This window comes from Suricata suricatta, chromosome 4 (assembly GCF_006229205.1).
Source record: "Suricata suricatta isolate VVHF042 chromosome 4, meerkat_22Aug2017_6uvM2_HiC, whole genome shotgun sequence".
Lineage (NCBI taxonomy): Eukaryota > Metazoa > Chordata > Mammalia > Carnivora > Herpestidae > Suricata > Suricata suricatta.
Genome location: NC_043703.1, coordinates 56140479 through 56212567, shown reverse-complemented (window position 1 = coordinate 56212567; position 72089 = coordinate 56140479). Strand labels below are relative to the sequence as shown.

At 40.0% G+C, this 72089-nt stretch overlaps 1 long non-coding RNA gene across 2 annotated transcripts; it reads left to right on the top strand.

Annotated features, from left to right (window-relative positions):
- The first annotated feature begins 37727 nt into the window (after positions 1 to 37727).
- Positions 37728 to 67248, top strand: LOC115290776. Of its 2 annotated transcripts, none has more exons than XR_003908188.1 (3): positions 37728 to 37818; positions 40222 to 40341; positions 67004 to 67248. It is a non-coding gene; the product is annotated as an uncharacterized LOC115290776 (long non-coding RNA). The 2 variants fall into 2 exon arrangements; XR_003908189.1 differs by lacking the exon at positions 67004 to 67248 and adding an exon at positions 61024 to 61098.
- The last annotated feature ends 4841 nt before the right edge of the window (positions 67249 to 72089 follow it).

Sequence of the window (72089 nt, the reverse complement as noted above, 5' to 3'; positions counted from 1 at the left end):
TTTAGAGGTGTTGTCAATACGAGAGTAACCCTGGTTAGGGTTTAATATGGAATTTGCAAGGGGGGGGCAATGCAAAATGAAAATGCAGGGCATTAAAAAAACAGAATTTCAAGATGATGAGCCTCAAGCCACATATGGTCTTTTCTAAACCTCGAGTCTGTGTGACAGCATAGCACAGGTCACTTATCTATAAAGTTGGCTCTGTCCCTGGTTTATGAAAGTGGATATCATGTGTTGGCTTCAGTTTCTCTTAGAAGTCTTAATGTGATTTGTGTCTGAATCTCCAAGAATATAGTGAGAAGGTTTCCTTAATTTTTAGTCTATTGAAATTTGGATACCTCTTGGAGGTTGGGTATTACAGAGATTCTTTGGGATGCTCAAAGTTGTTATTGCTTCACTTAAGGCTCCCATCTGTGTGTCTTACAAAGCCTAATGTTTAATACAAAGCTCTAATATGAGTCAGAGGGTAGAGGGTGGGATGAGTTTCCCTAAGGTGGGGGTGCAGAGAAGGCCTAGCTATGGCTTGACCGCTTTGCCCACTAAGGCCATTTTAGTGTTTGAGTCTCTGATGACTTAGGTGTAGATCAGAGTCTACCTGTACTACTCATTTTCTGCAGTTGAACCATGGCTTTGGTTGAGGCTAGGTAAGGGGGCATGTCAGATCTGCTCTATTCACGCTGCCCTCTGCAAGTCTCTGCAGCCTCTTGATGGATCTTTTGGATAGTATAGTAAGATAAAGTGAGCTGAGCAACTGCTTGATCTGTCTCCCTGCTGCTGTAAACCCAGCTGTGAGGAGAGGGGGTATTGATTAAAAGTGAGAGGTAAGGAGCAGGAGTGCTTCCCTTGATGGTGTTTTGATATATGTGTATAGAAGCATCCTTTGAAAATATCCAAGGTAAGAGGATTCACGAGGAAAGTGAAAAATGTTATAAGACAATGTGTCTTACTTCTGTTTCTGTATGTCATTAGCAATTCTTCAACTTTATTTTTGGTTTTGAAGTAGAATCGTCTAGCATGGTAATAGTTTTCATTTTCTGGCATTACTATATTCACTCCACAAAGAAAGGAAATATGCCCCTAATCCCAATGTATGCCCTTGGTCCTTCTGGAGGAATCTGTTTACAGAAGATGAATATGTAATAGAGTCTGTAATATGCTTTCTCAGTTGTATTTCCCAGTGAGACATGCGTTGTCTCAAAATTCAGTTTATTTTCTAGAGAAGATACTGTCTTCTTTATAAAAATTTAAAAATCATAACTGTATAAATATGTTTTCTTTTTTTTCATAAAAAAATTTTTTTAAAAGATTATTTATTTATTTTGAGAGAGAGAATCCCAAACAGGTTCTGCACAGTCAGCATGGATCCTGTGGCAGGGCTTGAACTCACAAACTGTGAGATCATGACCTGAGTTGAAATTAAGAGTTGGATGCTTAACCTAGTAAGCCACCAAGGTGCACCTCATCTTTTTTTTTTTTTAAGGGCTTCAGAACCCTGTGTGGATGAAAGAATAGGAAAGGCAAGGGAGCCGTGGGGTCCCAGGCCCCGGGTCTCTGTACCTTCCCTTCTAGATCTGCAGCAGTGGTAGCAGTGAAGGACCCAGTCCCTCAGCTCAGATCTGGGAGGCATGTGCCTGGACTAGGACTTGTGATTACTCAGCCAAGTAGATGCCTCTTGTGAGAGGCTGTTTCCATGTTGGGGGACTGGGGGTTGGGGCTTGAGTTTGCTACTCTGGGAATGGACTTGAGTTGGGGTGGGCTGAGGGGAGGACAGCTGAGAAGGATTATGAGAGAAAGCTGATACTGATGTAAATGTCCTGGTTTTTTTGTTTGGTTTTTTGTTTGTTTGTTTGTTTGTTTCCCCTAAGAGAAACTAATGAAAGCTCTCTCTAGTATGTAGGGTCAGGGAATTGTTTCTGTTTTGCGCTGGACTTTACCTGAGGTGTCTGAATTCCCCATGTTCTCTTCTGCATGCCACACACTCCTTTTCTCAAGCTCATCTGCATGGGACATGACTTTCCAGAGTCAGGCACACAACTTTGCCTTTGCAGTGGCACATGCTTTGGGTTTTCTGTAAGTATCTTGTATAGCACATACATTGCTACAGATGCTTTTTGTTTACTTGTTTGTTTGTTTTTTCTCTCTGAAACATACGAAAAAATAGGCTGGCTCTTTGCTTTACTTTTCATTTATTTCCCTGGAACAATTTCTTCTTTATTTGATACTGCAGCTTTGATTTCTAAACCTAAATCTTCTCTGCTCTTGACTCTTGTCTCTTAGACTGCAAAGGGAATGGGGTTGTAGACCTCTTTCAGCCATGGAGAGACCCTTCTGATGAGCAGTGGAGCTGAAAATAGAGTCCCCCACTGAGCACAACTATGGAAGCCACTTTGTGTCACCCATTAAGCAGTTTGGTAGGGGTTAAAGTGCTATGTTCAAGCATATGCACTCATTGTAGTACAGAAGACACTTTAAAAGCCTTGAGCAAAAGCAGTTATGAGCTAGTAGGAGACAGTATCACTGCATTTGGTCACATGGGGGCTGTGACTACCCTCTTTATGCTGGTGACTTCAAATGCAGATCTAAGTAGAACTGAGTCAAAGACTATGGCCCAGAAGCAAGATATGTTGGTTTACTTTTTGCCTAAGTTAGAAGGCCTCAGGCTTTCTAGCTTTCCCCTCTGATGTGCCATACCCTGCCCAGTCCTTATTCCAGCCACTCTGCACTCACCCCTTCCAGCTTCCTGTCTCATGTCTCTCTGATCACAAATTTCCCTCTGTGTGGAACTCACACTGCCAACCTTACTCGGAAACCCCTGGTCATCTAGCAAGACCCTGCTCAAGGACTTAAGTGTCTTTCCTGACCTTTCCCCCTGCAAGTTGGATGCGTGCTGTAGCATGTACTGACTACCAATGCCTAATCCCAGAAATGCTCCATCTCAGCTGTTTATAGTTTATTTCCATAGGCCAAAGAATAGTGTAATGGTTAAAAGCACAGCCCCTGAAGCCAGACAGTCTGGTTTGAAATCTCAGATCTGCCACCTAATTATGTATAGCATTTAAAGAGTTCCTTAACCTCTCAGTGCCTCAGTTTCCTTATCTTTAAAATGAAGATGATAATGATAGCACCCTTACCTCATAGAGTTGTGGGAAGGATTAAATGAGTTGATATAAGTCAAGCACCTAGCATGGTGCCTGGAAAAGAGTGCATGCTAAGTTGTTTGCAGTTCTGATGACCAATCTGGAAGTCCTTTGTGGGCAAATGACACCATTCTTCTGGTTTGGGCACACAATAATAGAAGCATGGGGTGGTAGACGAGAAGAAACAGTCACATTCACCACCTGTGAGCCAAACTGACCATCACTACTCAGCCGCAGTCTATGCAGGCCATCCCAGGTAGGACCTCTGGCTGAAAGGTCAACCTTTCCGTTTCCGTTTACCACTTCCCATCTCTTTACTGAGTGGCACTCTTCCATGTCCACTGAATAGTGTGGTTAGGGCAACTTGTCAGTTCAGATAAGTTCATTTATTCCTTTGAAAGTGTCATGCCTATTGGGTTCCACAGGTGTGGCCTAGGCTCATGTAGCCTTGCCTTTATATCACAGTGTCGACCTGATTGAGTTCTGAACATTTTCTTATATAGTCAGGAAAATCTCCATCCAGCACAGGGAGTCCAGGAATAGAGGAGGTCGATTTTGGATGGTCCTGGTATGTTATTATTATAATTACTCCTTTTCCCTGTGAGCTAGGAAGAAGGTTAGTCTTCTCCAACAAAAGGAATGGAAGATAACAAGGATCTACTATTTTTGCCCCTATCTGCTGGCTCTCATTCTATATTCCCAATTATATTCCATGATGCCATCTACCCAAGTTCATTTTTTATCTCATCCTTATTCTTTTGGCCTCATAAGCTCAGACTTTAACAAATCCAGCACCTCCTCTATCTTTGTAGGTGTGGTCTTACTTCAGGCCTCATTATTTCTTGATTAGACTCCTCTTGAGGCCCCCAACCAGTTTCTTGTCCATCTCTATTGCTGCCAGAATGGTATTTCTCTAACAAATCGTGGATTACATGACATGATAAGGTGGTTGTAAAAATGTTGTACTTTCTTAGCATTTTAAAAAAGTTATTGTGTCTTGTATTATATCTCTTCTAATCTGAAGTGATTAAAATGTTCAAAAATGATATACTGCAATGCAGGTGAAATGTTGACAATCCAGGTATTTATGAAGATCCTGATCTGGGCCATTCTGTGAAAGGTTTGGGATGGTAGAATACATGAAAATAGGATGTACCAGGGGGATATGGCTGATACTCTTGAGGAGGAAGAAAGATATTCCAAAAGTAATAAATTAGCTACAGATGCATCTATTTGAAACTGTTGTCAATGTCCATACTTGACCTGAAGGAGGAACTGACCCACTGGAAACGTTTTATTTCTCTAATAAAAGGAAGAAAGGAAGTTTTGATTAGAGAGGGAGTTTTGATTATTTTCAGGAGTGGAAGTCCATAGAGGAGAAATAAATGTGAGAGTTGGTATCTTATAGATGGTATTTATTTATTTATTAAGAAAATTTTTTTAGAGTTTATTTATTTTTGAGAGAGAGAGAGAGGGAGAGAGAGAAGAGAGAGAGATGGACAGAGTGTGAGCGGGGGGGAGAGGCAGAGAGAGAGAGAGAGATGGCGACACAGGATCCAAAGCAGACTCTAGGCTCTGAGCTGTCAGCACAGAGCCTGATGCAGGGCTTGAATCTATGAACTACAAAATCATGACCTGAGCTGAGGTAGGACACTTAATCAACTGAGCCACCCAGGTGCCTCTATAGATGGTATTTAAAGCCATGGGTACATTTACTGAAGGATGAGCCAGATGTGGGTGAATGGAGGGCTGCCACGGAGCCTGAGCACTCAGTAAGGTTGGGACCCCCTGAGACTGAGGAGCAGGGCTGGTAGAGGATGAGAGGGCACAGAGTCCTGGTGTGAAGGGCATACAGAGTTGCAAGGAGAAGAACTGTCAGGATCAAGCACAGCAGAAGGGTCAGGAAAGACTAGAACTGACAGATGAACGTTGGATTTGGCCAGGTGAAGGTTAGTTTGGCCAGAGCTGCAAGAGGCAGGCCCAAAGGCAGGGGTGTCAACAAAGGAAAGAGAAGGAGATTAGAGACAGTGATGTAAAGGATTCTTGCAGGAGTTCTGCTGTGAAGAGTAGGGAAGGTGGGAGGCAGCTGGAAGGAGAAGTGGGGTCAGGAGAATTGTCTGTGCAGGCAGGGGAATTGTGAATGAGGAAATGGAAATGTCCCTAAGCCTGGAGACATTTCTGTGCATGGATGGAAGATTTAATGCAGCTTAATGGCTGCAGACGAGGACAGGCAGTGGCGAGTCTGATCTTCCTGGGGTAGGAGTGAAGCAGGCTACTGCAAGTGCTATGTGCAGAGCAAACAATGGATTCTGTGTCCTGGTGGCCTATGTTCCCCCTTGGTCTTTCTACCCCTGGGGGTTGTCCTTGACAGGGATGCTAGAGGCCCACGGGTAGGGGGTTTAATTGTTTTCCCTAAAGCTGGTCATAGCAGATTATGGACACAAAATAACAAGACATACTGAATGCTTTAAGGAAATTATTAGAGACTGTAGTAATAGTTCCTACTGACTGAGGTGCTATTCTGGGTTTTTAATATCCATTAGTTTTCCTCGTTACAGCAGCTCTCAAAGGCAGGTACTTTTTGTTTTATAGATGAGGAACCTGATGTGCAGACAGATGTAGTGATGTCCCTGGTCGCTCAGCAGGGCTGCTGTTCAAACCTAGCCTGTTTGACTCCAAGGTTTACACTATACAACACTCCATCTCTATTGATTCCGGTGACCAGGAATTTACTTAACCTTTCTTAGATTCTGTTTTTATATTCAGCTTTTAATCCTTGGGGTATGATGTGGAGGAAGATTCCTATAATTGTATAAATGGTATAAATTGTATATAATAGTGAATTGGTCTTTTTATCTTCAAGTTATTTCTCTCAGACATTAAGAGCTACCCTTTAGGGCTGATACTCTGAAATGAGAAGAGGAAAGGCAGATGCTCCATATATACTATTTATTCATGGTATATTTTTTAGCTTATCACTTCTGTCTTTCCCCCTCCTTCCTGAAAAATTGTAACTTTATCTACCCTCAGGTGGCAAGCCTCAGGCTCCCTCTGTCCTCCTGTTTGACCTTCTCTCGACTCCCTGAGCACCATAATGCCATCTTAAGTGGAACTGCACACAGAGTTCTCATCGTGAATGCATTATGGCTTTGGTTAAGGCAGACAGAAATTTCTCTTTAGTTTCCATTATGATTTCAGAGAACTTCTATTATAAAGATAAGGCCAAAGGCCTCAGCAGTCCATTGGACTAATGTCTTTAAACTCAAGTTTACAGTGACCTTCAGATTCCTTTTGAGAGTTATGAGCTTGGAGTCCATTCTTTATGATTCACACAAGCGTTTCCCTAGCTGGTTTTACCAGGTAGATATGGGAGGAATGCCATAGGAAGGTGGATTCAATGTCAAGTCTAGAAACTGCTGTGTATGCTCTTCCTCTCTTGAAGACTGATATTGTGTATTAATATCTAGGAAGTCACCTAGAATGTCACAGTTTGGGTTTCCCTAGAAGCAGATCCTGCAATAAGGATTCAAGGACAAGTAATTTATTTGGGAGATCTGGGGAACATCAGGAAAGAAGTGGGGAGGCAGTACAATAATGGTAAGGAAGAGACTGGTGATCTGCCAGTCTTTGCTGTGGGTGGCCAGAGATTATGCCCAAGGGAAAAGTCTGGGAGACAGTGTGAAGTGCAGTGCAGGCCTCAGAATTGTACCATCTGAGGATTAAAGGATCTGGGGTATTTGTACATCATCTTCTGTCAGTCATCATTGAGGGCTGCTTCCAATTTTTGCACTTCCAGTCTGTCACTGGCAAAGCAGTTTGTCAGGCTTTGGAGAAATCCCACAGGCAAAGAGATGCAATGGCCATTGGAAATGAGCTGGAGGAATACAGAGCATGGACATTGCCTACTATGTAGAAAAAACTCTGTTCAATTTAGTTTAGCCTAGTATTTTCAGTATCCTAATGGAGCATAAAGCACGTGTTCCTTGGCACATTTACACATGTGCTCTAGGGCTCCAGTTTGGGAAATGTAGGGGTAAATTGGTCACAAATGTAATGCAGTATACGAGAAGCTGAAAGGAAAGAAAACTGGCTCTCTGAGAACCCCTGGGTTCTCTTGCTAGTTCACTTAGGACATTCTGGATCTGTCGCATGTGTCACAAAGATTGTGAGAAACCAGAAACATTGCCCCAGTGTCAAATATGGTCAACATTTCTCTGTTGCTCCCAGACCAGATGGGAGGGGCCATAGGCAGGGCACCCTGGAGCTGGGCTGTCCCTGGGCTGTAGCCAACAGTCTCATATGACAAGTGAGCACTTTAAATGTAGCTAGTATAACTGAAGAACCGATTTTTACAATTTGATTTAATTTTAGTTATTTAAAATTTGAATCAAAATGCATACATGTGGTTAGTGGCTTCCTTGTTGGATAGTGCAATCCCAGAGCCATGCCTCCTCCCAGGACACACAGGAGAGAGTGCCCCACCCCTGCACTGATGCCCTCTGGCTCTCTACCATCTAAGGACGGTTCACTATTCTTTGCCAACTCCTGGACCCATCTCAAGGGGCTTCTTATACTTCCTAGCTCTGGCCTTCTCCCAGCTTCTCCAGTACCCAGCTCTTACAGCATGGCAGTCACCAACTTCCTCAGCCCCTCTGGACTGTTACCTGGCTGAGTTTCTGCCACTGAGGCACTGTCCAGGGAGTGGCTTCCCCACACACTCTCATATGGCTTTGGTGTGAGGTCCAAAGTGAGGCACCTCTTTGTGGAAAGATTTCTTTGGAACCCCCAGGGGAATATTTATAGCAAGTTCCACACCTGCAGCACCTGAGCAGTTTCCCCATCACTTGAGTGAGACCTCTCAGGAGGTTGGGATCTCAGTCCTGGGTTGGGGGTGAAGTCTTCTTCCTTGGGTGCTCTGTGTTGGCCTTGGAATAGCAGCTGTGCCTCCTATAATTTCTATATTCTTTAGAGTTCTCTCTACTTCTCACTAGTTGCTGTAGACTGAATGTTTGTGTCCTCCCAAATTTATAACTTGACCCCCAGTGTGATGGTGTTAGGAAGTACAGCTTTTGGGAGGTAATTAGGTCATAAGAGTTGGAGCCCTCATGAATGGAATTAGTGTCCTTATAAGAAGAGAGAAGTTGCTTCACCTTTCTGCTCTCCGCCACATGAGGACACAATAAAATGCCATCTGCAAGCCAGGAAGCAGGCTCTCACTAAGAACCAAATTGACCAGCACCTGACCTTAGACTTTTAGCTCCAGAACTGTGGGAAATAAATGCTTGTTGTTTAAGCCACCCAGAATATGGTAATTTGTTATAGCAGCCCAAACTGACTGAGACACCAGCCAATGCATTATGCCAATCCCTGTCATAGTTAATAATCCTTTATAATCAACTTTTCCTGATCAAATTACTAAGTAGTTGCTATGTTCTCGTTGGATGCTCATGGACGTACTGCAACATCCTATTTGGGAAAGGATTCCATTGATAAAACTGCCACTAAAAGCGCATTGCATCACAAGTGATAATTTATTGAAGTTATACACTTAGAGAGGATGAAAATACAAGCCATACTTCCAAAACCTCTGTATCAGACCAAATCTTGTGATGAGAATTTTTGCTTATTCTAATTGGAGAACTTGAGGAAGTCCACTGCTCATTGCTCCCAATGGGACATGAAAAGTTGTAATTGGAGGATATTACTGGCAATTATTCAAGCATGAAAAAGCATAGCCCCTGGAAGAGGGACACATTTATACTTTTTAAAAATCAAATGATATTTATTTTTTTTTCAGGAATAGAGTTTAGTGATTCATCACTTACATATAGCACCCAGTGCTCATCCCAACAAGTGCCCTCCTTAATGCCCATCACCTCTTCAGCCCTTCCTCCCACCCACTGGCAACCCTCAGTTTGTTCTGTATATTTAGGGTCTCCTATAATTTGTCTCTCTCTCTTTTTTTATATTATGTGTGCTTCTGTTCCTTTATGTTTATCAGTTTTGTATCTTAAATTCCACATATAAGTGAAATCATATGATATTTATCTTTCTCTGACTTACTTCACCTAGCATAATACCTTCTGGTTCCATCCATGTTGCTGCAAATGGCAAGATTTCACTCTTTTTCATCACTGAGTAATATTCCATTGAATACATATACTACATCTTTATCCATTCATCAGTCGATGAACATTTGGGTTCTTTCCATACTTTGGGTATTGTTGATAGTGCTGCTATAAACACTGGGGTACATGTGCCTTTTCAAATCAACACTTCTGTATCCTTTGGCTAAATACCTACTAGTGCAATTGCTGGGTCATAGGATAGTTCTACTCTTAATTTTTTGAGGAAACTCCATACTGTTTTACAGAGTGGTTGTGCCAATTTGCATTCCCACCAGCAGTGCAAAAAATTTCCTCTTTCTCCGCAGGGACAAGGTTAACTTATTATTAGAAAGACTGAGCAGGGATGGTCTATGGTGGTTGACAGTAAAAGAAGCTCTTTTTCCTTGACTCACTAAAGACAGGGGAATCCTCACTAAAAGAACTTCTGAGAACTATCAAGAAGGAAAATTTAGCAGCCAAGGGCTGAACACAAGATGTAAGAGCTTGATGTAAAAATCCTTCTGGGTGATGTCCCTTTCTGATGTTCTAATATTTCCTTCACAGTATTAAAAAATAGTTTGCTTATTGAGTTAGGGGTTGAAAAAAGAGCATGCCCCTCATCCTTGGCTGAGAATTTCTCAGAGATAGAATCTTCCTGTCAACATCTTTCTATGGGTGCTGTAGGCACTGCTCTTCCAAGCTGCCTTTTGTTAGGCCAGGTTCCAAGCTTGGCACTTTCTGTAAATGTCATTTCAGCTGTTTTAAAGACTCCAGAAGACAGATGAATAAGTTAAGGTTCAGAGATGATCAGTAATTGCCCCCATGGCCACACAACTGGCTTCTGAAGGTGTCTGACTGACTCCCCAAACCCCCGGTTCCTTCCATTTTGCCAGTCATGTCACTGTTCATTTAAAAATAATTTTCAATTTTGCTCTTTCTCTTGGAAAACATCAGGACTGACTGATGTGAAAGAACAGAAAGGCTCTCAGGAACTGATGCTAATGAAAGATGAGGGCTTGGGTGAAGAGGTGTGGTGAGGAAAGGGCTTTGGGACAGTAGGAAGGAGGAGGTACATGGGGAAATGAAGGTGAATACCTCAAATGCTCCCAAAGACTGAAAGTCTACACTAACAGGGCATAGGCTTCTTGGAGAAAGGTCATCACAGAACCCAGAAAGGTGGCCTCAGAATGATGGTAGTTGGGAGAGGAAGACATCATTTGGTCTCCTTGGGAATCCTAGAAGTTGACAGTAACTCCTTATAGAAGAGGGTACTATTCTTAAATCTATGACCAGTCTGTACTCAACCTCTACACAATCAGAACTGTATAGCAGGGATGGTAGATGGCTTCGTTCCAAAATATCACATCAGGGCAAATATCTTTAGGACTCCCTGGCTCACATTTACCATATGGAAGACAGGAGCATAATAAAAAGTGCAGGGGAACAGAAACTATCTCGACAGGTGGTACTCCTCTGGGAGCCTCTTGGGAAACCCAACAACAGGGAAAGTCACAGATGTGTCCTCTGAGGGGTCACTCCCAGGACTGGGCCTGCACCTTTCCAGGGGACTGGGTGGTCCTGATCTGTAGGGAGTCTAATGTGGGCAGGAGCACCTAGAGAATTCTTAAAAGGGGGAATATCTGTGTAATGGTTTTTTCGGAGGGTGAGGATAGCAGCTCTTGCTCTTATTTACTTAGAAAAATCCTCTCACGCTGGGAATAGGAAGAACTAGTTTAGCTTATCAGCCTTGGTCTCTCAGCTGTCCCAAATCTCCCATACCCCCAGTTCCCAGTCTACAAATTAGCCAAAAATTGGAGTGCTGAGGAGGACTCTAATAATGAATAGTGATGATGATGGCAATATAGCAACAATATTACCAGTGATATTAAATTAGCAATTGTAAGAACATTCACCACTACTATCATTTATTGAGTACTTACTACTTCCCATATGTTGTGCCTACTTCTTCATATGTAATCTCACTGAATCTTCACAAAAACCATGCGAGGCATTTTATAGCTATAAAAACTGAGGCATAACAAAGTGAAGTAATTAAGGTGAAATTCTAAAGCTAGAATCTGACTGCTGGTCTGTTGGACACCAAAGCCTATACTTGTTTTTTTTTTTTTTTAATTTTTATTATTTATTTATTTATTTTTTTTGAATTTAGCCCTTTTTTTATTTTATTTTTTTTTTTTACTTTATAAAGTTTCATATTTTTTTTAACATATGCAATTATTTTCCATCCTTTACAATACAGTAGTTACAATGACACTCCAAACAGAAAAGCAAAGTAAAAAATCAAAACACCAACTTATATTTCATGTAATTAGACTTATACAGAAATTAGAAGGTTAAGTAACAACTAGTTAATCACCTAATTTCACAGCTATCTGAAGTGGCAATCATTATATAGCAGCTTATCTATGATACATTCAAGATACATGATACAATTTATTACTTGTTCATAAGCTACAACACAGCCTGCTTAATACCTTTCCTTAACTTCCACCTTTCAAAGCCTATACTTGTAATCGTGATGCTACTGCAGTGGGTGATATGGGTTGTCTGCTCTCTCCCTCCTCCTTTTTTAATGGGGCAGGACCTGACTTGGTTCAGGGACCAGCCTTCTTCCATTTAGTCCTGTGAGTTAGAGAAGTCAATTCCACCCTCAGCTCTGGGTGGATCCTACTTAGTCCAATCCAATAAGCATGTAGCATTTCCCTTGTCACTGTTATGGATCTAGGAATGGGCATGGGATCTAACTTGGCCCAAACTTGGCCTTATATTCCATGACTGGGGGAGAGACTCTCTCTCTCTCAAACAGGAAATGAAAAAGGCAGCCCATGGTTGCTGTTGCTGTGGGTAGCCATCTTGTAACTATGAGAAAAGATAACCTGGGGACATAGAAGACCTCAGAGTCAAATGAATGGATACGAGACACCAAGAACCAGAACTCTGATTATTTAGTGCCTGCAGCCTATAACTATCTATTGACTTCCTCTCATGTTATCTAATAAACTTCCTTATTTGTTTCAGCAGTTGAATCAGGCTTTTTGCAACTTGCACTTCAGCATATCCTAACTGATAGAGCTATGCCCTACCTCAGTGACTGGCAAAACGGAAGTGCCCAGTATCTGCAAAGGGCATTTGCTATCTTAATTATACAAAACATGTTCTTGTTTTCTTTAACTGTTAAGCGTTACTTAGCATCGTGGAATGCTTTAAATATATTTTTACATCCTCTAGAGGTCCTTAGAGCCATGTTCTCGTTTTCTCCTTTTCGCAAATATTTACTAACTTCTCTCACACCAACCCAGTAAAGGACCCTAATGATATGTTTTTAGCCTGCATTTTGTCTCCCTCTGGTTCCATCAGTATTTTAATATGAAAGATCACAAACAAAATCTTTTCAAAGAAAAATTATGACAAGAATCACAGGAGATAAACACACCACCCATAGGAAAGCCTCTTTCTTACAACACAGAGTAATGCTGTGGCATGTTTCCAAGACCAGGGAGAGCTGAATGGAGGGAGGTCAGTGGGACCAGTAATAGTCACAAAGGCAGGCTTGGTAGGGCCAAGGAGGTGGGAGGGAGGTGGGATTTAGAAAGGCCCGCAGCCAGGCTCAATTATTCCGTTGCTCTTAAGAATAGAGATTGAGTAGAGATCTTTAGGGCTCTACTCTCACGTTAGGAAGCCCTGCTGACACTGAGAGCTTGAGCTGCAGAGAAGCAAGTTAGAAATAACTGTAATCCTGTCTATGTCTGCATCCAAGTGCTGTGTGCTGTGAAAGCCTGAGGTTTAGAGCAGCGGCCTGGGAGGGTAAGTGGCCGGCTTTTTAGGGAAGAGGCAGAGTATGTAAGCAATGAAACTGGCATGAGTTATTAGGGAGGCTAGGTTTTCACCAGATTCTATAAGCTCTTCACAGTCTGAGCAAATTGCTGGGGGGTGCAGAATTATTCTACTGGGCATCACACCAATAAAAGGAACAGCAATTTTAGAGATGCTTGATGATATTCAGATTGCAGACCTGCATGTCACTATTGCTATATGGTTGGCTTTACGCATGGTTAGATCAGCACTCCTTTGGAGTTTAATTTTAGTGCATCTAATTTCTTATCAATATAAGAAGGAGAGGCCTGAGTGGGCATGATTGTGTTAATTATATTTCTTCCCTGGAATGCAGACAACACTGTCTGTCAGTTGTTGCCTTTTATCTCTGCCTTAGCCCTTTCAGATTCTTCATTATAGAAAACCAGAACTGCACTGCTCCCTGTTAATTTTGTCAGAGAGGACAGTGGAGGCTGGCCAAGTAAGTATAGCAGGTCATTGCTTTAAGAAGGGTTAAAATAAAAAGTAAGAAGAGGTGGAATTGGAAAAAGGAAACTGAGTTTTATGCCTCAAACTTGCTACTTAATTTCTTCTTGTATGATGGTTGCATTAAATCCTTATTTCCTCTAAAAGCAATGTTATAAATTAGAACTCTGTTCCTGGAAACCCAGTTAATAAATATGTAAATATTCAAAATATTGATCACGAGAATAAAGGGAAAATGTGCAACAGGGATAATATTTGCAAATCATAACTGGAAGCCTTTAACATTTCTTTTAACCAAATTCCCTATGTAGCCTTCAGTACAACCAAGAGGTTTTGGAAATATAAATGGACAAGAGAGAAATTCCCAGATTCATCTAGCAGATCAGGCCTGGAGGATGCAGATCCAGGGACACTCTTCTGCCTCTGAAGGCTGAGTCCTGCTTTCCAGTGGTAAAGGAAGGACATGAAGCAGAAGAAGTAAAAGACAAACCCCACCCTGGTTGATCACAGAGTGCAACAAGGAAGAGGTATGGAAGGATCAGTTCTCCGTGATCCGTGCAACTAGGAACAGACCTTGGATATTTCTGTCATTACCAAATGTCAGTGCAAATGTTCTCTTACAACCCTAGTGTGATGCTGTGAGATCTGAATGACCGATGAGTGGGGAAGGTTAGTGAAAGCTGCAGTGTTTGCAGGTTATCCTGGAAAGAGGATTATTATTTCCACATTTCACTTTTAATATTTTTTTCTGATTATAAGAAGTACATACCCATCGTGACAAGAAGGAACTTTAATCTCATTATTCAGAGCAATCTCTGAACTTAAGTGTTCTTAAGTTCTTAAGTGTAATTTCTTTAAAGGAAATCCCAAGAAGCCTCAGGATTTTCTGGGGATGTCTATGAATTTAAGAAGAAGAACTTTAAGAAGACAATATAGGAGATAAGAGGGTAACTAATGCATGGGATACTCAGAGCTGAATCTCAGAATCTCAGAAATGCTATTTGGGATAAATCTGAAGGAGTGGTTTTATCATCTGAATTTATATTATTATGATTATATTTATATATGAGAAGTGGGGTGCAAATGTCCTCGGGGTCCTCATCTTCTCCTACTGGTATCAGAAATGACCCATTGTAGAGAGAATTAATGAATGGGAACTAATCCACCAGAGCCAGGGACAAGTAAATATGACTGTAAATATATGAACACCTTTGATCATGACTATAATAAGAATTCTGTTAAGAAGCACTCAGTAGGTTACTTTTTACTTAAGGTGTCTAATGGTCCTTGCTTAAATGAATTTAAATTGTTACTGTTTCATTACATTTTTCCATGTTTCAGTGACCTGGACATCCCTTAGAGAGTTGCAAGTTTGGAGAAATTAAATTGCAGTTCAACAAGCATTGGCTTTAGTAAGCTTTATTTTGCGTGAAACTGTTAATAACAGACTACGGAAATATGGTGGAAACCAGTGGTTCCCAACCTTTGACCAAGGGGAAGGCCTCTTCATGATATAAAACCCCTCATATAATAATGGCTTCCTTTACCTAGTCTATATTTTATATGAATATGGATTAATGTATTCTATGAAATAATTACTTGACTTTGGTCCATAGGCTGGGCTTTAGCCACTCAATTATTAGAGAAAAACAAGCAATTTGCAAAGAATGGCTCTTAGTGTGGAAAATCTCCTACTACTCAGGAGTCCTACTCCTGGAAACTTCTTTAGGTCTGCTGTCTCAGGAATTTTGCTAGCCCTCTTGTTTTGTCAGTTGGTCTTACTTCAGTCGCTCATGTCAGGCCTGAGCAGGAAACTGTATCTCTATTGTATGGTTCTCTGATTCCTTCTTTTATTTTGTGGTAAATTATCCCAATAGAATTAAGCATCTGAGTGACATGGAAAAGAGCCTCTTGATTGGCTATCTGCTGGTCCTGTTTTTATTATTGCATGTAGGAACAATTAGAAGTACATTAGAAATGTCTTCATAAACTAGTCAGTGCCTCACCTGGGCAGGCATTTGAGAACGATAATTCACCTCCCATGGGATGCTGAAGATTTCCCTGCAAAGCCTAGAGAAGAACTAGAATTACATTTTGAGTAGATATTACATTGTTGACATTTCTTTTGACTTCTTTCAGGGTATAGATCCTGCAGCTTTCTGCCCTGTTTTAGCTGGGGATGCAATTGTTCTGGTTATTATGAGTTCAGAAAGGAGAGAGATGTTCAGTTGAGTCACTCCATTCAGTGCTGGCTGCGGAGCGTTCACGGCACAGTTGGAAAAATAGTTGCTTTTATTGAAAGGATGATCTTTTCTTTGGCAGGAGCAAAACCTGTATTCTATCTAGCAGAGAAACACTTAAGTAGTCGGAAAGACAGTCGTTTTTAGCCCTAAAAAATACACCAGTTGAAAGCTGGTTTTATGATGCAAATGTAGTGCCAATGACTAAGCTACTTTGAAGTGCAGAACTCTGAGAGCGGCTTGGCAGAGGCCGGGAGCCCCCACCGTATTCTGAACAGATGCTGAAATTCTTTACTAGGGTTTTGAACGTTGCCTTTCTCACACTGAACATACTATCTTTGTCAAAAGAGTTTAGCAGTGTAGTACTTTAAAACTTAACTCCCTCTGATAATAAGCCACTGGGAGAGAAATCAGTATAATGTTTCTGATTCTGGGTTTGATTGGTGATTTTATCAGTTATTAGCTATGAATGTGAGCAAATGACTTCACTAAGCCTCAGTTTCCCTATCTGTAAAGCGGAGTGGATAATAGAATATGCCTCAGAGAGTTGTGGGAAGTCAATGAGCTATAACACAGTGCCTGGCTCATTGTAAGTGGTGGCTTAAGTAAGGCTAGCTGTTATTATCCTATTATTAACAAAATATCTAGCCGTAGCTGGTATTTTATACCCACTCTTTAGTTCTACTTTTCTTTTTTGTCTGAAAATTTGGTTCATTTTCAGGCAAATTTGTTTCTTCTACTTTTTTGTGCCATATTCTCCTACTGCCCGTTGGCCAAAGACCGCCAAGAACATGGCCTGTAGTTGAACCAATTAGATACTTAGAGCAGAAAAAGAAAAGACTTAGCATGGGAAATCATCGGTTTCTCAGTAAGAGGGTGTCAGAAGGAAACTTTGGAGGGTTTGGGCTTCAGTTAGGCGACTTGGGGGAGGGTTTAAGGAAGCGGGAATTGCCTCTAGATTCGGTGCCAATGGAAACTGGGGGAGTTCTATGATTGGGTATCTCAATGTATCATATCTACAGGAAGGGGAAGCTGGAATGAGGATAAAGCTGTACATGGTAAAGAAGTAACAGTCACTCATTTTGACTAAGAGAGGGGAGGTATGTGGCATTTTATGGGTGGCACAGTGACCTGTTTTTTTCTGTGCTTTGTTAGTCATGTAGTGGCTCTGCTTTGTTCCATTTTATCATGGTCTCAGAGTATCCGTCTGAGGCTGATATTCTGTGAGACTGTTTTTTTGTCTCCTGGCAGAGTCACATGGTCTAGTTGTGAGCCCTGGGCCAGCTTCTCAATGTCAGGGGCTACTCCTCCTTCTTTCTCAACCATTATAACTAGAATTCTGGAGAAATATTCCAATTATTTAAATGAATATTACCTCTTTCTTCTATGCAGAGTTGAATGAGCCAAATTTTCAGGAAAAAAGGTCATCACCCATTTATTCATTCAACAAAGAATTTTCTTTTTTTAAATCTTCTACTGGACAGTGTTCTTTGTGCTGAGGCTCTGACAATGAGCAAAGGAAGACAACATATGTGTACTAAAGGGCCTTATGTTCTAATCAGGGGAGGCAGACAACCAAAAAAACAAATGAAGAAACCAATTCTTTCAGTTCTTGATAAGTGCTCTTAAGAAAGTAACCAGGGTTTTGACATAGAGTTATGGAGGGTCTGCTATTCACAATAAAGACAAATATTACAGAGATCTTGGTGGGGCTTTTATGGACTGGCTAAGTGTGGAAATCAGATAGCCTACATCATAGCCTGTGTTTAATTTCCTTAAATCAAATCATTTCCTTGAGATATGCAGGTTTGCATCTCTTATGGTACACATACATGCATACATTTTTCTATAAGTGATATCAGGCTTACCAATAGATAATGAAAGACAGGATTTCGTTCTCATGCTAAGAATATTTGGAATACTTAGGAGTCTCAAATCTAGTAAGGAAATGTATAGGGTGATGGTGAGTGTTTCGAAAATTTGTATTTGTAAATTGTGGGGTTTGTAATACACTGATTTATTCCACAATGGTGTTATGAGATGTTAGCCAATTCTGGAAGCCATATTGAAGAGGAGCTATGAAAAGCTAACTTTTTCAGTTACTTCATTTTATTTGAATAACACTACATTTGCAAATCCACTGTTGTTGTTTTTTCTGCCTTATTGCAAATTAAGTAACTTGGACATAATTTTTCAATTTCTGCTTCTACATTTTTCTTTGAATAGTAATCAGATTGTGCCTTCTGATTGTGGCAACAACAATAAGAAAAAATAAAGACCGCTCTTAACAATATGAGTACTTTTAAAGTTACAGATTTAAATTAAAAATTAGCAATACTTCTTAAACTTTTAATTGCATTAATTCTGTATTCTACTTTAACTATAAAATAAAATGATCATATTTAGAAATTGATATAGTATGAAAAATTCAGTAATGTGATAATCTCCTTCACATCTGCCTCCAACATGGAAAATCCTTATCTTTCAGCAAGTTTTCACCACCTCAAACATTTATTCAATTACAGTTGACCCTTGAACAACACGGATTCTGAACTACGTGAGTCCACTTATATGCATTTTTTTAAATAAATACAGTGCAGTCCTGTGAATGTATTTTCTCTTCTTTATGATTTTTTTAAATAAAATTTTTGTTCTCTAGCTTACTTTATTGTAAGAATACAGTATATAATACTTACAACATATAAAATATGTTAATCATCTGTTTATGTTATCAGTAAGTCTTCTGGTCAACAGTAGGCTATTAGCAATTAAGTTCTAGGGGAGTCAGAAGTTGTACACTGATTTTTGACTGCGTGGAGGTCAGTGCCTCTAACCCTCATGCTGTTTAAGGGTCAACTGCATTTGTATTTTCTATTGAATATTTCTTCCTATTGATAACTTGCTGGCCCTTCTTTGCTAATAATTTAGCTAATAGCACTTTGGTTTGGTACCTTTGGTTAGAAAGAAGAGCAACACAAAGATAAAGGTTGAAAAATTCATTCCTTCTTCAGCAATGAGGATTTCCTTCAAAAGTTGATGGGAGTGGTGCCTGGCTGGCTCAGTTGGCTAAGCTTCAGGCTTTGGCTCAGGTCATGATCTCACGGTTTGTGAGTTTGAGCCTCACGTCAGGCTCTGCTGATAGCACAGCTCAGAGCCTGGAGCCTGCTTCAGATTCTGTATCTTCCTCTCTCTGACCCTCCCCTGCTCGCACTGTCTCTCTCTGTCTCTCAAAAATAAGTTAAAAAAAAAACCCCATAAAAGCTGATGGGATATCTAGGTATTCATCTGGGGGTAAATATCTCATTGGCATATGAAGAGGTTGCTTTTTACTTTTCTATTTCTAGGTAACAATTTATGTACCTTTGTAAGGTATTTATTAAGCAAAGCATGTACTGGCCTTTGATAGTTATCAAAGAGGTTGAGTTTGGATTCTGGCTAATACAGAAAGGAGACTGGGAGGCTTCAGCTGTCAGCAGAGGCAGGAACTAGATGGCACCATGGAAACCAAAATTTGCAAGTTGGAAAGGTATCATATTTGAAACTTAATTGACAAGCTCCTCTGGCCAAATCTGCCTAAGGAGAATAGCTGTATTGTTTTTTTTTTTTTTAAATACAGTGTTATATTTTGGCTCATGACTATAAACTTAGCTTCTCTTGTCATTTCTGTACTTTGTATTGACTTACTATTGTTTTTACACAGATATTGGTGTTTGTTGAGTTTTTTTGCTTTTGCTTTAGATGTTACCTGTCAGAAACAAGTAAATTTCACTGCCCATTACAGTTATTCTTTTACATTACCAACTTTTACACTAAACTGACTTGACTATCAGTTTATTAAGAGAGGGGAACTGAAATTTTCTAAATCTTTCACAACCTCTGGCTCAAAATTGACTCTGTGGGAGGCACTCAGTCTTCTAAGACCTTATTCTGAGAGTTGGCTCTCTTTTATTCCTGGACTTGGTGTCCCTTTAATAGAAAGCTGCAGTAGGAGCCGTAAACACCCATATCATATAGGACTACTTTTTTTTCTGGTACTCTGAGATAGAAAGATGAAGTGAGAAAGACTGAGAGGTGATGATGGGGGTTGGAAAAGACTGCCAGTTGTAAAGCTTACAAGACTGAAAAAAAGATGATGTGTTTCCATTTCTGTAAATTTGTAGGTACAATTCCATGACTTTATCCCTAGATTCCTGTGCTATTCTAGTGAATAGGCTGTTTCTTGAGCTAAGAGTATTTGGAAAAGTCAGGTTTCATTCTGTGGTTTGTTGCCCCTAACAAGTGGTAATTTGTGAGTGAGTTTTTCTTTGCTCAGTGTTTTCTATCTTTCCATGAGTTATTTTTCCTTTGTTCTGTACATTAGTTGGCATGGTCCCTGCTAAGCATGGATCAAGTGTTGGTGGAGGCCTGCTGATTGATCCTTGGGTTGTCCACCATTTTGTGACCTGGACATCATCTGTGCTCTCCTCCTGTGGCTCCAGAAGCCACAATCACCCTTTCTGCCTGCATGCAGACCTAGAACCTCTTTGTCATCTCTTGAAGAAGCTACTTACCCAGAAACCTGGTAGACCAAGAATGTTTCACTGAGGATTTTGTAGTGGACAAAGAGGAGTAGATTTACCTTATTCACATCATGCAATTTTAACATCTTTACTAGACAAGATTATTTTATCCTCAGCTTGGTGGCAACTGAACTTTTCTGCCTCCTTTCCCCCAAATAAAGCTCTTCTCTCCATTTTCTGGATTTTCTTTGGGGGCACTTGACAGTGTTCACCACTTAATGCTGGAGAGCACAGAAAGCTATTATTATGATGAGTTCTTTTGCCAGCCATTAGCAAGATAATAACTATCAGCTTCACTTTAAAGCTCTTTTCTTGGCAGATTGTAACGTTTGCTCTCCAGCTGTCTACCTCCTTCACTTGAGAGTAAATTTAAGAAGTGGAATGAGAAAAGTGTATAACTAAGTGTGGCTTATGTTTCCATAAATGCTAACTACAATTCTAAGCCATTAGTACATTAAAATATTAATTTTACAAAAAAAACCCTAAAAACATTCAAAAAACAAATTTTTCTCTTCAATCTTGGATTCAGATATTTCTTTACTATGTCTTTGGGTTTACTTATCTGTTGGCTGCCTTTGCCATTTTTACAGATCTTGTTAATATACTAACTGATTTTTCCTTGGTTGAAGCTAGGAGTTGCATGAAAAAATGAAACATTTTTGGATATTTATTTCAGCTTCTTTGAGCAGAGTGGCAAAATAAACTTATTTGAATTTTATCTTCCTTGCATTCCCAGCCTGCCTTTACTGAAGAAACATGTTTCAACGATGAATACAGATGTTTGAAGTCACAAGTGCTTGTATTGAAGGTTTATTATTTGAAATGGAGGCATATTCAGAAAAACCCATATCAAAACTTTTAAGAGAAGCAATTCAGAACCTATATTTTCTTACACAGGCAATCTTATCTTGCTTTCTAATTATTTTATGTGTCCTTGGAAACAATTTGTAATCAGAATATCACGGTCAGTTTCACCATACACCTCTCTTTTTGTCAGAAATGATTTATAGTAGGTGGTGGCATCTTGCATTTACATATACATCTCCTATTTTCTTAGAATTTATCTTCAAGAAATAGAATTTGAGCTAGAATTTATCTTTAGGAGACTCTACTAGGAGGATGTTAATGGTGATAATAACTGCTTTTGTGTATGACTTGGTTTTCTGTGTGTTTAAGAAAAAAACCTCTAAACCTTGGAGTAATATGCACAGCCTGGTGTAGTTACAAAATGAATGCTTTTTAAAGTTCCCAAATGCCGATTCTCAGACCATCCTGCTAGTTTTGGCCAGTCTCCTGTGCTTCCCACATTCCATTCCCTGCTACTGCCAGTGGTCTCCTGCTGAAAGGACAGATCGTGAAAATCATTCATTTCATTCCTGTTTTGTTGAGGTATTGTGCAAGGTGCTTTGTGAACATTTTCTGTAATCAACAGGAATTAAAAAGTCATAAGTATGAATACGCCTCACAGGAAAGAAACACATTCAAGACGAGCCCTAGTTATTCTGCTAAGAAGCCACAGGATTTCAAACTGTGTTTCTTTGGCTCTGTGGCAAAGCTCTCCATTATGTCATGTCTTTTCCAGGATGGTGACACAATTCTGTCTGATGTGGCATTATCCTTTAACCCGTGGGCCCACGCAATGATTTGAGGTGGCTGTCGGAGGAGAATCCCAGGGCCTTATCTGAGCTGGCTACATTCTTTGGGCACTTTGGATGATCCAACTTGACTTTGCCCTGGCCATCCTTTGCCACCAGGCCTGTTGTCCCAGTCCTGTCCAGTTTTGCCTTCCATCTCCAGTTTGCTGGCCATCAATCCTAGCATGTCTTGCTTTTGAGTTCCTATCCTTAGGACAGAGCCACCCTGAGAGCTGAATTTTGGAAAGGAGTCAAAAATTCAAAATTTGGAAAGGCCAATATTTTTGGATACAATATTTCAATATCAAAAACTATAATCCCAGTTTCTTGTCCACTTGAGTCACTGAAGGATTTTTAAAACCTTGGAGTTAAAAAAAAAGAAGGCAAGCAGTTCAGGCCACAGCTTTGCTTGAGATGCTCTGACAGAAGTTAGTCAGTTGCTCCTGCTTTTTGTCCGGGGCCATCGGAGATTGACCCACATAGCCTAGAAATTGAGTTCTGCACTCAGAGTTGAGAGAGAGTGAATTTGTAAAATTTGGGGGAAAAGGAGCAGCAGCTGTCACTTTTGTCATCCCTATCGCCACAGTCCCAGAATTTTAAGATCCTTGGTCAGTTGCAGTGTCATCAGAACCTGGTGAAGCAGAATCAGTCACGGGGACCCAGTATCCCTAAGGATTTACCCTGGGGCCCACCCACATTTGCATTCTCCAAATGTAAGCAGGGAATCAGAAGTCATGGGAACTGGAATCAGAAGTCATGGGAACTGGAATCCTGATCCCCAAATACCTAAAAAAGTATCCTCTTTCCCCAGTACATCAAGGTGCGAGCCTTTGAAAAAATTTCCCCCAAAAGCTTAAGAAATCATTTCATTCACTAGTTTTGAATTGAATTCCTTGAAATGACTAATAGGTACCCTCAGCAGCTCCAGCAACAGATGCCAGGTTGATAAATGACAACTAGCAAAATGCTAATCACACATGAGCCTGGAGGTGTAAAGAGATAGAAGCAAAATCTCTGTGGGCCACCCTACTAGTGTGGCAGAGAGAAATGAGCTTGGGATTTGAAGCTAGAGGACCTTGGCAAATTCAGGGGAAAATCTCTTTTTAAGTGTAAGTTTTAGACCAGTTATGTAATAGCTCTATAAGACAGGGACAGTGAAAGTACTCATTTCACAGGGTTTTTGTTGGTATTACATAGGAGTTATGAGCATTAAAACACTTTGGAAAATGTAATGTACTCCACAGATGTTTGTTGTTTGTATTGTTATCACTATTATTACCTTGTGAAAGAGAAGAAAATTAATTTATTTGAAAGATCATAGTTCTAAAAAGTAGAAGAGGCAACTCTTACTGACCTTTATGATCTCAAGATGCTAAAAATGAGTGATTCTGTATTAAAGGTGCTTGGAGAGTCAGGGTGCTAAGAAGCACAAAGACCTGAATTATAGTTTTACCCTTGGTTTCTTGCATGGGCTTTTACAGGGAACTTCAGGTCTCATTTCAGTTAGGATTAATAGATCTTTACTAAAATTCTTGTTCCCTGTACTGTACTAGGTGCTAGGATTCTGAGATAAATGAAATATCATTCTTGGCCTTCAGAAGGCTGGGGGAGAAATCAACAGAACCAGACTGTGCTATATTAAGTCTAACTGCTATAAGTTGACACCTGAGTTACCTTCCAGATTTCTAGGCATAATGATAGTTTCTTGCATTGGTAGTCCTACTTTCTCAAGACAGAATTAGAATTTGTTTTTAAAACTTTTGTGGTTAGGGTTCAAAAATATGACTTAGGTGCTACAGTCAGATGTATATGGGTAGGACTTAGGGAAGGAAGCAACCTAAGGAAGTAGCTTTGGGAAGACGGATCTGGCAAGTGATGGCAGAGGCATCTGGTTCTCATGGGACATTTGAGGTGGTGTATCTGACATTCAGTCCCTGTGTGTTTAGGACCAAGCAGCTGATGGCTATGGCGGAGTCTCTCCTGTGAATGAACATTGCTTCTGAATGGTTTCAAGATGTATATTATTACAATTAGTCTCTGGTTTCTCTATAACTTCTGCAAACTAACAAATGTTCTTTTAATAAATTATTTTTGCTAAAGCGTTATTTGTAATTGCCAATACTGACTGCTATGGGCCTCAAATTGAGTTTTGACATTCTGTGTCAATGAGGCTGTGTGTGTGTGTGTGTGTGTGTGTGTGTATGTGTGCTATAAGCATTAAGTTTTAAAAACGGATTTTTTTAAAGAAAAGTTTTTGGTTCATAGCGAAACTGAGCCTAAAGTAGAGGGTTCCCGTAGACCCATTACTCCTCCCCTACATACACAGCCTCCCCCACTATCAACATCCTGCACTGGAGTTACAATTGATGAGCCTATACTGACATGTATTTATTATCACCCCAAGACTATAGTTCACATTAGGGTTCACTTTTGGTGTTGTATATTCTATGAGTTTTGATTAACATATAGTGAAATGTCTGTGTCATTATGGTATCATATAGAATAGTTTCACTGCCTAAAAATCATTCATGCTCCATCTCTTCATCTCTTTACACTAACTCTTGGCAACCACTGAACATTGCTGTGTCCATAATTTTGCCTTTTCCAGAATGTCATATAGTTGAAATCATATAGTATGTAGCCTTTTCAGATTTTCTTTCAATTAGTAATATAAATTTAAGGTTCTTCTATCTATTATTATGGCCTGAGAGCTCATTTCTTTGTATCATGAATAATCCATGACCTGGATGTATCACAGTTTACTTATCTATGCACCTAATGAAGGACGTCTCAGTTGCTTTCGACTATTTGCAATTATGAATAAAGCTGGTATTGTCCTTTGTGTGCAGGTTTTTGTGTGATCATAAGTTTTCAACTCATTTGGGTAAAATCAAGGAACATAACTGCTGGCTAAAGTGTGTTTAGTTTTGTGAGAAACCGCCGAACTATCTTCCAAAGTGATCATACCATTTTGCATTCCCAACAGCAATTTGTGAGATTCCAATTGCTCCACATCCTCACCAACATTTGGTGTCATGAGTGTTGGGAGTCTTGCCATTCTCACAGGTGCGTAGTGGTATCTTACGGTTTTAATTTGCAATTAACCGAATGATATACGATGTTGAGCATCTTTTCATAGGCTTATTTTCCTAAAAGAATTAATTTTAAATAATAACTTTGTCATCCTATTTTGGATTGTCTTTATATTTTATTATGCTGGGAGCCTAAAACAATGGAAAGGACCCAGGGCTTTCTGGAGTTCTGAGAGACCGTGCCTTGAGTTGAAGAAAGAGGGATGCGGAGTGAGGGGCAGAGGAAAGTGGATTTAAAGAGCAATGAAATGAGCTATTAGATAACAGGGATATTCTTTCCTTTAGCAAAGTTATTCACTTCTGGCTGAAGGAGGAACCAGTGTCTCAAAGTGTCTGCTGCTTGGCTGTCTGGTGAGTAGGAGAAAAGCTGTAAAATAGACTTTTGTGTGTAGTCACTCCCCTATGACCTCAGGTCCTAGTGGTCTGAAGTGAGTGACTGTCCTTATCATACAGGAAAGCTTTCACCTTGACCAAGATAGAGTTGTAAAATGTACTGGCCTAACTATTACAAAACTTACTTCCAAACTTTCTTTCTGAACAATGAGCATCTACCCATCATAGGGATGATATTGAGATAAAATGTGATAATGGTGTGATGCTGCTTTAAAAAACAAAGTGTTTTACAAATGAAAAATCCTACAGGATTGATTTTCCACTTTGGCTCTCATTGAGTCGCACTCACCTAATTTATGGGACCTTCAGGGTATGGTGTTCTTCTAAGTTTAATGGGAAGATTTACTTATTTCCCAAACTAATCTTGCTATGAATACCTCATCACTTTTTTTGGTAGCAAAATGTACCTTGTGGCTAGTTAATAACATTCTTAATAACAAAGAAGGGAGGACCTGGGTGGCTCAGTCGGTTAAGCGTCCAGCTTCGGCTCAGGTCATGATCTCACAGTTCGTGGGTTCAAACCCCACGTCGGGTTCTGTGCTGACAGCTAGCTCAGAACCTGGAGCCTGCTTCAGATTCTGTATCACCCTCTCTCTCTCACCTTCCCCTGCTCATGCTGTCTCTCTCTCTCTCTCAAAAATAAATTAAAAAAAAACATTAAAAAAATAACAAAGAAGTGAAAGTATTATTGAATCATAATGTATTATTTTCCCAAGAGTTTTCAGTTAGTATTGTTTTTGGGAATTCTCTCTCACATTAAGGAACTCCCTTGATATTCACCTCTAAAATATGAGGTTGAGGTTTTGACATGTTTCTATTTTCATATGTAAAAAATAACAGTAATTTTCTTATCTTCAAAAGCCTTCAAGCATTATCTTAATATCTTGTTGTCTACATGTTATGTTTTTAATTTTAGTTTTTTAATGTTTATTTGTTTTTGAGAGACAGAGTGTGAGTGAGGGAGGGGCAGAAAGAGGGAGACACAGAATCTGAAGCAGGCTCCAGGCTCTGAGCTGTCAGCACAGAGCCTGACGCAGGGCTCAAAGTCACAGACTATGAGATCATGACTTGAGCTAAAGTTGAGCGCTTCACTGACTGAGCCACCCAGGTGCCCCTTTGATATTATTTGAGAAAATCTGAAAAATGATTACACTTTAGGAAAAAATGCCTTAAAAAGTGATGAGAAAAATGAATGCTCGGTTATCATTAAAAATATTTATTATGGCTAATGTTTATGAGAAAAGGCAGTGATTATAATGTTTTCATTGAATCATTAAAGGTCAATAATTGATAACACTTTAAGATTGCAGGAAGTTTAATTCTCCCATTAATTAATTGCATTAATTCTTCCAAGGTGTAACTAGTCAGACTTCTGATTCATGTGTAAATAAGCAAAGAAACATTGACATTGAGCAATTGGATAATTAACCACTGCACAACATAATGTACAATGCTAGCTTCTATAAATTTTGGAAATAATCATTCATCAATCATTCATCAGAGAACTGTTCAGATTTCCTTTATATTTGTGTGAGGCTACTTGCCTTCAGAAAGGAGTACTGGGGAACTCAAGTTGAACACTTTAAAAAGGATTTTTTAAAAAGGATTTAATTTTTATGGCTCTCAAAAATCTTAACATCTTAGTGATTGCTAAATTAACACACATTAAAATTCAATAGTTAGCATTACAAAGTAATAACTTGCCATTTTTTGGGAAGGGTCATTCAAGGGGTTGTGTCACTAGTAAAATAATAAATGACCTTTTGGGGTAGGAAATTAGGGGTAAATATGAAATTCATATGAGTCTGTGCTGGGCAGCTAAATCATATGGAAAATAGAAAACAGAAGAGTAAATGCCCCATTTATATTTAATGGACTCAGTAAGCAATGGAGCATTAGCACAAGTTAAAGTAAAACACCTATAAAAATATGTACAACTTGGGGGCACGTGGGTGGCTCAGTCAGTTAAGCATCCGACTTCAGGTCAAGTCATGATCTCATGGTCAATGAGTTCTAGCCTTGCATTGGGCTCTGTGCAGGCAGCTCAGAGCCTGCTTCAGATTCTGCATCTCCCTTGCTCTCTGCCCCTCCCCCACTCATGCTCTATCTCTCTTCTCTTTCTGTCTCTCAAAAATAAATAAACATTAAAAGAAATTTTAAAAAATGTGTACAACTTGACATATTTGAACAGAGCTCAGCATCTCCATCTCCTCTCATCTTCCAATCAGCTTCTCCTCTTGATTCTCTTTCTCAGTTAGTGGTTTACATGCTCTCGCATATACCTAAACCTGAGGTCTGGAAGTCATCTGAGATTCCTCCTTCTTTGTTAACATTTACATTTGGCAAAACGTCTTATCATTGCTGCCTCCTACATTCATTCCCTTCTCTGACTTCACCAGCTTCATGAAATTACTACAAATGTCCCTACCTTATCACTCCTGTGTTTCACCTAGAAAACATCTGCTTGTTTTTCAAAACTTGCCCCAAGGATTACCTTTTTCTATTAAGACTGACTCCAACCCCCCACTGTTCTAGGAAAACAGTGGTTCCTAGTTTTGTTTCACTTTGGAATGAGCTGTGGTGTTTCAGGAAATCCAAAATCCACTTCTAGATATTCTGATCTGATGGGTCGGGGGTGCAGGATTTTAAAATACTCCATGGGTGACTGATCCTAAGGGGCAGTCAAGGTTGAAAACTACAACAATAAAATGGTCTCCCCCGTGTTGCCTTCTCTACTGTATCTTATTACAATAGTTCTGAAGACTGATTAAACATCAGTGTCACTGGGGTGCTTTAAAAGTACAGATTCTTGGGGCGCCTGGGTGGCTCAGTCAGTTGAGTGTCAGACTTCCGCTCAGGTCATGATCTCACAGTTTGTGGGTTTGAGCCCCGCGTCAGCCTCTGTGCTGACAGCTAGCTCGGAGCCTGGAGCCTGCTTCAGATTCTGTACCTCCCTCTCTCTCTGACCCTCCCCTGCTCACCCTGTCTCTCTCTGTCTCTCAAAAATAAATAAAAAACATAAATTAAAAAAAATACAGATTCTTGGGGATCTGGTAGACAGACTCTAAGGCAATCCCCCATGACCACAACTTCTGATGTTCAAGCTCTTGTAAAAACCCCTCTCCTTGGGTATGGGTTGGGACGTGTGACTAATATTCTGACAAATAGAATATGGCAAAGGTGATAGGGTGTCACTCTGTGACGACTAATTCCATCAGGTAAAATAAGTTCCTGGCTATCAGACTTTTTTTTTTTTCCCCTTGTTGGCTTTGAAAAAGCAGTCTGCCATGTTCTAAGAAGGCTCTGGAGAGGGTCGAGTGGCAGAACTGTGAGCAACCTCTAGAATCTAAGAGTGGCCTCCAGTCAATAGCGAATAAGAAGCCAGGGACCTCAGTGTTATAGCCACAAAGAAATGAATTCTGGTTAACAACTTGAAAGAGTTTGGAAATAGATTTACTGCAGTCTACAGTCTACAGTCATAACTCTAGAGGAGAACTGAGCCCGTGGGTGACACCATGATAACAGCCTTGCAGAGAACCCAGCTAAGCTGTACCTTGACTTCTGATTTGCAGAAATCGATAAATATGGGTTGTTTTAAGCTGCTAAACTGTGATAGTTTGTTATGCAGTGTCAGAAACTAATACATGGACTATTATGATTTTTCTTTATAACTCACCCTAGTTAAGGTCTCATTTTAAGATGAAAAGATACAAACTACTTCACTGGTTAAATATCCAGATGCCTCTGAATGGCTTAATAGTAGTTATTCTGAAACCCATTAGGTTTAAGCTCTAGCTAGGATTCCAAAACCTGCTCTTTCATTCCCAAAGCCTTTGTGTGAGTGAAATATGCCATTGCTGGGTGCAGTGAGCAAACCCTTGTTTTTTTCGGAAGTACCTAATCTTACAGGTGGTGCTTGGTAGGAAATGTGAGGGTGACTTGTTGGAAAGGTGGTTTTGAGGACTTAAGGGGTTCCAGCAAAGAGATGGATAACTGGTGATTCAGTTAGGTAAAGAATTACCGTTCATCTTCTTTTCTTTTCTCTTCTTTTTTTTCTAATGTGAAATCTTCCTATTGAGATTCAAGGCTGAGGTTGAGGAGACAGAGTTGAGGGGTCTCTCTGTAAGTGTTCTCCTTTAGGATGCACCAGTTGGAACAGAGTCCAGGGACCATCAACGTAGCTTTCTGTTGTCAGCTGTAGTCAAAGGTTTGATGGTGATTCAGGGAGGATGGGAAGGAGATTCTATATGGGGTAAGAGATTACGTGATATTGAATTTCAAAATACATGTATTGAATTTTCAAAAAGGAAAAAAAGTCCTTTTTGACTCTTAAGACTATTTGATTCTAGGATCTGCAGTACTCCTAAAATAATTTTGTGAGAAGGAAGTTTGCATCTAGGGAAATCTACTGGTTCTTCATACTGGTCTATTGATAAGTGTCCACTCTGTTCTCTTATTCCATTAATGTCCATAAGTTGGCTGGGCATTTTCTCAGACTTTCTAAATCAATTGCCTGTTAGGGTTTCATTAATGTTGTCCTTTCATCATTATTTTATATTTTTTTCCTGCAGATTATCAAAAAATGAGATATTGTCTTACCAGAAAAGAAATGTATTTCTGGTAATTTGTATTTGGTTTTCATGAGTCACCTTATACTTTAGCATTTAATTTACAACTTGTAATAGTGAACTTTCTAATGATTATCCTAACTTGAATTCCATGTAAAAAAATCCCACAAAACAACAATAAGGAATCCATTTTATATTTGAAATGCAGTGAAGAATAAACAGCTTTTTAATAGATTTTCTTTCATCGTGTTAGAGACATTGAACATACTTTCGAATGCCTAATGAAGAGTCACAGAGGACTCTTATCATGTCTGGAAATTAGTAACCTTTTAGTGCTATTATATCAAGGGTTTCTTGTTGAATATACCCCATGAGTCCATGCTGGATGAAGAGGAGAAAAAAATATAGTTTCAATACTCAAGGAACTTCAGTTGAGCAGGAAAGATGTGCACACATAAGACAATAGAACTCAAGGGAACAATTATGCAGAGCACAAAGAAGTAGTTCAAGGGAGGTCAGAGAACAAAGCAGGCTTGAAGGTTCAAGGAAGATTCTGGAGAAAGAGCCACCTGGTTGGGCTGACAGGGTTGTGAGAAGTGGGTAGGGAAAGGAGAAGGAGGCAGGTCTTGTTCATTGGGGTAGAAACATGAGGGAAGAAGAAAAGCTCAATGGCATTGTATTAGTTGCCCAGAACTGCTGTCACAACATGTCACAAACTGAGTGGCTTAAAACAATAGAAATTTATTCTTTCATCATTCAGGAGCCCAGAATTCAAAATCAAGATGGCAGCTGGGCCATGCTGCCTCTGCAGGCCATAGGGGAGAATTGTTCCATGCCTCTCTTCTAGCTTCTGATGTTTCTTGCAATCTTTGGTGTCCCTTGGCTTGTAGATGCTTCACTTCAATCTCTGTCTCCGTCCCCACACAGCACTCTTCCTGTGTCTCTTCACATGACCTTCCATCTGGGCATGTAGGTCTCTGTATTTCTTCTTCTTTTCTTATAAGGATAATAGTCATCTTAGAAAAAGGGCTCACTCTTTCCAATATGATCTCATCTTAACTTATATTTTAATGACATTTGCAAAGACTATTTCCAGGTAAGGTGTCACTTACAGATTCTGGTGGTTAGGTGTTCAATGTCTTTTTGGGGGACACAGTTCAATGCAGAGCAGTATCTATGGGGGATGGTTAGAAAGTAGCAGACCAGCCCTGAATGCCATGCTGAGGTCTTCAGATGTCGGCCCTGGGAGCCCCTAAAGAAGTCTGAAGGCTTGTGCATGTTGCAGAAGAGGGTAGCATGCTAAAAGCATAGAGGGATATTAATAATTTAAATTCATTTGAAGAGAGGGAGCAAGATGTCAAATAGTGTGTCTAACGTCACAGAGCATACATTTTAAAAGTGATATAGCCTTATATACATAGAGATTATCTGGAAGAATCCAAAATATAGTTACAGTAGTTTCCTCTGAAAAGAAGAAACCTGGGGGGCACCTGGGTGGCTCAGTTGGTTCGGTACCAACTTCAGCTCAGGTCATGATTTCAAGGCTCTTGAGTTCAAGCCCCACATCAGGCTCTGTGCTAACAGCTCAGAGCCTGGAGCCTGCTTCAGATTCTGCGTCTCCCTCTCTGCCCTCCCCTGCTCACACACACTCCCTCTCTCAAAAATAAACAAACGTTAAAAAAAATCCAAAAGAACTCAGGGCTAGAGCCCTTGGGACAGGAGTGAGACTGGAGACTTAATATTTCTCTATATAATCGATTTCATTGCTTGTTTGCTTGCTTGCTTGATTTTAGCTGTGTACATGTATACAAAGTAACACTGCAGAAAAGTAAAACCAAAAAATAGACGTGTATGTAGATGTAAAGCAAGCATAAGGTAATTAAAAAAAAGTATTTGCAATATGGCCATTAGAGAATGAATGTATTTGTCCTCCACATTTAAATTTCTTTATATTGAGTTTTCTAGATCAGGCAGTTGCTGTGTATCAGTGGACCAGCCCTTGGTGTCAGCAGGGAGGAACACCCAGTTGGCCTGTTGGGGTGCGATGCTCTTCCTACTCCCAGCTGCCTTTTCTGGTGTCCTCATTGCTTTAAATATTTAATTTTATAATTTTAAAAAAGCTTATTTATTTATTTTGAGAGATAGAGCATGCAGTGGAGAGGCGGGGGTGGGGGGTGGTGAGAGAGAATCCTAGGCAGGCTCTGTGCTGTCAGCATGGAGTCTCCTGTGGGGCTCAAACTTATGAATTGTAAGATCATGACTTGAGCTCAAATCAAGAGTTGAATATTTGGGGCACCTGGGTAGCTCGATTGAGCCTTTGACTTTTGATTTTGGCTTACGTTGTGATCTCATGGTAGTTCTAGCCCAGTGTTGGGCTCTGTGCTGACAGATCAGTGCCTGCTTGGGATTCTCTCTCCCACACTCTGCACCACCCTGCCCCCTCCCCCAAATAAATAAACTAAAAAAAAAAAAAAAAAAAAAAGAGTTGGATGCTTGACTGACCAAGCCACTGAGGCACTTCTTTAAATACTTAATCTGTTTTCTTCCTTGCTTTAAAGTTTAAAGTCACACCCTCTTCTTCACGGAAGAGAAGACTAATTGTGCTGCCAGCACCACCCGGAAGTAGGATGACCTTGTCCCCTGTGGTAAAGGACTGAGACCTAGAGAACAACTTGACACATCTATTTCCAGACCTCCTGTGATTCCCAGGGAGACACAGAGGAGGCAGGGCTGCGCTGACGGTTTTTTTCCGGCCGTGGTGAGTGGGAGAGGTAGGCCAGGCAGCGCCGACTGGGCAGCGCCAAGGAGGCACAGAAGCCTGGTTCAGAGGACAAGCGTCCGCCCAGAAATCTTGCCTGCCCAGGGTGTGAGATGAAAACTGCCATTCCTACTATGCCTTCAGCCATTCCCTTTGCCTCCAGGCTGCTACATTCACAGAGACAAACATTAATAATTATGGCAACTAGTTTCCCCAGATGAAGCATCCTTGTCATTTTATCGGGGTTTTCCAGAACATCGCTAGCAAACCTCCGAACAACGTGATACTGCAGAAATCGAATTCTTGGCCTTCCTGATACTGCAGTTCACGCAATGGCAGCACTTGAAATTGGGGAAGTTAAAACCAGGCAGAAAATTTGCTTTGTTTTTAACGCCTGCAATGTAAAGAGGCTCAGAGTACATTGAGCAGAGGACTCCTGCTCTCGCCGCCGTGTGGGCCTCTCCGGGCTCCAGAGCTCTGGAGCGGTGCTGCCAGCAATTGCGAGAGGAGGAGTGCGGGAGCTTATCAATTAAATTCAACACGCCTGCTGAGCACCAGTCAGCAGCCTGGTAGTGGGGAAGATAAATAAGGCTCGGTTCTCAGTCTCTGGTGGGGAAGACATACCTCTTAAAAAGTCCAGGTCCACAATCCCTTACGGACATTTCTGGAACCCCCAAACCTCATGAAATTGAATTCTTTTTTCCATAACCCATCTGGCAGCAAAACTTGAACTGATGTGAGTCTATTTATCTATATCCTTTATTTATACCACTTAGTGTGACTCTTTGTGTGTTTTTCTTAAAAAAATTGAGACATTGCCCCAGACCCCACTGAGGATGTTATAAAATGTTGATTATGCATCAGATTTCCTTCCTAAAATCCCAAAAGTTCAGAATATGGGAACACATCTGGCACCAAGGGGTTGGTAGTAGGGTCTATTGGTTTGTGATTGTTAAATGCTTCTCTCTGGGGAGGAGAGCCTTCTTTCTCTGCCACCTGCTATCTCCTAGGATGAGGACTCAGGGTGCATTGTTTCTGCTTAGTGCAAAGAACTTCTGGAAGTAGCAGCCTCCAGCGGGCTTTCTCTGGAGCTGGTGGTTTTCAGTCTTTCTGGTGGGGATTCTATAGTATCCTTAGGCTTTTTGAATAAATAATTTTCTTTCTTCACTGTTAAGTGTTGCCTTGCCAAGGACTTATTCCCTCTTCCTATTACAGAGATTAATTCTTCCCAAATTTCTCCTTGTAGGTATTGGTTAATCCTGGTACAGTTTGGTTGTTTTTTTTTTTTTTTCCAGAGCTCTAATTAGTCTGTGTCCTACATAAGCCTTAAGGGGACTCCATTTGAAATAGTAGGTATAGGGCCACCCAAGAGTCTGCCTCCAAACAGGGAGAGTCCCTTCTGTGGTCTTTTTTTTTTTTTTTTTCCCTGAGAGGCAGAGAGAGATAGCACGAGCAGGGGAGGGTCAGAGAGAGAGGGAGACACAGAATCTGAAGCAGGCTCCAGGCTCTGAGCTAGCTGTCAGCGGAGCCCAACTCGGGGCTCAAACCCATGAGCCATGATATCATGACCTGAGCCGAAGCCGGACGCTTAACAGACTGAGCCACCCAGATGCCCCCCTCCTGTGGTCTTAATATAAGTATTTTATTTTATTTAGGGATCTTACTCCATTTTAGTCACATGTATTCCTTCTCCTTAGGTAAATATGTATTTATACAATTTATTCTTTTAAAATTTAAATTCAAGTTAGTTAACATATAGTGTAATAATGGTTTCAGGAACAACATTTAGTGATTCATCACTTCCGTATAACACCCAGTGCTCATCCCAAATGCCTTCTTTAACGCCCATCACCATTTAGCCCGTCCCCCAACCCAGCACCCCACCAGCAACCCTCAGTTTTCTGTATTTAAGAGTCTCTTATGGTTTGTCTCCCTCTCTGTTTTTATATTGTTTTGCTTCTGTTCCCTTCTGTTTCTGTTTTTTATCTTAAATTCCACATGAGTGAAATCATATGATATTTGTTATGTGTTTCTAAATAGACTTAACCCCTCATCCTCTCATCCCCGCCCCCAATTTCTTCCAATAGACAAGCATTGGCATGTTTAAAGTTTAACCTTAACAAGTGCCAAGTTCTCCTCCTTTGAGGATATGAGTGACATCTGCCCTTCTGGGCAGCCAGTTCTCTAACTTGAGACGGACAGAATGACCTGAGTGGTCTTTGTTCCTGTAAACTTTGAGGCCAGAGTGGGAGTGTTCCTCTACTTCTTCTTCGACATCTGAGCTATAAATCACTCACTGAAGGGAATGGTAGCTTTTTCAGGGGGGCTTTAAAAATCTTCAGCATTGAATTCAGATACTTCTGTGTGGTGGACTCTTACCTGGACCAGAGGACACAGGACCTACGGAGTAAGTCCTACATGTATGGGAATCAAAGAGGAAGGTCAGAAGGCTTTAGTTTTCTAAGAAACATCCAGGAATGAAAAACTAGTATTCAGAGCAGCGAGTATATTTGTAATATTTTTTAGTTAGCCAAAATTTGGGACATTTGTCTGTTTCCCACCACAATGCTTAGGAGGAAAGCAGGTAAAAAGAAAAAAGCTAGTGTGATTATTTTTAGAGATAGCATATGAGAGTCCCTTTTACTACTTGAAATTTTCTCTTTCTTCCCATTAAAAAATTTACCCCAAATGTAATTCTTTGTAGAAAATTTAGAAAATATGGCCTCATTATAGAAGAAAAGAAAAATTCCATTATCTTGCTGCCTGGAAATGACCATTCTTATCATTTCAGTGTATACCCTTAATGACTCTTTTCTAAGCCTATTTAAAAACTTCAGTGGATGGATATAGTTGCCTGCATGTAGTGTATCTCTCTGCATGAAGCATGCAGGCCTATCAGCAATTTTGTAATGGCTTTTAAATTTTAAAATACATTAATTCATTTAAAATACATTAATTCATCTCTTTGTGTTTCAGTAAGTTTACTCCAATTCCATCATTTTATTCTGATTCTAGTACTGAAGAAGGGCTTTAAAAATGGAGTGGATGGTAGTGGTTCTAGAGAGGTGTAGTGTCAAAAAAAATTGCACCCAACAAAGTTAACATGAAAGGAAGGCTTTATTTAAGACTATAGCTATGGGGAGAGCGATTGAAACCAATTCTATTCAGACCAAAGATGGGAGTTTTTATGTATGTATATATGTATGTATTTATGAAGTACAGTTAACACACAGTGCTCTATTAGTTTTAGCTGTACAACATATTGATTCAACAATTTTATACATTACTCAGTGCTCACCAGTAGAAGTATAGTCACCATACAATGTTATTACAGTGTTACTATATTCCCTGTGCTGTATTTTTCATCTCCTCACTTATTTATTTTATTTGTTTTGTCCCCCTGCCCACCTCCCCTATGGCAACCACCAGTTTGTTATCTGTATTTAAAAATCTGTTTGTCCATTCATTTGTTTTTTAGATTCTACATGTAAGTGATATCATGTGGTATTTATCTTTGATTTATTTCATTTAGCATAATACCATCTAGGTCCATCCATGTTGTCACAAATGCCAAGATCTCATTCTTTTTTTATGGCTGGGTAATTTTCTCACACACACACACACACACACACACACACACCACCTCTTCTTTACTCATCTATCAATGGACACTTGGGTTATATCCATATCTTGGTTATGGAAAATAATGCTGTAGTAAACATAGGGGTGCATATATCCCTTTGAAATTGTGTTTTGTTTTCTCTCAGTAGATACCCAGTAGTGGAATTATTGGATTGCATGGTATTTTTAAGATTTTTGAGGAGACTCCATATTGTTTTCCACAGTGGCTGTGCCTATTTACATTCCTGCCAACAGTGCACATGTGTTCCCTATTCTACACAACCTCACCAACACTTGTTACTTATTTATTTATTTTTTGACACTGGCCATTCCGAGGTGTAAGGTAGTATCTTCTGTGGTTTTGATCTGCATTTCTCTGATGAGTGATGTTGAGCATCTTTTCATGTGTCTGTCGGCCATTTGTATGTCTTCTTTGGACACATGTCTCTTCAGGCCTTCTGCCATATTTTAATCAGAGTGTTTGGTTTTTTTATTCTTTACATATTTTAGATTTTTAGCCCTCTATTGGATATATGATTTGCAAATATCTTCTCCCATTCAGTAGGTTCCCTTTTCATTTTGTTGTTTCCTTAAATGTGCAAAAGCTTTTCATTTTGATATAGTCCCAACAGTTTATTTTTGCTTTTGTTTCCCTTGCCTGAGGAGGCATATCCATAACTATGTTGCTAAAGCTGATATTCAAGAGATTACTACCTCCTATGTTTTCTTCTAGGGGTTTTATGGCTTCAGGTCTCACATTTAGGTCTTTAATCTTTTTTGAGTTCTTTTCTGTGTATGGTGTAAGAAAGTGATCTAGTTTTATTCTTTTACAGATAGCTGCACAGTTTTCCCATCACAATTTATAGAAAAGACTGTCTTTTTCCCATTGTATATTCTTGCATCCTTTGGGGGAGGATTAAAAATTTTTTTTTTAATTAATGTTAATTTTTACTTTTGAGAGAGAGACAGAGCATGAGTGGCAGAGAGAGAGAGGGAGACACAGAATCTAAAGCAGGCTCCTGGCTCTGAGCTGTCAGCACAGAGCCCCATGTAGGTCTATGAACCCACAAACTGTGAGATCACAATCTAAGCTGAAGTCGAACGCTTAACCGACTGAGCCACCCAGGTGCACCCTGAAGATTCTTTTAATGTTTATTTATTTGAGAGAGAGCACGAGAGTGAGCACATGTGTGCCCAAGGGTGGGGGAGGGGCAGAGAAAGAGGGAGACACAGAATCCGAAGCAGGTTTCAGGTTCTGAGCTGTTGGGGCTCAAACTCACAAACTGTTGAGATCATGACCTGAGCCAAAGGTGGATGTCTAACTGATTGAGCCACCCAGGCTCCCTGGGGGAGGATTTTTAAGTGTTAGAGGGAGCTAGTGAAGGAGAGGTAAGAATCTTATGGAGGAGTTGGGTCTATGTGATTAGGTCATCAGTGTTTGCTAATTGACACTTAACAGAAGTTTAGACCCCTAATTTCTCACAGAGACTGGGAGATAGGGTTGTTATCTTCCTTGATGACTGCAATTCTTGATCCTTTAGAAAGACATTCCTGAGTTGTAAACCTGGCAAGAGGCTGGGGGAAGGTTTATATTTCCAAGGGGCAGAGAATGAATTCACAATTGCAAGTTTTCAAAAGTAAATGCTCTAAGAAAAGGGAACTCACGGTACTATAGTCAGGGAGAAACTAAGTTAAGTTTAGTTTGGCTTTGGGGAACATAGGACCATCTTGGATAGTGGAAAGTGGTGGCAAACTGGCTGAGACCCTGGCAGACTTTGGAAGAAAGAGATATATCTTTAGGACCTGATCAGCAGGGGCTCAGATTATCCTCTCCCTTGTGCCAAGAAGAGTGTTAATAAGTAAGTAGCTTAGTGCATTTTAAACTGCATTTTCATTAATTTATTAAAAAGAAATCCATTTGTATCGCTTTCCAAAAAAAAAAAGAACAGTCCCTAATGGACTTTCAAAATACAGGCCCTTTTACTGACAGCAGTCTTTTAGTGGAGTCATTTATTTTATTGTGAAAGTTAATTTTTGAGCTTGGGATGGTTATGTTAGATGTAGAGGGACTAAGAGGAAACAAAATGTACTTTTGGCGTTTCATGCTTGGGACTAATCGATTCAAGAAAACCCCTTCTCTGGTCACTGTTAGTGGTGGTTACCCTTCCCACAGGAAGCTACTCAGAGGCACAGAGTGTGCATGTGTTTGCAACCCTTACTTCTCGAGAATGTATTCAGCATAATGTCCTCATTTCATCAATATTGTAGCCCATGACAGAATTCCTTTCTTTTTTGAAGGTCGAATAATATTTCATTGCATGTGCCTACCACATTTCCTCTGTCTAAGCGTCTGTCAGTGGACTGGTAGATGGCTTCCGCATTTTGGCCGCTGTGGATACTGCTGGAGTGCACAGGGAGTGCCGGCGGCCCTTCGGGCTCCTGTGTTCAGTTCTTTGAGATAAAACTTTAAGTGGGGTTTCTGGAGAGGAAAACAACACAGGAGGCTGATGAATAGGTTTTGAAGTCATTTTAATTTTCACTTCCTATAAGTCGTTTCTGATCCAAATGTTGCTGCTCAGTAGAAAAGGATTCATGAGGAATTTATGTCATAGCACAGAAGGTAGGTGGAGGGTCGTGGCGTGAGAAAAGCAGATGTTTTAAATATCGGGCAATTTCCTTTCCCTCCTCCCCCACTTCATCCAGTGGAGTGTGGAGAGGGGAAGGAAAGCTCTGAGGCCCCGATTTCTACAGGCTCTGGGCTAGTCACCAAGGGGTGCCCAGCTTCTCAATTTGTGAAATGTGTGCTTGGAGCAGTCTGGAGCTGTCACCAGATGCTCAGAGAAGTCTGTGGCTCAGAAGGAGCTGTGGACCACTGCTTTAGAGCCTGGCTCTGTCTGGTACGCGCTGTGTGGCCTTGGCTGAATCGCTTGACCTTGGGGACTCAGTTTCCTCACCACAGCATGTCTTTGAGTGGATGATGATGAACATCTCGCAGGTGTGGTATAAAGGCTAAGTAAGATGAGAACATAAAGTATTCTGGCATTTAGAGGCTTAATAATGGTTTCTTTACTTTTTATTTTTTTCCTCCCTTCCCAGGCTTGTCAGAGCAGAGCCTCTCTCTGGAGAATTAGGGAACAGTGGGTTCGGCTCTGAGCTCATTCTAAGAAATGTTTAGGCTAAGTAATTTCAAAGTTACAGGAAGAAGAATCCCCAGTAATTTAAAATTTAATACCTTTTGCTGCTGCGATCGCTTACCAGAAGCAGCAACAAAAGCCCCAGTGAAGTGAATTCAGCTGGGATTAATTCTGGGACGTGTTCCCTAAATTTAGGCCAGCGCAGGGAAGACACCCAGCACAGGGTCACACAGGCCTGACCTCTAAGACCCTCAGAGTGGGGCATGCCTCACACTTGCTAGTGAGGGACATCAGGGGCTGCAAGAGTCCAGTGAGCCTCCTGGGGGAGGCAGAAACCGACTACTGGTTAGTTTAGGCTCCGGGCAAATCGTGTCTGCTCATTTTATGATCACGAGCTCACTTTTGTTGTTGTGTCTCAGAGGGGAGCTAATTAAAGATGTTACGTGAAAGAGCAGTGTGAACCTTGCTAACAGTGGAACGGATGTGGGAGCCATTCCCACTTGGGAAGAAAGGACTCTTAAGTCCATATTACGACCCTCTCCCTTCCCTTTTTAGCAAAATCACTGTTTAGGTAAAATTGCAAGTATGAAATTATAAAGAGATGATCTGGCAGTTGGTTTGACTTTTTTCTTTCCTTCTCATTTATTTTGCATTTCAGATAACCAACGAGTGCATGAGGATAAAAACAGGATGCTGTGTCCTTTGCCTCCTGTCTGCCGTGGAGGATGTGTGAAATGAAGTGCTAACACGAGGGCACTGGAGAGACTTCCGGAGAAATGTAAGTGCAAACTCAGCTGGTGGAAAGGCACAGTGAGCATTTTGTGTGAGATTCTTCCTTGCTCAAAATTTAACTATCTAAATACTATATATTTTAATACTAAATAATATATATTTATATTAACTATGTAAATACTATATATACATTATAAATAGTATATAGTCTATATATTTTCTATATGTAGTATATATTATAAATATATAAACAAAATATCAGTATCAATATATTTATATTTAATATAAATTAATTATAAACATGTATTTACCATAGATTATATGTATCATATATTACTTATAGTTTTAACCTAGAAAAGTTTTTTTAATTTATTTTTGAGAGCAAGAAAGAGCATGAATGGGGGAGTGAGCATAGAGAGAGCAGAGAGACACAGAATCTGAAGGAGGCTCCAGGTTCTAAGCTGTCAGCACAGAGCCCAATGCAGACTTGAACTCACAAACCTTGAGATCATAACCTGAGCCAAAGTCAGACGCTTAACTGACTGAGCCACCCAGGTGCCCCAGTTTTAACTTTTATCGTATATTCAATATTATAGAATATATAGATTTGTTGCATATATATAATAAAATTAAAAATGCTGCCTTCTCCCATCAAGCCATGTATTTGGTTTGAAGCCTTTGAAAGTTACCCCCACAAAGATCTGGAAGGAAGCTAATTTGCACATGGTCACAGAATCAGTCAGGGTAATTCTCTAAACATGCTCACAATTTGACATGTATTTTTTCTATCTCAACTGCCAGCAGGTGTTTCTTAAGGAAAAATGCGTGACAAATTTCTTTGCATAGGTTTGAGTCACATTGTGTTATCTTAAATTGCTCCAGTGAGTTAAATAATGTGTTGTCACTGAGCAGAATTTTCACTTTCTTTGAGGGTTGGATATTGTCCAGGTGCTCACTGAATAGAGATATTTGGGATGATCTTACCTCGTTATTAGAATGACAACAGATCCATCCTAGATTCTCATCCTAAAGGGTGAGGTCTTTCAACTAATGATTCTTTTCTGAGATAGTAGACATGAGCTAAAATTTTAGGAACCTCTGAGAACTGAAATATTATTTAGGTTTCCCTCAACAGAGTCTGCAATTATAAATAAGTCATTTGTTAATCTCGTAACAGTAGTATTTAATTCTCTCAGGAAACATTCTGTGGCAACTCATTTGTGTTTGATGTTCTGGCAGGAGTTCCACAGATTCTGATCACGGGCTGTGTTTATGAACCTTCTTTACAAAATACAGCCTAGAGCTGAGCAATTAAGATTTTAATTTTATGCAACTTGATTGCTCTCCTTCACTTAAAAGAAGTGAGTAAATGCCTACATTGAAGAGAAGTGTTATTAACCTTTTCTTTGTTTATCAGGCTTGTATAGCTTGCATCAAAATACTCATGTAATGTTACAGATTGGCTTATTGTTATGCACTGGGAATTTCCTCTATAATTTTATTGATAGTGCTTTGCATAGAGCAGGTGCTCAGTATTTCTTATAAACTTAGTGCAGTACATACCAACATTGCCTTGTTGATCTTGTGCCAAACACCACACTGATTTTTCATTAAATGTTTTTATAACATCTTTACTAAAAGTTAATTCACACACTATAAAATTTACCTATTTAAAGTGTACCAGTCAGTGGATTTTAGTATAGTCACCGTTGTGCAACCATCAACAGTATCTAATTTTAGGCCATTTTCGTCAAACCCTGTACTCCTTAGCAGTCACTCTTCATTTCCCTCCAAACTTCCAAGCCAAAGGCAACCGCTCATCCACTCTGTCTCTTTAGATTTGCCTCTTCTGGATATTTCTTATAAATGAACTCATACAATAGGTGGTTGGCTTATGTCACTTAGCATAATATTTTCAAGATTTATCCATGTTGTAGCCTGTATCAGTACTTCATTTCTTTTTATTGCCAAATACGCCTCCATTTTATACATGTATCACATTCTGTAGATCCTTTCATCGGTTTGATGGACATTTAATTTGCTTTCACTTTTTGACTATTATGAATAATGCTGCTATGAACATTTGTATGCAGGTTTCTGTGTAGACATATTTTTTCATTTCTCTTGGGTGCATATCTAGCAGTGGAATTGTTAGGTCATATGGTAAGTCTATGTATAACTTTTTGAGGAAATGCCAGATGGTTTCTAAAGTGACTGCACCATTTACAATATCAGTGACAGTGTATGAGCGTTCCAATTTCTCCACATGCTCACTAACACTTGTTACTATCTGCCTTTTTGATCATAGCCATCTTAAGGGATATGGATGATATCTCACTGTGATTTTTGATTTGTATTTCCCTGATGGATAATATATGTTGAACATCATTTTGTGTGCTTATTGGTCATTTGTACATCTCCTTTGAAGAAATGTTTACTCAAATCCTTTGCCCAATTATTAATAGGTTGCCTGTCTCTTGTTATTATGGAATTATAAGAGCTCTTTATTATAATATATATGTCTCATCATACATACGATTTGCATATAGTTTCTCCCATTTAGTGGGTTGTCTTTCTGCTTTCTGGATTGTGTCTTTTGAAGCACAAAAGTTTTGGGGGCGCCTGGGTGGCTCACTCAGTTAAGGGTCTGACGTTGGCTCAGGTTGTGATCTCATGGTTTGTGGGTTCCAGCCCCGTGTTGGGCTTTGTGCTGATAGATTGGAACCTGCTTCCAATTCTGTATCTCCCTCTGTCTCTACCCCTCTCCTGTTCATACTCTGACTCTCCCTCTCAAAAATAAACATTAAACAAAGAATTAAAAAAATGAAGCATAAAAGTTCTGAATTTTGACTAAGTCCAATTTCTTAATGTTTTCTTTTGTTTTCTGTGCTTTTGGTATTTCATTTTAACACATCATCGAGATTATGCTATGGGGGAATATCTTAGAAGGAATACTTCTTGATTGTGTAACGATTAACTCCTCCTTTCATGGGAGTTCAAAATAGAGCTGTCTTTAGTACTGAGCCTAAGTAAAATTGTGATGTAGATGATGCTTGTTCTCAGCATCTCCTTTCTGGCACTCACTGGTGCACACTTTCTGCACCTGCCCTTTAGTAGATGTCTCTGGTGTCCCACATCCCATCCCCTCTCTCACTGATGATTTTCAGCCATGGCTGCCAGGGACAGTTCCATGTGAGGTCAAGTGCCCCTAGAGTACAAAACACTCACTTAGGATGAGGCCAGCATGTCTTTCTACTTTGGGCTCTGGGGTCTTCTCCTAGGGATGCAGAAGCCCACACTACAATCAGAGGAACAGATTTGTTGCCCTTATCTAATGGGGGAAGTCCTTATTTAATGGGGGGGTCCTTATCTAATGAGGGAAGGAAGAGTATGGATAATTCTTTAATCTCCCTTCCTCTAGGCAGAAACAATTCTGGGAGGTAAGAAGACCCCAGCAGAACAGAGCCCTCTGCTTATATTTTCTGCCTCATCCTTCTGCTCCCTTTTTTCCTGCACCCTGGGAGAGTCTTTTGAATAGGTCCCTGATATTACGTCCTTCCTGCTTTTGAGAGAACCCAAAATAAAGCATCCATGATGAAATCCCCTTATCCTGCCTCTGGTATCTTGTGCTCTCCTTCATCTCCTAAGTTATTTTTGCAGAATCTTGTGGAAACCTAATCCACGCCTTTCCTGAGTTTCTATGTCTCAATAAATCTTTTATATATTGTGTCTAATTTCTTCTGAGCCCAGTTAGGTGGTTGTATAGCTAACCTGAAAGAGTGATTTCAGTCAAGGAATTGTGTGCTACTAATAGTTTTACCTCTGTATCTTCTGGGAACATTTGGATTTGAAAGAGTAACTTTGGTGAATTTCCTCTAAGCAGGAACTCCTGAGAATAGATGGAGGGAGTTGTTCTAGTAAGAGCAACATTTCTCTCCTTCCCAAATCACATCCTGAAGGTGACTTTTCTGTCATATTTGAAACAATCTTGTGTTGACCAGTTACCCAATTAATATTGTGTTATATCTTTGCTGCAGACAATGGTTAAATTATAAATGTCATATCCAAGTGTAGACTTAAGATACTGCTTTGTAATGAGTAAAGGTGGCTTTAAAGAGGCACAAATGTGGGGATGTTTTGAGTACTGGAGGAGAAATGCTATTGCAAGGCTCTGGGAAGAGACTGGAACAGGTACACTAACGAAAAGAATAAAGCTAGAAATAAGAAACAGTAAGGAATAAAGTGCACAAAGGATTGGACAAAATAGTCACCTGGAACATATTTTTGGGTAGGTAAAGTTAGCAATAAAGGTTTGCTGAATGAATAAATCGGTGACTAAACAATTTTTCCTTTTATATCAGAAAAGAGTATATATGTATCATGTTTACCATGATCCTTGTAACATGATGTGATGGTTTTAAAAATATGTCTACAAATTCTTTGCTACTCCTCCCTTCAAGAGCTGGAGACTAATTCCCCTCTCCTTGAGTGTGCACTGTATTTAGTGACTTATGTGGAATAGATTGGATCGGAAGTGATAGTGGGTAACTTTGGGGAACTGGTCATACAGTTCCTTCTTGGTAATTCCCTTTCAAATTGTTCACCTGGGGGAAAGGCTCACACAGTGAGGAACTAAAGCCTCCCGACAATGGACACGTGAGTGAGCTTGGAAGTGGATCTTTAGCTCCAGCTAAGCTTTCAGATTACTGTAGTCTGCATCTCTCTTTGCCAGAAGATTGAATGAAATCTCATAATAGCCACTGAGCCAGAGGAACCTAACTGAACTACTTCTGGATTCCTGACCCTTTTAACACTGTGTGAGATAATATTCGTTGTTTTAAACTGTAAAACTGTAAGTTTTAGGACAATTTATATACAACAATAGATAAATAATATACATGAAAAAATACCAATGAATGGTAGTGGTTGTGATCATAAAGATGATCATGAAGATATGATGAAGATGACAGTAGGAAGGGAGAGAGGTGGTTAATCTTCTGTTAGGAGGAGAGAAAAACATCTTCCTTATAAACCTCTTTGATATTTTTTACTTCATCTTGGGCCAGTTATTTGTTTTCTGAACTATGAGATAAAGAGTGCTGTAACGTTGCTTCAGAGGTGAGGCTCTTGCTGGTGAGTGGAGAAGTTCTAGTTGTTAACGGCCACGTTGGATTCTCTCACAGCATCTTGACCCTGTGACACTGCATGAGCAGATACACGAATGATATTCTACTTCATACCAAGCTCTACCTAGGTGTCAACAGACATGATTTCTCACTCCCTTTGTGAAAGTCAACACTGAGCAGTGAGTCAGTCTCAACAAAATTATATATTTAGGACAAAATTGAGGTACAAGCTAGAAATATATGCTTGCTTATGCACAAGTGACTCCTATGACTTCTGTCCTCCTCATGGTTTAAAATAGAGATGAGTACAGTTGGGTTCTGCTCATCACTAATCTTGGATAGATGAACCGTGGAGGATTGTGTAATGGTAATGACAATGATAATGATAGTAGTGGCCAGCATGTATAGAGCAGACATTTTACACAACCATGTACATCATCTGTTATGCTCATCACTACTATAATTACTGAGAAGATTGCATTTCAAAGATGTTAGTGAACCCATGGCTACAGAAGTGTAGAGGCTGAGCTTCAAACTTTGTTTTGATGTTCTCCAAAGAATGAGTTCCTTCTACTCTACTCCATTGTCTCCCTTCCTTACTATAAGATGGTTGCCAAAGGCATAAGAGGGCAAACACTTGTATCTAATTTATGGAACTGTTTGAATTTAATGGGTACAAATAAAAGTTTGAATTTTCTCAATACCTTTTTTCACTTATACTCTGTTAAATCTCTTTTTCCCTATCCATAAATGAAATACTTGGCAGTACTTTTGCTTTTTTTTTAAAGTTTTATTTATTTTGAGAGAGCATGAGCAGGGGAAGAGCAGAGAGAGAAGAGGGCCGAGAATCTGAAGCAGGCTTTGTGCTGAGCCTCCTGTGGGGCTCAAACTCACGAACTATGAGGTCATGACCTGAGCTCAAGTCAGATGCTTAACTGACTAAACCACGTAGGTGCCCCAGTACTATAGCGTTTTGATCACTTTCAGTTACTAAGTCAATTCAGTCTGTGGTAGAAAGTTCTTAAAATGGCTCTTGTGTTAGAGAAGGTCATGTGGCAAGGAGTCAAGATGGTCTCTGACCACAAGACAGGGAGGAGCCAAGGCCTTCGGTCTAAGAGCTTATGAGGAACTGAATGAATGAGTAAGCTTGGAGTCAGGCCTTACCTCAGCTGAGCCTTAAGATGGTTGCAGCTCCAGCCACTATCTTGGTTATAGCCTGAAGCTGTACACAGATTCATGTCCTACAGAAACTGTGGGATCATAAATATTTGTGATTCTAAGCCACTAAATTTGTTTTGCAGCAGTTGATAATATAGTTTGACCCAGTTTAAAATTTTGATATAACATTCAACGTTTATTTCCTCTCCTTTCCTCCCTCTTCTGGATGTGGTTCAGGAGACTTGAAGGACTTGCTCTTTCATTTCTCTCCCACCTCTACCATTTTGGGGCTCTGTCATCCCTGGTGGGTTGGGGCTGGGTGTAGGGAGATGGAAAGACATGAGTGTCTCTTACTTGACTGGTACCTTTGTTCTCTCTGCTATTATTGTTTCTCTGGCTTTGACTAAATGTCTGTTGGACAAGTGTTCATATACTGGCTCTCTCTGGGGGTATATGGGAGAATTCTCTGTAGAAACCTTCAGAGCTTCCTAGTTTCTTGGTCCTTTCTGAGTCTTCCTACACAGTTTCTACCCCAGATATTCAGGTTCAGATTCTTAGTGTTGGAATCTCCTTACAGTCAGTGAGACCTTGAAGAAGCACCTGCGAGGTGGCACAGGTTCAGCTACATTCAGGTGTGCCCAATTTCTACTGTCCCTCTGTCACTGGCTCTCTCTGCCTTGTTGTTTCATCCAAAAAGGATTGCCAGATTTAGTAAAGACAGAGGAAATCCAGTTAATTGAATTTCAGATAAACAATGAATAATTTTTTAGTGTAAGTAAGTCTCATGCATCCATACTTTATCTGAAAACCCATTCCCATACTCTTGTGTGTTTCTCAAGTAGCACACAGAGGACAGATCAGAAGGACCATTGCCCAACAAGGAAATGAACATATCTTGGGTGGTCCGGTAGAATGATTCTCTTGTCTCCTTGCTTGACTTGAGATCGGGAGCTCAGGGAAAGGAGGGACAAGCTCATCATGAATACTAAATTCTCTTGACTTGTGTGTCGAGTGGTTTCTTTGATTCTCATTTGTAGACTAACAGGGGTGGACAGTGAATTTTGGGGGAAAGGTGTTCTGTGGGAATGTCTGGCCCCAATTATGTATTACAGTGCTTTCTTGGACAGTGTGGGTTGGCAGGCCCTGAATCTGAGAAAACAGGAAAAATTCTCCTCCATTTCTGTGCAAGTCATAGCACAGCTGCATTAGGGCAATCATAGGTTTTCTCTTCTAAAGATGTGATTTATCTTGCTTTTGTTACCCTAAGCCATCCCTTTTATTTCAATAGCATGTGGGCTTGAAATTTGTCAGTTTCCAGTTGGTGAAAATGAATAAAACTACCTTATTTAGCCTCTCTCCCTTTTCTGTGATTAAATATTTTGAAACACTGTTTCCTTGATGGCTTTTTGAGAACTTGTGTCTTGATTAGGCATCTTTTGTTGAGTTGGTGAGACATTGGTAGCTCTGATGTACCTAAAGTTCTCTATTAGGTGGTCCCACATTTTTTCCCCTAAATTCTCTAAATTTACCACTTGTGCTCTTTGCCCATAGTGTTGCCAAGCACTTACCCAGAATCCCCAAAGGGACCCAGGTACTCATTCCCAGGCTGCTGACAGCTCACAGCTCAGACCCTTCCAGGGAATCCCCTTGGACTATAGAAACTGGCTCACTACAAGGTTACACCCCACTCCCGGTGCAGAAGGGGAACAACCATGCCTGGTCATTGTGGGATGCTGAAGGGAGGGGTTGGAGAGCGATGTGCAATACAAAGCTCTTCTCATTTCTTGGCATATTTGGGACAATTCCATCTCAATTTCACAATCCTTTCCTTGTCCTTGTCTGTGTCCTTTTTTTTCCTTTTTTTTTTGCAATTGTACTGCTTAAATTGTGAAATTTAAAAAATATTTTTTTCCATTTTATACTGAAATTTCCCTCAAAACTAGCTTGGAAAAGACAATAGGATTAAATTACATTTTTATTTAAAATGTTTTTTTCCCTAGATACATCTCAAAACTAGCTTGAAAACATGTTTATTACAAGATGCTTGAATTCCATAATTTCTGTTAAAAACATTTTTTTTACTGAATTTTTACTTAGAAGTTGCTTAGAAACTTCACTTCATTTTTATCCCAGCAGGCATTCTGTACTTTTCTGTTAAGTATTTCTTTTATTAGATTTTTCCTAAAAATTAGCTTGGAAACATGACTTTTCATCACAACAGGCTTAAAACTCCTCATTTTCAGCAGAATTTAGGCTCATTTTGATGAAAATAATTTTTCCAACCTAAGTTTCAGGAAAAAACATCTTGCATAAAACATTTTCAATAGAAAAATGTTCAATTGAAGAACTTGATGATAATCATATTTGTAAGGTAGTCAAATATGAATCCTTTCTTACTAGGCCTGAAAGATTATTTCTTTTCCTAAGGAATGCTTTGAACAATGCTTTGGACAATGATTTAGAAATAGATTCGGAGCTTCTAGATGGCTCAGTTTGAGTGTCCACCTCTTGATTCCAGCTCAGATCATGATCCCAGGGTTGTGGGATTAAGCCTCATGTCTGGCTCCATGCTGAGCATAGAGCCTGCTTGGGATTCTCTCTCTCCCTCTCTCTCTCTCTTTCCCCCTCTCCCGCTCTCCCCCATCCCCCCCTCCCTGTCTCTCTCTGTCTCCCTCTCTCCTAACCCCACTCCCAATCTCCTCCACTTGTACTCTCTCTCTCAAATAAAAAAAAGATAGATTTAGTTCAGTGCATTTTGTGGGTATTAATATCTAACATTACTCATGGCATCATACTGGTCAAAAGAATTGCCAGTCCTTTGATGAAATTCTTACAATCCAGGTGTAATGTACCCAATTTTGTCTTGTTCCTCCACACCTTTAAAAACATTGTGAGGGGCGCCTGGGTGGCTCAGTCGGTTGGGCCTCTGACTTCGGCTCAGGTCATGATCTCATGTTTGTTGGTTCAAGCCCTGCGTCGGGCTCTGTGCTGACAGCTCAGAGCCTGGAGCCTGCTTCAGATTCTGTGTCTCCCTCTCTCTCTGCCCCTCCCCACTCATGCTCTGTCTCTCTCTGTCTCAAAAAATAAATTAAAAAACAAACAGGGGCGCCTGGGTGGCTCAGTCGGTTAAGCACCGGCTTCGGCTCAGGTCAGATCTCACGGTTCGTGGGTTCGAGCCCCGCGTCAGGCTCTGTGCTGATGGCTAGCTCAGAGCCTGGAGCCTGCTTCGGATTCTGTGTCCCCCTCTCTCTCTGACCCTCCTCTGCTCTCACTGTCTCTGTCTCTCAAAAATAAATAAAAACCATAAAAAAATTTTAAAAAACAAACAAACAAACAGACAAACATTGTATGTCCTACATGGATGATCTGGTGATACTATCCTCTGGTTTTAAAATTTTCGTAAGCTTTCCATAATCAAAAAGTGGTTTATAAACTATGTTCTGTGGGGCTCTTGGGTTCTGTGGAGGGGGTCAGAGGCTGCTGTTGGGGCTGGGTAAGCATATGAGGCATCTGAGTCACAGGAGCTCCAGGCCACAAATCTTTACATTAGCCAGAACAATTATGATGCAATATAAAGCACCAGTGTTTCCTATACATTTTCCTTGATACAAAGTATTCTAGGGCTTAAAAAAAAACCAAACAAACCCATTTTCAGTAGTAGGAGTTGCAAATATTTTTTTTTTCCTGTTTGTATCACTATAGATACTAGAGGACAATTATGGCCACAAATCCTTTATTTTTCCATTTTAACAACAGCAACAACTGAAAATATCACATGTCAAATTAGGAGGAAGTTCAGCATCTTCTTAGAGTACACCCTGATATTTTATGAACCTGGAAAACTAACATGATCTGAAAGTTGAGGTTAGCCAGGGAATGGATGGGTCAGATACTGCCATTACTCCTGATGGCCACATGATGGCACTGTGGACAGCTGGTCATTTTGACAGATTCTGTGGGTCTGCTTCTGGCTCACATCTGTGCAAGCCACTGAGAATTCAGGTAGACATGTATGTGGTGGGCAATCCACTGACTCTGTATTGTGCTCAGGAAGGGTATCCTGCACCTGAATTCCCAGGGACATAGCCCTTGATGCTTCTTTTTGGCCCAATATAGTCATCTTTGAAGGTACCAGAATCCCCAAGATCACTGTTTGTGAACTGACTCTGCTCCTTGTGAAATAGTCCCCTCTGTCTTGCAACCAATTTACATTATTACGGATTGGACAGCTTTTCACCGTTCCGGCTTTTGACCTACAAAGGGTCTTACTACACTAACTACTGGAAGATAGGACTCTATAACCCTCCCCCTCTTAATGGCTCCCCTGATGGCTTCCAGGGTCTCCAATCAATACCTTCACTATAAACGTTTTATTCCATGGTATTTTCTGTCTTGTGGGGACTCAAGATGACTTTCTGAAAATCCCTGCTACAGAAGAGGATGACTCCTTACCCTCCTCCACCCTCTCAAGTTTTAATCTTTAGGAGAACATTCTCCAAATGATCATGGTCACTTCTTTGAGAGGTTAATATCTGCTAAAAGAGAAAAAGACATAAGCTTATAATTATTTTACGTTTTTATAACAACAAAAGAGAAAAAGAATATGTAAGAATAGGTGTTAGAAGAGTTTTTGGGGTCAAGATTATGAAGGATCTTATATGTTGTAGTATGCAAATTCTATTCAGAAGCAATGGAAAGTCAAAAGAGACCTTTAAGCATCAGACAGACAGGATCAACTTTGTTTTTAGAAAACTAATTTCAGAGATTGTGTGGAAGATGAACTCTGCAGGGAGAAAGCAGTGGTAGAGACCCCCCTAGAACATGAGCTGTTGTCTTAGGTTAGGCAAGAATGTTGAGGCTTGGAACAGTGCAGTATTAATGAGGCTGAAGAGCTGTGTTGAATTCTGATTATTGTCAGAAGTGGAATTGATAGAAATTGGTGAGATTGTGAGAGTCAAAAAGAGGAGAAGGCAAGAGTGGCCCTAAGAGTCTGGATGTCAAAACCATACTCCATACAGTGAGTTTCAGAGGGAGAAAGGTTTGTAAGGAGAGAAGGTAAATTCTGTTTGGGGGCATTGGATTAGAAAGAAAGTTCACTGGGTATAGAATTCTAGGGCTGACAGTGTTTTCTTGGCATACATTATTGTGTCACTGTAGCTTTCACTGCAACTGTTGAGAAATCAGCCAAAATTCTTATTGCTGTTCATATGAATGTAATGGGTATATTAGTTTCAGACTGCTTTTCAGATTTTTCTCTTCATCTTTGAGTTGTAACAGTTAAACTGATGTGCCTAGGTGTGGTTTTCTTTGTGTTTTTCTTGCTTAGCTAGATAATTATCCTGTTTTGCTGAGCTTTTTGAACTTGCAATGTTATGTCTTTTTACTAGTTTGGGAAAATTCTTGGCCATTATTTCCACAAATATCTGTTCTGTTTCATTCTCACTCTCATCTTTGTATGCCATTCCAACTAATGTATGTTAGAAAACTTGGTATTGCCCTATATACCTTTCACATTGCACTCTGTTATTTATTTGTTAAACATTTTTTAATGTTTATTTATTTTGAGAGACAGAGACAGTGCATGAGTGGGGGAGGAGCAGAGAGAAAGGGAGACACAGAATCCGGAGCAGGCTCCAGGCTCTGAGCTGTCAGCACACAGCCTGATGTGGGGCTTGAAGTCACAAACTGTGAGATTATGACCTGAGCCAAAGTCAGACGCTTACCTGACTAAGCCACCCAGGCATCCCTGCTTTTTGTTTGTTTGTTTAATTATTTTTTCTTAATTCTCCAGTTTGGATAATTGAATGGACTAATCTTCAAGTTGATGAATTCTTCTTATGTTCAATCTGCTTTTAACTAAGCATTTTTAATTCATCCTTAATTTAAGACACTGTATATTTCGGTCTTAGGCTATCCATTGGTTAGTTTTAAGAGATTTCACTTCTCCATAGAAATTGTCTGTTTTTTTCTCTCATTTATTTAATCTATTTCCAATAGTTAAAGTCCTTATCATCTAATTTCAATAACTTGTTTATCTGTGGGTTCCTACCATTGATTTTTTATTTTTCTTATTAGTCATCTGTTAGTATTCTTTGTATGTCTCATAATTTTTATGGTATGCTGAACGGAATAGATTTACAAAAAATGAGAAAGAGTACAGAGAGTTGTCATATATCTCAAACCCAGTTTCTTCTCTTATAAATACCTTATGTTAGTATGGCACATTTGTCACAATTAATGAACCAACATCAATACATTTATTTTATTTATTTTATTTTATTTTTTTAGTCAGGCAGAGAAGGATAGATACCATATGTTTGCATTCATAGGTCTAACAGGAGAGACGTGGCAGGGGACCATGGGAAGAGGAAGGGGGAAAGAGAGTGGGGGCGAGTGAGGGACGCAGATCAAGGGAGACTACTGAATACTGGAGACGAAGCATGGACTGAAGGGGGAGGGGGAGGGAGAGAGGGGGTGATGGTCATGGAGGGGGGCACTTGTGGGGAGAAGCACTGGGTGTTATATGGAAACCTATTTGACAATAAACTTTAAAAAAAGGGGGAGAAGAAAAAATACATTTATTTTAAAATCCCACCCTTATATTCCCTCTTCCCCCTCTTTGGAGGGAAATTCCTAGGCATAGCACATAGTTTTTATTTTTTTAACTTATTCCTGTGTTTATTTTTGCCATATTTGTGTATTAGTTTTTTCTTTTATAGTTTATTGTCAAGTTGGTTTCCATGTAACACCCAGTGCTCATCTTGACAAGTGCCCTTCTCCATGCCCATCATCCCCCTTCCCCTCTCCCCCTCTCCCCCTCTCCCCCTCTCCTATCAGCCCTCAGTTTGTTCTCAGTATTCAAGAGTCTCTCATGGCTTACCTCCCTCTGCCCAAACTATTATCCCCATTCCTCTCCCCCATGGTCCTCTGCTAAATTTCTCCTGTTACACTTATAAGTATAAACATGGTATCTGTCCTTCTCTTCCTGATATATTTCACTTAGCATGACACTCTCGAGTTCCATCCATGTTGCCACAAATTGCCAGATTTTGTCCTTTCTCATTGCCATGTAGTATTCTGTTCTCTATATAAACCGCATCTTCTTGGTCAATTCATCAGTTGATGGACATTTAGGTTCTTTCCATGATTTGGCTCTTGTTGAAAGTGCAGCTATGAACATTGGGGCACATGTGCTCCTATGCATCAGCACTTCTGTATCCCTTGGGTAAATCCCCAGCAGGGGAGTTCTATCGATAGTTTTTTGAGGAACCTCCACGCTGTTTCCCAGAGTGGCTGCACCAGTTTACATTGCCACCAGCAGTGTAGGAGGGTGCCCGTTTCTCCATATCCTTGCCAGCATCTATAGTCTCTTGATTTGTTCATTTTAGCCACTTTGACTGGCGTGAGGTGGTATCTCAGTGTGGTTTTGATTTGTATTTCTATTAGGGCCTTTTTATTCCTAGCTGCTTTCACAATTCTCTCTTTATCTTTGTATCTTGCCAGTTTCACTGTGATATGTTGTGCCGAAGATCGATTCAAGTTATGTCTGAGGGGAGTTCTCTGTGCCTCTTGGATTTCAATGTCTGTTTCCTTCCCCATATTGGGGAGGTTCTCAGCTATAATTTGTTCAAGTACCCCTTAAGTGCCTTTCTCTCTTTCTTCTTCAGGAACTCTTATGATACAGATATTATTCCATTGGATTGTATCACTCAGGTTTCGAATTCTCCTGGATCGATTTATCTCTTTTTCTCAGCTTCCTCTTTTTCTATAATTTTGTCTTTAATTCACCTATTCTCCTCTCTGCCTCTTCAGTCTGTGCAGTGGCCCTCTCCATTTTATTATGCACCTCATTTATAGCATTTTATAACTCATCACAGCTATATTGAACGTCCCTAGTCTTTGCAGCTATAGTTTGTCTGATGTCTTCCATGCCTTTTTTCGAGTCCAGCAATTAATTTTATGACAATTATTCTAAATTCTTGCTCAGTTATGTTGCTTATATTTGTTTTGAGCAATTCTGTAGCTGTGACTTCTTCCTGGAATTTCTTTAGAGGAGAGTTTTTCCGTTTCATCATTTTGGCTAGCTTTCTGTCTCTTGTCAGTTTTAAAAGCTTGTTATGCACTCTGCACCTGTGAGTATTGCTGTATTAAAGGAGGCTCATTGACTGTCCAGGGCCTCTCCATTCAGAAGTGTTCTCTTAATGGTGTCTCTTGGTCTCTCTTGGTGTGCCTTTGGTTATTTTATTTCCCAACCCAGGCTGAAATTTAGGACTCTCCACCATGTGTACTTTGGTTTGTTTCTTGAGGTGGCCCTGAAAAGGAAAACAGACAGACAAACACACAGGGAACAAAAGCATGCAAATGCACAGACAAGTCAAACAAACAAGCAAACCAGAAGGGAGAAAAAGGTGGGGGGAGTGGACAAAAACAACAAAAGACAAAGGACAGTCTAAAAGCATAAAATCAGAAATCTCAGCTACAAATAAAGGGCAGAATGGAGGCAGTGCTGATGGAAAAGCATCTACAAAGAAAGAAGTGACGGGTGGGGAGGAAGTACAATTGAACACTGACCAGGCAGAGAGACTAAAAGGGTTAATTCAGAAAGAGAAAAAGGAGAATATGGTAGGAGGCAAGGAGAAAAAAGTAATGAAGATAATGTTACCTAAAGAAACGATATAGTCTGATTATTCCAGAGAGAGAGGAAGGAAGGTATTAACAGAGGTGTAGAACATGCGTCAAGAGAATGGATTAAATGTGACTGTTTAAGCAAACCAATGACCAGAGTGCCCAGTCTAGCAGGGGAGAGATAAGAATGAGATAAGGCAAAATAGATCTGACTAGCAAGAATCGATCTAGAATTAATCATGGCAATGCATCCATGTTGGTCTTGCCTGTGCTCTGAAAAAAAAAAAAAAAGGTGGCAGGTCTCCGGTGCAGATGGGGCGGATGGGTGTAGTTTGGTGTAGTAGGCATGTCTCACCTCCACTGTGGGTCCCTGGGGCTGTTCACTGAGGACCCGTCTTGGTGGTTGTATGGAGAAAAATATGTGGCGCCCTAGTCCCTTCTCAAACCAAACCTTGCAACTCACTCTTTTGGGTTCAATCTCCCTGTGCCACAGGCATAGCCAAGGTGGGCTGAGTTGTATTTCCCAAGCCCCTCCTTGTTTCCTGATCTTAGTCCACGCACTTTAATGATACCTTAATGATGCCGCAGGAAATGTTCTCCCACAGACCAGGTGGCTTCTTAGCTGGGGGTCGAGTAGGGGAGTAGGGAAGCAGTTTCTCCTGGCACTGCCTGGGATGAGGACGCCCAGCCCAAGGAAAGCGCCACAGCCCTCTCCGAACGCCCTGAGATTACAAATGGAACGGTAGGGTCCCTCTCCATCCCAAGCTGAGGTTTTTCTCTTCTCCAGAGACAGTTTATCGCAGTTTCAGCTGCTCTTTCTCTTCCCCTTCTCTCTCATGGCTCTCCACGGAAGGGGCACCCTCCCCTCTGTGCCTCCGGTTCCCGCCCGTTTTTTATCTTCCCCAGTTCTCGATCAGGCACCTATGAGGTTATCCTCTTAGTGGACTCTCTTTTCCTCCCAGACTCTTGTGGTTCTGTGTCTTATGGCTTCAGTCCTTCCTGGTTTTAGAGATGTGGGCTGGTGAAAAGGTATGGAGCTCCCTACTTCTCTGCCATCTTGCCACCCTCCCTCGCACAGCACATACTTATGGAGTGGGGGAGTTAAAGTGCACATTCTTGAGGGCACAGTGTCTATACTAATTACATGGACTTCCTCTACATGAATGATTTATTATCCTCTACTTACTTATTTATGTATGTATTTGTTTAGTCATTTACTTAGATTAGTATGGTCTCATAGATATTTATTTTATATTTTGGATTATAATCCAATACTGCATTATTTATTTTGGTGCTCAATAATAATTTAAAAATAAATGTTGGTGTTCCAGCTTTGGCTATTGGGATTTCTTTCAGTTAACTTCTTTGACAACCCCCTCACCCTCAATATGTGTGGGTTTTGGGTTTTTTTTTGTTGTTGTTTTTTAGTAATTCCATACTTTTTGGCATTATAAAATACACCAGACTCATCTTCTATATTTCTGAATCAGCCATTTCTCAAAAAAATATCATCATTCTTTTTATTGAAGAGTTGTGTTAGAAACCAAGATCTGTGTTCTAGGTGTGCTTGATGCTGTTGGTGATCTTCTGTTGCTTCTAGGCCCTTGTATACATACTCGTGTCTATAGGTATTCTTGTATGTAACCATCCATATTTATATCAAGCCAAGCATGAGTTCATAATGATGTCTTCAACTCCATTGCCAAATGGATAATTATAGCCTTTACCCCTTGCTAATATGTAGCCTTTAATTCCTTCACTGAGAAAGCTGACTCCCACTATCCATACATTAACTTGTTTAATTCCAGTATGCATGTATGGTGGTTTCCAACTGTTAATCCCTCCTTCCATGGGAAACGACTTTATCAATTAGAATATGGTGCTTATGTATAGTTCTTTCATCTTTAGTCTTGCAGACTGCTTATTTCCATAGTCATTTAGGTCAGCACCTTACCTCACGCCCCTATGATGTTGTTTCATACATTTGTAGTAGTTAGACACTTTTTCCTTTACCTTTTGCATTCTATCCTGAGATCTCCCTCCCAAATAATTTTTAAAATATTTGTATGTATTAAGGTTCACGCCTTATGCTTCTGGCACAAGTTATTGAGTTTCAACAATTGCATAGTCTTATGTGTCCACCATCACAATGTCAGAATAGTTCACTGACTTAAAGAAACTCACCTGTGCTCCAGTTATTTAATCATGCCCAAACTTTTGGTAACCACTCCTCTCCCCTGCTCATAAAACTATTTTTATACTTTTGCTTTTTCTGGAATATCTTACAAATAGAATTATATAGTATGTAGCTTTTTCATACTGGCTTCTTTCACAATGCATTTAAGATTAATCCATGTCACTGAATGACTTGATAGCTTATTCTTTTTTTTTTATTTGCAAATTGTATTTCAGTGTTCAAAATGTATTAGAGTTTGTTAACCCATTAACCTGGGATATCCTGGTTGCTTCTAGTTTTTGGAAATTATGAATCAATGACTTTAATAACACACATCAAATAATCAAGATTGGATGGAAAACTATTGTCCCCAAATCAGGAGAAATAATACGAAGAGTCACTCATGGAGCAGTAGTCACCAGGATGATAAAATACTAGAAACATTTGAATGGCGGTTTTGATGTCTTGCTGGAGGTTGCATTTGTACATGAGACACGACAGTGAAAATCTGCTTGGGGGTCTTCAAACCTCTGTGTGATTTACCCCCAGAAATTTCATTGGTTCTCAAGATAAAAGTCCTGCAAATATCGCCTCACTGCTCTTTCAGGGGAAGAAGAAGAGTACTAATCATGAAATACACCCAAATCTTGTCCATAACAAGGACCTTCTCTCCAGGAGAAAAGATTTTTTGAGCTTTCTGTCACCTGGGGAAAGAGATTTACTCCCACTCCAGACAGCTCTAGCCTTCCTGTTTCACCTAAGATGGGGAGAGGGATAGTAAACATAGTCAACAGGAATAAGAGGGTCAAGAGAATGGATTGGAAACATTGTAGCCAGGCAAAGGAATAGAAAAAAAGAAAGGAAGAGCTGTAGCACTGTGAAAAAAAGTTATGAAGTTCACAGACAAGTGGCATAAGCCTACTAAAAGACTGAGATTTAACCTAAGATTATAGAACATTTACCCTCCTTTGTCCCTTAAGACCACACAAATAGGGATCCTGTTTAACAACTGGATTATAGCTGAAAGAGATGCAAGATATAGATTCTCTCAGAAGACTAATACTTCAGAATCCTCCCCAAGGTCAACAAATGAGACAAACAAGGACACTAGAAGAATTTGATCCCTCTGACAGTTACAACTATAGCAAACATTAAACATAGCCTAACTTCTGGCCAGATTAACATAAATTCCCACACTAAAAGGTTATTTACCTCAATTTTTAGTACACAATATAACATGTCTGGCTTTCACACAAAAAATTCAAGTTATATCAAAAAGCAAGAAAAAAAATCACAGTTTGAAAAGACAAAGCAATTATCAGAGCCAGAATAAGGTATGACACAGGTGTTGGAATTACCAGTCAGGGAATTGAGAATAATTATTACTAAAATGTTAAGGGTTCTGATGGAAAAAGTAGACAAGATGGAAGAACAGAGGGTTAATGTAAGTGTAGCAGGATTCTCACACAGAGAGTTGTGACACTGAGGCTTTTTATCCAGAAAGCAACTATTATTTGTGCTGGCACAGTTCAGTTGGGTTTGTACCCAAAGAACTGAGTGCTGAACATCACATGGCATAGTTTTTTAATACACTTCTATTTCTTTGTCTCCCATATATGGTAACACACAAAAACATGCAGTCTAATTAAGTAGCCTCAGTTTACAAGGTCATGAGGGATGTTGTCACATAGGGGCATAGCCAGGTTACCTTGAAGTTTTCTCTCCCTTTTTTCTCTATCCTTAGGGAGGGGGCCCTACCACATAAGTAGAGAGATGGAAACCCCAAAGAATCAAAGGAAATGCTAGAAATTAGAGACAGTAATGCTTTCATTGGGCTCATCATGTAGGCTTGACACAACCAAGGAAAGAGTCAGTGAGCTTGAATTATGTGACTACAAACCTCCCAGACTGATATTAAAACAGGAGAAAAAATGAAACAAAATTTAAAAATTTAAGAATTGTGAGATATTTCAAAAAGAGTAACATACATAGAATTGGAATACCAGAAGGAAGAGAGAGATCAGGCAAAAGAAATATTTAAAGTAATAAGGTATGAAAAATTTCCAAAATTAGGACAGACCAGAAATCACAAATCCAGAAAGCTCAGAAACACAAAGCAAGATAACAACCAATATAATCTATATAATACACCTAGGCATATCATAATTTAACTGTAGAAACCCCAAAGCAAAGAGAATATCTTGAAAGATGTCAGAGGAAAAATACCCTATATGTAGAGGAACAGAGATATGAATTAGAGTGGACTTATCATCAGAAATCAAGCAAGAAGAGAGAGAACAAACTATTTGAAGTGTTAAAAGAAAAAAAAAAACAACCTAAAATTCTGTATTGAGGAGAAATGAAGACTTTCTTCAACAGAAACTAAGGAGTTTCATTGTTAGCAGAGCTGTCCTGCAAGAAATGCTAAAAGAAGCTCATCAGGCAGAAAGAAAATGATATGGTATTTGCAAAACATATCTGATGAAAGGCTTGTATCCAAAATATACAAGGAACTCTTAAAATTCAACAACAAAGAAACATAGTCCAATTTTAAAAATAGGTAAATGATGTGAACACTTCACTAAATAAGATAGTAAAATAAGTATATAAAAAATGCTCAACATCATATGTTACAAGGAAATGCTAATTAAAGCAATAATGAGCTACCACTACAAACCTATTAGGCTAAAATCCAAAAAACTAAAAATGCTAATTGCTAAGTAGAAACAGAAATTGTCCTTCATTGTTGGTAGGGATGCAAAATGGTAGAGCATTTTGCAAGACACTTTGGCAATTTCTTACAAAGCTGAAATAGTCTTTTTAAAAATAATTTTCAAACTTATGAACCATGAGATCACGACCTGAGCTCAAGTGAGATGCGTTAACCAACTGAGCCATCCAGGTGCCGCAAGTCTTACCATAACAATCCAGAGGTTGTGTTCCTAGGTATTGACCCAACTGACCTAAAAGCTTTTGTCTATACAAAATCCTGTGCACAAATACTTATCAAATTTGTCCAGCTTTTTCTTATTGTAAGGATGGGAGTGACAACTTCTAAGCTGTTTACATGTTGGAGATGAAACAGGAATTCTGGATATTATCTTTCAAAGAACTACAGTGACTGGAGGAAATATTACTGGGAGATCATATATTTTCCTTTTAAATATTCATAAAGCCGTAAGTCCACAAGACTGCCCATGTGGAATGATTTTAGAAATTTTTTGCCTTTCCTTAAAAAAACCTGCAATAACAAATCTTGTCCACTATTGATTAATCTCACCACAAAGTTATCATCAAAAATTTTTATATCTTTCTTAAGTGAAAATAATTTAACCTGTTGTCTAAGATCATATAAATGACTTTCTGATTGTTTTGTTGTTGTTGTTGTTGTTATTTGTTTTTTTCTTTTTCAATTTTTATTTAATTTGCAGTTAGTTAACCTACAGGGTGTAATATTAGTTTCAGGGGTTCAATACTGTGAGTCAGCAATTCCGTGTAACAGCTGGTGCTCATCAGGACAGGGCAGGTGCACTCCCTACTCCCCCTCTGCTAACCAACTTCTCTAGAGTGAAGGGTCTGTTTCTTGATTTGTCTCTCTTTTTTCCCCCTTGACTTTATGATTCTTTTTAACTTGTTTTGATAGGAAAAGAATTCAAGGCTATAGCCTGTGAAATCCAAGACAGGATAGCATGGGCATAAAAGGAAGAAGTGATGGCAGGTACGGAATACAGATACGACCTGGGAGGTTGGAAAAGCACAGACACATTTTACCTGCTAAATAGTTTGCCTGGATCAGCTGCTGTGAACTTCCAGCTTAACTTGTGGGTGAATGGAACAATGTAGCTTTTTGCCCTAACACTCTTGTGAGACTGAAATGTTAGTGTCTTTCACCTTTCTTCCCTGGGTTGCCACTATGCCTGAGCTACATGCATTACTTCCCACTCCCAAGGAGCCATATCTACACACTGCCTGATATGCCTCTTCTTCTCAGTATTTGAGAATCTTTCCTGGAAGTCAAGGTCAAGTTGTACCAGAGAACTCTAAATGGAATGAGGGATTATGGGGTAAAGAACAATTTCTTAAAAATCCTTTATTTATCACAAGTGATCCTCTCTAGAGAGGAGCCTGATGAGCTTGAATGGCTGTCCAAGAAGGGGAAAAGTCAGGCTATGGGAAAGCTAACCTCTTTTCTCTGGTGCAGAACGTGAAGGGCTGTCAAAATGCCTCTGGTGTGTGCTGTCCCTTGTAAGCCCTCAGTGAGTGGATCAAGGGCTGTGGGTTTCTTTCCTCTGACTTGTCCTCATGAAGCCGAGGTTCCCTCTGGGTATCTGTAGCAAATGTTCTTGATGACTTCACTGACTTCTAGAATGCTTTCCGTGTTTACCTCCTCTGAAAGGTTCTGGCACTGGGAGGTTTCACAGCACAGCCTAACCCACGCTGACTTGCACACTGCCTTGTACCTTCAGTCACACAGGGTGTATGAAGAAAGTAGGGAGTTGTATCATTGGGGCCGTGGCTCCCTTCTCACCCTCTTCCTGATCCTGGGGACTTCAGGGAGCCCCTGCCTTCAGCAAGGGCCTCAATGGGAACTGTGCCAGTAGGTGGGGTTGCTGCCTGAGGGAGGATTCTGGGCTACTGGAGAGTTAGGCTCCTGTCCTCTTATTCTTCTATTAAGAATGGTAGATACTGAGGTGCCTGAGTGGCTCAGTCGGTTAAGCATCCGGCTTCGGCTCAGGTCATGATCTCATGGTTTGTGGGTTTGAGCCCCGCATCAGGCTCTGTGCTGACAGCTCAGAGCCTGGAGCCTGCTTCGGAGTCTGTACCTCCCTCTCTCTCTGACCCTCCCCTGCTCATGCTATCTCTCTCTGTCTCTCAAAAATAAATAAAAAACATAAAAAAAAAGAATGGTAGATACTATAGTTGGAGAAATAGCCAGGTTTATATTCACTCCATATATTATTAACATATTTTTTATATATGGTTTACATTGAAGATCATTAGTCTTACAAGAAGGACTTTAGGCAGAAGGTACTTTTTGGGACTATACAAAGGTTTCTCAATACACTAGGTGCTAAGTAAGGAAGTAGAGCCTTTTATAAATGAGAGGGGCTACACACATGCAGAGAAATTCTCTGATCCCAACTGCAGAGCCTTGGGAAAATTTAAGCTATTCTTTAATTATGGAAGCACTGTATTAGTGATTTTCAGTGTGTGCTTAGCACTTGGACCGAATAATCAGGGAGAAGTTATTTAAAATGCAGATTTCTGGCTGATATTTTTGCCTAGGGAGTCAGAGTCTCTGAAGTGAAGCCTGGGACATCTATGTTTTAAACTAATTTCCTTGGTGATTCTTATAAGGATTATTAAATAATGAGTGCCTGAGGGACTTCCTTTAGTTGGATTTATTTTTTCTTTCTTTAAATTGAAGTATGATTGGGCCCCTCATTTTGGCTTAGTTGACTGGGAGTCAGATTCTTGATTTCATCTCAGGTCATGATCTCAAGATTCTTGGGTTTGAGCCCTGAGTGTGGCTCTCTGCTGACAAGGTGGAGCCTGCTTGGGATTCCGTCTTCCTCTCTCTCTGCCCCTCCCTTACTTGCTCTTTCACTATCTCTCTCAAAAATGAATAAGTAAACCTAAAAAAATAAATTGAAGTATGATTAACATACCGTGATAAGGTGCTGGTGGCTTAGTCCGTTAAGCATCCGACTCTTGATTCAGAGCTCAGGGCATGATCTAATGGTTCGTGGATGCAAGTACTGCATTGGGCTCTGTGCTGACATTGCAGAGCCTACTTGGGATTCTCTCTCCTCTGCTCTCTGTCCTTCCCAGCTCTCTTTCCCTCTCTTTCAAAATAAGTATAAAAAACATTTAAACCAACACAACCTCCCCCCATCCAGAACCATACAGTGTTATATTTCAAGTGTACAAAATACTGATTTGAAAATTCCATACATTACCCTTACAGAATAAGTGAAGTCACTATCTGTCACCAAACAATGTTACTACAGTATTATTTTCTATATTCCCTATGTTGTACTTTCCATGTTTGTGACTTAATTATTTTATAAATGGAAGTATGTACCTCTCTGTTTTGTTCATCTCTCCCTCTGCAATTTCTCTTTGGAAGCCCCAGTTTGTTCTCTGTATTTAAGTGTCTGGTTTTGTTTTGTTTTTGTTTTTTTGGATTCCATATATAAATGAGATCATATAGTATTTGTCACTCTCTGTCTGACTTACACCCTAAACTTAAAACACTCCACATCTGGATGCTGGAGTGGCTCAGTCTGTTAAGTGTCTGACTTTTGATTTTGGCTCAGGTCATGATCTCACAGTTTGTGGGACCGAGCCCTGCACTGGGCTCTGTGCTGACAGCTTGGAGCCTGCTTGAGTTTCTCTCTCTTCCTCTCTCTCTCTCTCTGCCCTCCTCCTCTTGTGCCCTCGCTTTCTCTCAAAATAAATAAGTAAAACAAAAAACAACACTCCACAATTGTCATATTTAAAAGTCTAATGTTATTTTTGGCTTAAATAGAATGGTAGGCAAAATTCTAAGATGACTTCTGGTGACTCATGACCTTGTGAAATCTCTTTGACTGTGGGTGGGGCTTTTAAATTGCTTCTAACCAGTATATGATGGGAAAATTGATGGGATACCACTTCCTTGATTATGTTACATTAGTTGCAAAGGGATTTTACAGATGTAGAAGGTTTATTTCTTACTCATGTTACCAGTGACCCTACTCCATGCTCTTTTCTGTCCAGGATCCAGGTCAAGGAGCTGCCACTATTTGGGACATGGCTGTGCTCCTGGCAAAGGGAGAAGAGAGATGGTGAAATATGGGGTCATTATTAAGGCTCTTACTTGGAAATGGTACCATGATTTTCATCACATTTTATGCATAAAAGCAAGCCACATAGCCAGGCCTGATATCAGTAGAAAAGGAAACAAAATTCTCCCATTGGAGGATCATCAAATATTTGGGAACAAAATCTACAGAATTGTAGATACTAACAATAGGACAAAATGTGGATGGGCCCAGTGGAAAAGGAAGTGGGCAAAAAAGAAAAATAAGATGTGCCTTGGGATGAAAATAGAGGCATTAGGACACCAGTTACAATGCTACTTAGTGAATAAGGGCTTCACTTAGTTGAACTGACCAATTTTTTTTTTAACTTCTTTCAAATGACTTCAGTTACAGTCATTTAAATCCTTCATGGAACAGAGTTTTTAGGCAGCTGACACATATGTGGATCAAGTCCAATCAATAGTGGATTTTTTACCAAGCACTTGTGAAATTTGATGTTTTCAGTTGGAAGGTTTGTTTCATTTTTATCTTTCCAATAAATACAACTTCACCATTTGCCATTTGTAAAATGATTTGTTTATCTATTTGGAAACAGCATGCAAGAACATTGTCAGGGAAATTGATGAGACAAGAAATTGTTTTGAAATCCTAAAAGTTTCTCAGCATAGGAAACTTCATAGAAACCTTCTGGAACCCTTGATGAGAACTTTAGGATCAGTCAGTCACCCAAGTTTTAATGCCAATCTGTAACATAAATGCTTCCAATATTCAAAGCTGTTCTGTCACTTGATATATTTTAATGTGGAATCTCACCTCCTACAACTGTATTGGGAGATTTTGTGACATGAAAATTTCATATGAAGTTCCCAAAATTATTATGTGTTTAACATATTTAAACATTTTTCCCCCTTAAGTCTAGAGTAGTAGAAAGATTGATAGACTATGGCATAAAGAAAGCTTAGGAAAAAAATGATTATAAACCACTATCTCTTTATTCTCTTTTACTCTCAATGAACTTAATCTATAGCCACTACATAATGTCCTGCTGGATACAGTGAATATAAATGACTTTTCCCCTTGGGAATTCTGCATGCAGAATACTTAGCATTGTGCCAGCTATACAGTAGGCACCCAGTAAACGTTCTGAAGCAGAAACAAGAAAAGCAATCCCAATGCTTAATGAAGTAAAGAGGATGGTTAGGCAATTGAGGACCACAGGGAAGAATTTAAACTTTATTTTGAAAAGTTAATTTTTGTTTACTAATGTTAGGCTTTTTTCCCCCCAATGCAAGTCACTGATTCACGAACACAATCGGAGTTGGTTACTTTAGTTTGGCCTAACGGCCCCTCCTGAGGAGCTGGAAGTCCTCCTAAGAGAGCCCCATGGAGCAGAAGCTCAGGGTTTTTTAAGGGTTTTGGTGAGGCAAAATGGGTCATCATTAGTTAACCAATTACAATTTACAGCATTTCATTGTAGCCAATTATATTGTAATACACAGATGTTAGTTTTGGCAGGAGCCTATTATTTTAAAGTTCTTAGTCATAGTTAGACACCTACACCTACAATGTCTAGGGGTCTATAGGCTAGGTGACGTTAACCTCACCTTGGACTTTGCTTCGGCCAGGTCTTATTAAAAGGGTGGGGTTGGTTAACAGAATCTTGAAAAACAAGTTAAACTTTAGGTCACAACGTTTGTTATCAAGTTACATTCTTAGGGTCTTTCCAGAGCCCAGTTGCTCAACCTATAGTTATTTACCAGAATGGGAGTGGGAGAGTGAAACAATGGTTGGTATTTTAGGGTCCAGATTGACCAAGGGAATAGGGTCTTACAACTAAAACAATAGTAGTGATGTTAGAAAGTTTCTTCAGCCAGTGAGTCTAATAGGAAAGGTGATGAGGGCAGCAGGATTCTGAGGATCATTTGTGTTGAACATTCTTCTCTGAAAGTCTCTCAGAACTTTTTCTGGTGGTCTGGGTGCAATCCTGAAGTATTACATTGTATCCTGGAAATTTTGCACATGGAACTAGAATCAGGAACATTTTCATTGTTCTGATTTATAATGGTAGTTAAATAATTGTGTCTATGAACCATCCTGGACTTCTTAAAATTCTCCCCTCTTGTTTTTGAGAAATGTCGTAGACTCTGGGTCTGGAGTTCTCTCTTGTCCAGCAAGAGAGAGGACTTAACGATTGAAATGAGAGAGAGGCCAATGTCCAGGAGAAGACAAGAACCCCAAGTAAGGGTCCTTACTCCATTTTTATTAGGTCAGAAGGCTTACAAGCGTGATGGACATGCACAAAGAGACAATGAATCCATGAACATTAACTCATGGGTTTGAGGGAAAGGGGGTTTCAAAGATACGCAGCGTTAGTAGTTTGGGTCTATACCAAACAAAATCCTGGCCCTGGGTGGAAGGTTGTTAACAGCAGACATGAGGGGCCATCTCTGTTTACCTAAACTGGCCTAGGGCACAAGAAAGACAGAGCATGCTACCAGAAGGTCAACAAGGCACCTTTCTTTTGCTAACTAACTCAGCTCTGGGCAAATTTGCCCTGCTGTTGTCTAAAGTCCTGTTTTCCTGTTTTTGTTCTTCCTTCCTATGAAAGCAGCTCTCTGCTTTCGTACTAAATTGGCAGGGTGTTTCCACCCTGAATACCTAATCATGTTTACCTAATTTTGGATGCTTCCATCCTGAGATTTCTTATTCTTATACTTTTATGCTATATTGGGGAACTTTGCCCTGTTTACCTAATCTTGTTTACCCAAACTTGGGTGGGTTCATCCTGTGACTTTCTAATTCTTTATGTCTTGTTAGCCCATCTGTGCAGGCTCAAGGAATTCGTAAGCTTCTTCTCCACAGAGAAATATAGTGATGATTCCAGGATCACCCAGCCAAAAGTGATGGAATCGGACCAAGAAGCCAAGCCTGACTACACATCTAGACTTCTTTCTACTATGAAAGAAATGAACTATGATTGTTGTGCTAATGAAAGGTGATCAAAATCTCATGTTTTGAGAATGACAATATGGCTATCTCCATATTAAAAACAATTGCTATGATTTTGAGTCTTCTACTAGGATGTTCCTAGACAGCTATTTGTCCTATTTTCCCCACTAATTAATAAATACAACCTAATTGGATGTCCATCTAAATTAAACCTCAAAGAGTTTTAACTACTTGTGTTTCCAGGATTAGTAGGTTGGGCTCAAGACTCTTTGGCACTATTCTGAAAACAAATTGGACTCTTTCCCTTTCTCTAAAAGGCAATCAGTATAGTCATTACACGATCAGTATTTCCTTCCTGAAACAAGCAGTTTGAATGAAAAGTAAGTTTATAAGTGTTTTGTCTTAAAATGTTGGCATAGCATCATTGAAAGGGGATGGTATAAATTTGAGAAGTAGGAAGAGAACACCTAATATCACTGGACATTTTTTTAATAGCCATCATCCAAATTTTCCCCATTTAATCCTAGTGTGTACTAAATTGTATTCCAATATTCTCAGTGTGTGTGGGGGGGGGGGCGACGGGAGGGGGGTAGGTAGGAAGAAACAATGTTTAATTGGAATGTGGCTACATGACTGTCATTAAATCAGTGAAGTCAGCCAAACCAGTTTGGTGTCTTGAAGGCAAAACAACCTCTTAATTAACGAAATTTCTCACTTTTAAAATTGAGTGGATTTCTTGTTGCATGGATACAGCATCAAATAAAACTAAAAATTAGAGATTTCTGTAAACCATAGGAGGCATTGAGCAGTGGAACATTGTGGAGAAGGCACGCACAATCAACTTTGGGTGATCTGAACACTGCCTAGAGCTCCCTCCCTCTCTACTCCTGCTAACCCAGCTCCAGGTACCAGACCCATCTGGTATGGAGACCCCTACTCAGTGTTGCATTCCCAGCATGTTCCGTAATCCTACCTGAAATATTAACTAATAATGACTTCTACCTCTCAGCTTCCAGGGTGTATTTGAGTTGTAATGAGAGATTATAAGGAATAGCATCTCTAATGATTATATTTTAAGTAGATGATGGGTGAAATTTTGGGGGGTTAGAGAATTCTCAGTCTTATCCCACAGGGGTCTGTGTTGCTATGGAGGCTATTCCATGCAATGAACACAGCTTACAAAAATAGAGCCAAAGTCAGACAGTGAGAATTTTAGTCGGATTCTTCATCCTGTTGTTATTCCTAACTGATTTGGAAGCACTGAGAATGAGTTTGAGAATTTGCTACCTATAAATGACAAGCTAGGAAAAGGAGGCATAAGGATATACAACCACACACGTTTACTGAGAACAAATATACTAAACACTGAACCAGGTATGCAGGTGAGCAAAACAAGTAGGGTCTGTGTCTTCATGTTACTTGATAGGATAGTGGCAGGAGCTAGAAAGTGATCAGAAATGTACACATATACTATGAATATCAATAAATACTGTGAGGGAAAAGAAAAGGAGGCTTTTACCCAGGGAAAGATTATCTCACTGGTGAAATTCACAGACTCTGGAGCCCAAATGTCTGGATTCAAATCCCACCTCAGTTGTGTGATCTTGGGCATATTACTTAAGCTTTCAGTGCCTTATTTTCCTCAGCTGGTGTAATGCCCAAGATTTCAATATCACCCCCAAAAACCAGAGACCACCAGGGAGACCGAGTCACACATGCAAAACCAAAGGGCAGTTTTATTACGGCTTAGGCTTGCCAGGCCTAAGTTCGGTCTCACAGCCTTCACCAAAGCAGTGGATCCGTGCTGAGAGCCCCGAACAAGGGCTGAGCAGGGTTTTTATGGGGTTTGGGAAGGGGAAATTACAAGAAATTGTGACATAGGTACAGTGACCCAATCATAATGGTACAACAGTATTGGCAGCAACTTTAACCAAACACATTGTTCAGAGCATTTGTTACTTTTGGTGGGACCCAATTACAACATTTAGGGTATCTTTGAAATTAACCAAGTACAAAGCAAGTTCAGGGTCTTATTCGGTGACTATCGGGTTAACTTTAACATTAGGTAACAGGGTCCTACCTAAAGTTTCTATCTGTAGGCCTCACGTTTAGGGATGTGGAGAGAGGTAGCTGGCCTTCCCTGATTGGATACCACAAAGTGGTCTCGCCTGCCTCAGGTAATGTGTAACCGCCTAATAGTTCCGGAGAGACTGAACCTTAGACCTTCTAGTTTAGAGGGGGACCTCTGTCATGGAGTCTGTTAGGTTCAGACTTTGTCCTTACACTGGAAAATGGGGATAGTAAGAATATCTACCTTATGGAGTTGTTGTGAGGATTAAGTGAATTAGTATATGGAAGGTGATTAGAACAGACTGGCACCAAGCAGACCTTTGGCTATTATTATTATTTCTGGGGGTCAGGGAGAGAGAAACCCTGAGGAAATGCCAGTTGAGGATGATACAGAAGAAGCTCCATGAAGAAGATTAGGGAATGGGCTCTAGGTAGAGCAAAAGCTTCTGAGAGATAAGAAGCAGCACAGTACATTTGAGAGATGGAGGGAAGAAAGAGCCCATCTAGAGGTTGAGATAAGGCTGGTCCAGTGAGAAATGATGGTGAGCTAGGGGTGGCTGGTGGGGATCAAGAGGGGCAGTTTAGACTCTCAAGATTAGTATAAAAGAATGAGCACAAACTGATGTTGACTGATTGTGGCCTGGGATAAAAATCAGCAGGAATCAAGAACATCACCTTGATTTCAGGCTTTCGCAAAATTAAAAAAGAACAACAATGCAGTCCTACCTCAATCATCCAGTCAAATGTAGGAAGCAGTGGAGAGAAAAAGTACCAGGGATGAGTGGAGAGAAGAGGAAAGAAGAGCAAGGAAGAGTCATAGTGGGCATCTTTCCTGTGTAGAGGCCCTGCCAGGTGGTGGAGGTGAGGGTGACAGGCTCAGCACACAGGCTAGTCATAGCTCGCAGGGGACTGTGGTATGCATGACCTTTTACAGCAGTGCCCTTGCTTCCTAGTAAGTGTGGTTCGATGGAAGTCATACACTTACAGGAAGGCTCATCCCACCGGGAACCAAAGTTGGAATATGGAGAGAGGCTAATGCCTCCTTTCTACAAAGCTTGGGGAGAGATGTTCCCAAAAGGAGACAGTATTAGCTATGTTGAGTGAAGCTAAGAGATCCATCATGGAAAAGTGCCCATCTAATTTGGTTACATGGACATCTCGGGAATTAGAGTAGTTTTCTGGTGGTCCCATTTTGCAGATGAACAAATAGAGATTAGAAGATAAACTAACTAGGCTTAGAGTGCCAGGTAGCTCAGTTGGTTAACTGTCCAACTCTTGATTTTGACTCAGGCCGTGAACTCATGATTTATGAGTTTGAGCCCCATGTCAGGCTTTGCACCGACAATGCAGGGCCTGCTTGGGATTTTCTCCCTCCCTCCCTCCCTCCTTCCCTCCCTCCCTCCCTCACTGTCTGCCCGCCTCACTCGTGTGCATGCACTCTCTCTCTTTCTCTCAAAAATAATTAATTTGAAAAAAAGGGATGAACTAGTCTTAGGGCAAGCTGACAGTTCGGTTGATCTTCCTTAAATGATCATGCTTTTAATATCTGTATGTGTTTCCTCCATGTGGGAATTCACAGTGCACAGTGTGGGGTCTTTCTGCCTTTAACACTTATTTTATGCCTTTTCTTTATGTGGTTGGTGGAGAGTGGTGCTCTGGTTCTGGACATTAGCCCAGATCTAAACTCTGTCTTTTGAAAATACCTCAAAGTTCTAATACTTAAAACTCTTTCACCAAACTCAGCCCGTTCGGTAACATTTTCTTGAAGATTTAGTGTAGGTAAATTGTCAGTTTATTGTACCAATTTTTTAAATCCCTCTTGGTTAAGAGACCCATGCAATTAAAGCAAATGTATTGAAACAGATTTTTTACTTACTCAGGCTTATAACAAAATTTCACCCCAAACCAAGAACAACCACTTAACCATATTGAAGAGCTAATTTAGCTTCAGCTCAGCAATTTTGAAATAAGCACTTGTATAATAAAATTTAAATTACAGTAGCTCTTTTCTAGAGGTTACTGTGTATATATTTGTACCTTTATAATACACCCTATTATGGTTGATTTAATATTCTGTTATTTGCAACCAACATTAAATTCCTCCTGTTTATTTGACTTCTGGATTCATAAGTGTTAGTGACTTTTTGTTCATGTTTCATGTTCTTTTTTTTATATACTGAGTGAAGGGAGTGGCTTTGAGTCTAATTTGTAGCTGTGGTGATGATGTCTTTTTAACCCCCAGAATATATTTAGAAAGGTGCACATGTAAATCATAGTCCTATCTGAGGGATAAAAACACTAAAAAGAACAACATTGTTGGTGGTTGAAATGCAAAAGGCAGACTAACGTGGGGGAGAGATCGGAATGTTCTCTGTCAGTACTTCTGTAGGGCCACAACCAGATGGTTTAGGTCCTCTTCAGTTTAACCTTCAAACCAGTGTGATTCCTAGGTTATGCTCTGTCCCCTGCTTTTTTGGGTCTTTCTCTGCTTGGAGTGGAATTTTTTTTCTTTTGGATTCAGTTAACAGTTTGCTTCTAAACTAGATTTCTGAACTTATTTTTTCCTTTCACTCTACCTGCTGGTTTGGGACAGTATTGCCTTAACTTGATGAAAATCTTTGCTCCTGGTTGAGGATGCAGTAGGTATTTTTGCTGTGTGTAGATGAAGTTTACATTTGCCTGTCATGGGGTGGCGGAGCACAAGCATTTCAGTCTTGATCACTGGACAGAAGATTCCTGATTTTCACATTGGAGTGAATCTGAAGCAGAGTGTGTATGTGGCTAGAGGGTTGTAAGCACCAGGACAGCCCGTTTTCCAGGCTTTCCCCCTCAACCTCCTCGTCCCCCTGTAGTGCTCTCTTGGGGGTTCTGGATGTATTCATGT